The sequence below is a fragment of the Muntiacus reevesi genome, chromosome 2, assembly GCF_963930625.1.
Source record: "Muntiacus reevesi chromosome 2, mMunRee1.1, whole genome shotgun sequence".
Lineage (NCBI taxonomy): Eukaryota > Metazoa > Chordata > Mammalia > Artiodactyla > Cervidae > Muntiacus > Muntiacus reevesi.
Genome location: NC_089250.1, coordinates 239,017,292 through 239,089,380, shown reverse-complemented (window position 1 = coordinate 239,089,380; position 72,089 = coordinate 239,017,292). Strand labels below are relative to the sequence as shown.

Sequence of the window (72,089 nt, the reverse complement as noted above, 5' to 3'; positions counted from 1 at the left end):
CAAGTTACTAGTGATTAGTTATTATTTGTGATATAACCAAAAGGTGGAAACTACCCACATGTTTATTAATGAATGATGAGTAAACAAATTGAGGTATATCCATGTCATGGAATATCATTCTGCCTTAAAAAGAAATGAAGTACTGATACAGGCTGGTGCAGTGGTTAAAAAGAAAAAAAAAAAACAACCTACCTTCCAAAGCAGGAGATGCACAGGAGACACAGATTTGACCCCTGGGTAGGGAGGAGCCCCTAGAGTAGGAAATGGAAACCCACTCCAGTATTCTTGCCTGGAAAATTCTGTGGACACAGGAGCCTCGGAGGCTATAGGCCATGGAGTCACAAAGAGTCGGACACGACTGAGCAGCTGAACATGCCTGCAGGTTCAGGCTAGAGCATGGATGAACCTTGAAGACATTAAGTGAAAGAAGGCTACAGAAAGTCTCATCTTGTGAGATTCCTTTTTATATAAAATATTCTTTTATGTGAAATACCAAGTTAAATCTATAGAGATAGAAAGCACATTTGTGGTTGCCAAGGGGCTGGGTAAGTGGAGGATGAAGAATGTCTGTATCATGCATACCAGGTTTTGTTTTGAGGCGATGAAGGTGTTTTAGAACCAGAGATGGTGGCTGCACAAAATCGTGAATGTTCTAAGTGCCACTTAATTGCTCTCTTTTGTTGTTGTTCAGTTGCTTGGTCGTGTCTGACTCTTTCTGACCCCATGGACTACAGCACGCCAGGCTGCCCTGTTCTTCACTATTTCCCGGAGTTTGCTCAAACTCATGTTCTCTTTAGCATGGTTAATTTTTTGTGATGTGAATGCCACCACAATAAAAAATTATAATGATATTTTTAAAAGCATATAAATGCCCGAGGCCCCATTTCAGACCAATTAAACCTGAGCCTCTGGGGTGTGACCAGACACAGGTGCGCTGAGAAGCTCCCAGCTGACTCCAGGGTGCAGGCCGGTCTGAGAACCACATCCACAGGGGACTCGCTGCCCATTTCCCAACAGCATTTACCCCACACCTGACCTGCTCCAGATCTCAAGCCGGTATCCTCTCCTTAGGAGGATGTCTTCAGGGATGCTCCCTCCTCCTGCCCCTTCCCCCTCCTGCTCCTGGACACACGGGACTCACTTCTCCCCGGAGCACTTTCTGCCCTCGCTGCCTGACTGTGAACTTCCTGGGGGTGGGCACCAGGCCTTCCTTTGACTCAGTTTCCCCAGGGCCCAGCACAAAGTCTGACGCAGCAGGGAGCTGCAGAAATATAGAGTGAACATGTGTGAGGGAGTGAGCAAAGGGGTGTGGGTTCTGCAGGTGGGTGGGCGAGTGAATGAATGAACCACCTGGCCCTTGTGTGTCTTCCATCTGCTCAGCTTCCCCAGAGCGATTGGAACAGTTTCTGAAAGTTCCTTTCATTCCTCCTGCAGGTGCATCCCTGCAAAGTTGAGTAGCTTCATTACTAGCAGCTGAAAGGCAACTAAGTTTCAAACTTCTTAATTGTCAAACTTCTCACATCATTACATCTAGAGCCTCCTCTGCCTGCATGTTGGAATCAACTGGACTGCATGAAGGCACTGGTCCTGCCCGGATCCCACACCCAGCATCTGATTCAGTTGGTCTGGGATGGGACCAGGGTGTGGTGCAGTGGGGGCAGCTTTTAAAAGCCCCCAGGTGATTCTAATGTGCCAATATCACAAACTACTGTATGCCTGCTTGGTTGCTGTTTTCTTTTTTTAATTGTAGGAAAGTTGCTTTACAATGTTATGTTGGTTTCTGGCGTACAACATGACTCAGTCATAATTTTATAGATAGATAGATGGATAGATGGATAGATAGATAGACGGATGGATGGATGGATAGATGGATAGATAGATAGGTCGTCACTGAGCGCCAGGCTGGGCTCCCTGTGCTACACAACAACTTCGCCTGGTTATCTGTTTTATGCATGGTACTGTGTATATGTCAATGCTATTTTCTCAATCTGCCCCACTCTCTCCTTCCTCTGCTGTATCCACAAATCAGTTCTCTACATGTGTCCATTCCTTCCCGGCCAATAGATTTATCAGTACCACTTTTCTAGATTCCATAGATCCACGTTAATATACAACATTTGCTTTTCTCTTCTGACTTACTTCACTCTGTATAACAGGCTCTAGGTTTACCCACCTCACTACAACTGTTTCAAGTTTGTTTCTTTTTATGGCTAACATGCCACTGTATGTATATTCCACATCTTCTTTATCCGTTCCTCTGCTGATGGACATCTAGGTTGCTTCCCTGTCCTGGCTGTTGTCCATTGTGCTGCAGTGAACACTGGGGTACATGTGTCTTTTAGAATTGTGGTTTTCTCAGGGTAAATGCTCAGTGGTGGGATTACTAGGTCACACGGTAGATTTAGTCCTAGTTTTTTCAGGGTTTCAGTATTCTTGGCTCATTTGATTTCTGAAAGTCCTAAACCATGCAGAAACTGACCTAAGTTTCCCTCGCATGGAAACAAAATGACATATAGCACGAACATGAATATGTTCTAGAATTTCATGCCATTTCTCTGAATGCTGTCCCCTTCAGAGTCAGACAGCCACCTGGGCAGATGACCTGCTTCCTTGTCTACAGGCTGAACCAGGCATTTCCCAGGGGAGGGGAAAAGGCTTGGGCAGTTTGATGAAGAAACAGTTTGTTCTGTGCATGTAGCCTAATGCTGTTCAAGAGAGAAATCTTTAGGGACCTGGGAAAGCTGGAGGGTTATATCTTTCTTTCCTGTAAATAAAGAGAAAGAACAAAGTGAAGCCAGCCTCACCCTGACACACCAAGGCTTTCACATTCACATGCTTCCTGTTATCTACTGCAATGCAGCAACAGCACAATTCATATTTTCAGCTAAAATGTTTTTAACTCCATATGTTTGTTTTGTTCAATTATTATACCTTGTTGTTGAAGAAATGTAATGCCTACACTCCTTGTTTTAATTAAATAAAGCTTAAATATTTGTAGTTGTATTGGGTTGTGTTTGTTGGTAATGTTTGTTGCTTCTTAGTACAATGTGACAAAACAGAATCCACTTAAATATTTATGATTAATGCTAAAATTAGGTATGATACTGTCCGATGACTTCACAAATACTGGTTTCTCTTAGTTTGGATTTTTAAAAATTTTATGGTAAAGTACACGTAATATAAAATTGGCCATTTTAAAGTGTACAGTGGCATTCAACAGATTAACAATGTTGTCAACAGTCTAGTTCCAGAATTTTTTCATCACCGCCAGATCCGTTAAGCAGTCATTCTCTGTTCCCTGTCTTCCCATATATTTATTTTATGATTCTATTTTAATGAAATATCCAGAATAGACAAATCCATAGAGACAGAAATCAGATTTTTGGTTGCCCGAAGCTAGAGAGGTGATTGTCAGGGAGAAACAGGGAGTGACTGTTAATAGGTATGGATTTTTTTCTTAGTGGTAACAAAAATGTTCTAAAATTGATTATGGCTGTAGAGCACAAATTTGTGAATATACTAAAAACCACTGAATTTTAAATTTAGGTGGGTGAATTGTATGATATGTGAATTATATCTCAATATATACTTTTAAATAAACAACAACTAAACAATTATCAAACTGAGACTGAATAAACCTCAGAGTTGTCATAGTTATTGTTTTAATTTTTTAATTTGAAATTTTTTAATCAATTTTTTAATCCAGATGCAATTGACATATAACACAGTGTAAGTTTGAAGCATTCAATGTTTTGGTTTGGCCCTTGAACAACTCAGGCATCAGTGACTCCAATCTCAACCCCTTCACTTCCCGTTTGCAACTGAAAATCTACAAATCCAAGTATAACTTTACAGCCGGCTCTTTGAATCCATGGTTCTGTCTTCGGAATCAATCAACCTTGGATTGTGTAGTATGTATTTCTTGGAGAATACCCCCATATCAGTAGACCTGCATAGTTTAAGCTTGCTCAAGGCTCACCTGTCCTATGCTTTTTCTTACACTAATGGGGGATAGGGGTGGATACAGCATAGATAAGCTGGACAAAGGGATGATTCACGCCCTGGGAGGGATGAGACTGCTCAGAATGCCGCCCAGTGACAAACTTATGAACTGTTTATTTCTGAAATTTTCCATTTTCCAGTCATGGTTGACCAAGGATAACTGAAACCATGGAAAGCAAAACTGAAGATAAGGGAGAGACAACTCTATTGTTTTCTTAATCATTATTCTTAGGATTTGGAAGAAAATAGTTGTTTTTAAAAAAGATTATTCAAATGTCAAATTATCACCTTCTTATGCTACCCTAGCTCTCCAACTTTTAGACCAATACACGAATGAAGAGCAATTGATTTGGGGGTGATCTTCCTCTTGCACAAGGCCCCAGAGGAGGCTGGGCTGGTGACCTGGCTTCATTAGAAGGCAGGTTTTTTTTCAGCAAGTCTTTATCACAGTCCCTGCTGCAACATCAGGTACTGAGAACAAGTAACAGGTTCCCTTGCTCACTTGCACCCTGGGGCCAGGCGTGGTGAGCTTGTTTCTTCCATGGGGTGATGGCAGGGGCATGTCCAGAGATCAGGCCAGAAGGGTGGCTTAGGTGGCTTGCCCACCCCTCTGGTGGTGTTGAATGCAGGGGGCATGCGCAGTACTCTGCTTTTCCTCTCGACACCCTGGTTTTACATTAGCAGGCAGTTTTAACAGCAGGGCCTAGTGCTTATTTTCTCAGTAAAAGGCTAGAAGAGGATGTGTAAAGTTCACCTACTTTCCCGAGTATTTATCTGGGACTCTTGCTGGGACTAATGGAGTAGTTCTAGTTTGATGTTTAATCAAGGCTAAGAAATTCTGTTGCCATAGATACAGAGGACCAGGATAATGTCACTGTTGCCATTTGCCTCATGAGCTGGTTAAAACTGGCCTTTAAAACTTAAACTTAGTTATCTTTACTGCCAGAATAGGGCCCTAGGGAATATGCCTTAATAAAGTCATATTTTGACAATCATTTCCTTCTTTCCTCATCATTAAAACTGATTTTCTGGGTCTGCCACTGAATCCACTTGGGACCTCTTTGAATCACATGTTTTCTGAATCCACATTAAGATAAAAATCCTATGTATGCCCTGCCTTCTCCCTGGAGAGGAAGGAGTAAAAGGAGATCCTGGGAGGAAGGTGACCTAATTCCTTCTCTTGATCCCTCCATTCTCTCTCCATCAATGGGATCACCCTTCAGGAGCAAAATCAGAGGGTGGGGTGGAGATTGTGATGATCCAAGGCACACCCGCCCTTCTTCCTGTCTCTCTCACTCAACGCAACACTATCTTGTTTTATAAATGCTCTGGAAAATAAATTCTCTAATGAAACTCACTGTGGTTTGATTTAAATAAAAATATCCTTCATATCAATGTATGACAAAACCCACTGAAAAATAAAAAATAAGAAAAAATAAAATAAAATAAAAATATCCTCACAAATCATGCAAAGTATCATATATGCTTCCACGACACAAACCCACGTGCACTTCTGCAAAGCCCACAGCCCATAGCTTCTGCTGGTCCCACACTGCTGAACACACATCTTCACTCATTCCTTCTTTGAACAAATGTCCTAGAAGCTGAGGAGCCAGCAGTGAATGAAAGCGACAAGGAAATAGCTTCGTGGAGCTACTTTAGGTGTTGAAGACTGAAGACAAAGTGAATACTCTCAGAGGTCATACTACACCCCCTCTGGTGTCAGGTACTGGGAGCCTGCTGTGAGTACCTATTTCTGGTCTGTGGCTTGGGGTAGGGAGGGAAGCTTTGACAAAATGTTCCCAGCTTTTGAATGGATCTCTTACCCATGAATGGATTAAAAAAAAAAAATTGGTTCATTGAGTTGTGTAGATTTTCCAAATGTTTTCATTATGCAAAATTTTAAAATCATGCTTTTTAATATCACCACCAATCCTACCAGAAAAGTGTTGGAAAGCTGCCAAGTTCACAGTGGTCAATGCAATTTTTCCAAATGGTAATTTTCACTTGCAAGCTCAAATTTCATCATTGCCAATAAATATTTCAGTTATTTTCATTGAAATGACAGTTTCACTTCATTTATTTTCAAGAAAATGTCTGTCATACGCTCAAGTTTGAATGACCATAGTTTGTAAGTCATACTTTCAAGTAAAAACAATGTTCCATAATGAAGGGGGTTTGTTTGACTGGCAACTCAATCGCAAAGTGCTTTTCCTTGGGGTAACCACCATCCTTCAGTCTGGAAAAGAAGCGTTTTATGCTTACTTCCTCTTTCATTATGCAGAGTATTTAAAAAGCATATACTCTAAAGTCATGGTTTAATATAATTACTGACTTGAATGACTTCTTCAAAGATGTTATTAAGTGAAAATGTTTTCCCCCCGAGAATGTATGATAGTGAGAAACCAGTCCAAGCTCATACCTAGGACTGTAGAGGCAAATGACACATACTTTGGAGATCTCACATTTCCACATAGACGACACACATGTCCACAAATAATTCTCATGCCTCAGTGGATAAGAGCCAGGACTTGGAGTGACAGAGACCCGGGTTCAGAGCCTCAGTCTTAAGCTTTCTGAGTCTGTTTCCTCCCTGTAAGACGGCAATAATATTACTACCCTCAAGTTTGTTATGAGCATTAAATAAGCAAATAATATAGTAAACACATCTCACATATTATTAATAGCAGCTGTTTTAAGTGGGGAAGGTGGACTTTGAGTCTTAAGGACTATATATATGTACGATGCAGAGTTTATCAGAGCCCCTGGGAGAAAGGCTGGGGGCAGGGGTAGGGAGATTTCCAGGAAGAGAGTAAAAAGTTGAAAGTCACTCAGTTATGTGTGGCTCTTTGTGACCCCATGGACTGTAGCCCACCAGGCTTCTCTTCCATGGAATTCTCCAGGCAGAAATACTGGAGTGGGTTGCCATTTCTTTCCAACCCAGGGGATTGAACCCAGATCTCCCTCATTGCAGGCGGACTCTTTACCAACTGAGCCGCCAGGGAACCAGGGAGTCTTCCAGGAAGAGGGTAGGTGGGGCCGTGCCTGGGCACTGCTAACTGAGGTGGTGGGTTTGGTGAGCTGGGTGCTCGAGGAGAGGTGGTAAAGGGATGAGGCTCAGGGGTTGGCAGGAATCAGGTGTGTCTGTGGCTGTGCTGGGGCTTCTTTTCTATGGGAGAAGAGATCTAGGCAAAGCTGCCTGGAGGAAGGTGACTGGCAGCAGGGTGGAGGAGGCAGGGAGAGCAGTGAGGGGGCAGGACCCACAGGAGGTAGTGGAAGGGCTGGGGCAGCAGTGAGGAGCAGACAGGATGCTGGGGAAAAGCCTGTATTGGGGAGGACATCAAGAGCCATGGTGAGGACCTGGGGCACCATCATGACACTCCTTCCTTTTTTCCTCATCTCACGCAATGGTCAGTCAAGGTATTTTTTGCCCCAAATGTCTCTGTCTCAGTAAGCTGATGTGGATGAATCTAGGATGTCTATTTCTGCAATGAGTCTACGTTTCTTAACTTCCAGATAGATGGGTCACCAGTTTCTTCAAGTGTCCTGTTTTATAGTGAGGGACACCTGGAGTCCTTCCTTAATTAGCCGGCTGGTTTAGACACATCACATTTTATTCCAAAAAAAGATCTTCTCATTCTAACTCTTGCTCAGCAACTGTTTCTCGACTGATAAATGTTAGAGATATGATGTATTTTTTTGAAGTACGATAATCTTTGTTAATTATTTGTGAAAGTGAAAGTGTGAGTCACTCAGTGGTATCTGACTCTTTGCAACCTCATGGACAGTAGCCCACCAGGCTCCTCTGTCCATAGAATTCTCCAGGCAGGAAGAAGAGTGGGTAGCCATTCCCTTCTCCAGGGGATCTTCCTGACCAAACCCAGATCTCTTGCATTGCAGACAGATCCTTTACTGTCGGAGCCACTAGGGAAGCCCCAATAATTATTTATAACAAAATGCTTTAAAAAAAAAAATCTTTTGGCCCAGCCACATAGCATGTGGGACCTTAGTTCCTTGACCAGGGATTGAACCCAAGCCCCCTGCATTGGAAGCATGGAGTCTTAACCATAGGGAAGTCCCTATAATGGAATATTCTTAAAATTAACTCTGTTCCTTTGATCTCCAAAGAAGTAGCAGGATTTCAGCCTGCATCTGGTAAACATTGTTTCCTATGAAATAGTAGTGGGTACTTAATCACGAGGAGGTACACAGACATGAAGGCCAAAAGATCCCTACCTCGCCCCGCCCACTCCCACCACCCCCGCCACAGTCTAATCAATTTCTCAGGGGTATGAATGTGGTCTGTCAGATGTTTTCAATGTCTATCTTTTCATTATACTTGGAAAAAAAAAAAAAAAAAAGCCAGAGATGAACTCACAGTCCATATCCTGTTTTATAGCTTGCTTTTCTCCTTCAATAACAGATGACCTAGGCCTTCTGGAGGTTCTAGTTTGGAGCGGCACCTCCTTCTATGTACTGAAGAGCCCTGTCCACCCAGACTTTGTTCTTAAAGGCACTGGTAGCCTCAAGCAAGGCCACCTTAACTAGGAAAAGATCTCGAGGACTCCGATGCAATCTGCAAGAGGATCCTTAGGAAATGAGCAGCTTTTGTCCTTTGAATAGTGGCAGCCTGTGGCTGGACGTCATGGCCTCGGAAACTCCAGACCTTCAGGACAGCAAGAGGGTCCCAGATGGAACCGGGCAATCATCAGCTCTCCAGTGAGCAGAAGGAGGAGGCAAGACGCATGGGGTTTGCTGCTAGATCAGATTCTTGCCACAGGGGATCCAGAGCCCCAGCAAAACATATATAGGTCACATTTTCCATTTCCTTCAGGGCATTGGTCATTGACACTGAGAAATACAGAGACAAGTTGATGCATTTTATAATATGTCCAGGAAAAGTTCCTTCCAGGAAAACTAAATTTTACATTGACTCAGCACAGTCAAGCAATGATGTTTCTTTAGTGTAACAGGGTTACATACAAACTCCTGTATGCTTCCATACGGAGACCTGTACCAAAAAATTTTCTGCAGAATTGCTAATATTTTAAAAATTGAAAATGCCCGTCAGCATGAGAATGAATACATACACTGAACTATGTTTATAGTTGGAATACTTGACAGACATTAAAATGAGTGGAGTAGATCTTAAAATAACGTGGAGTGAACAGGAAGCGGTAGGGTATGTGGTGTGACGGTTTAAAACACACACAGAAGCTGCATCGTGTTTACGGACACCTGTGTGATTGGTAGTAACGTGACAGTGATGACCTTGGAAAGGGAGTCATCCCAAGGTCATCTTGGGAAGGAGGGGAAGAGACCACCCACTTGGGCCACATCCCTGGTCCCTGTAATGTTAATGTCTTCCTTTTTTATTGTAGAAAAAAAAAATGAAGTTTACCATCTTCACCGTATCTAACTATACAGCTCAGTAGTGTTAGGTATATGCCCAACGGTGTAACAGACCTCCAGAACTTTGTCCTTTTGCAAGACTGAGACTCCCCATCTGCAGCTCTTGGCAGTCACGGCTCTACTTTCTGCTTAGAATAATGTGATTACTCTAGGTATCTCATACGAGTAGAACCACACAGTAATTTTGTGTTTGTGTGACTGGCTTATTTCACTTAATATGATGTACTCAAGTTTTATCCATGAGGTAGCATGTGACAGGATTTCTTTTTATGTCTGAAGAATATTCCATTGTGGATTCTGGATACATATCCTGGATATGCACCATATTTTCTTTTTCCATTTGTCTGTTAATGGGCATTTGGGTTGTTTCTACCTCTTGGATATTGTGAATCATGCTTCTGTGAACCTGGGTATGCAAATATCTCTCTGAGGCCTTGATTTCAATTCTTTGGGGTATTTACTCAGAAAAGGAATTGCTAGATCATAGTTCCATTTTTTTTTTTTTTTTTTGAGGAACATCCATACTGTTTTCCAAAGCAGCTGTATCATTTTACCTTCCCAGCAAGAGTACACAAGGGTTCCAATTTTTCCACATCTTCGCCAACATTTAGTTTCTGTTTTTTATAGTGACCATGATATGATACCTCATTGTGATTTTCATTTACCTTTCCCTAATTATTAGTAATATTTAGCATCTTTTCATGTGCTTATTGGTAATTTGTATATCATTTCTGCAGAAGTGTCTATGCAGTTTTTGTCCATTTTAAAATAAGGTTATTTGATTTTGTTGTTGTTGAGTTGTAGGAGCTCTTTGTATGCTCTGGACTTTAACTCTTTATAAGTATATGATTCGTTAACATTTTCTCCCCTTCCATAAGTTGCTTCTTCACTGTTGATTGTACATTAATTTTTTTAAAAGAAATATGAAAAAAATGAACTTTTGCTCATGAGTGTTTGCTGTATTATCATTTGTGCTTTTATTTTCAATATTTTTTAAGTGAAAAAAGGTGGTGGGAAGTCTTGAAGGTCTGGGTTAAAGTTTGGGCTCAACATACTTATCTCCTGAGTCTGTTTCCTCATGTATCAAATGAAGATCATAAAATTCACCTGGCAGAGGTATTGCAAGAAGTAAAATAATATAGGTAACCCTCAGAAAATATGTCTAGTCCTGCTGTCCAATAAATGGGGATCATGATTTCATCAGTCACGATGATGGCTGGCAGATGGAAGAAGTTTTAAGTCACTTTGTACCCTCCTGTAAGACTGAAGTACGCATCCTGTTTCACTCTTCTTCTCTCCTGTTCCTCTCCTGCTTCCAGCCTCTGCCCCATCTTCTCTTCCTGTTCTCCGATTACTCCGAGCTCCAAGCTCCGCCCACAGGCGGGCTGGTGTAAGCTAATAGGGAATGGTGGGGTCTGTGGCAGTCTGAGAACACTGCTGGTATGCAGCTACCTCTGAGCTCCAAGCTCCCATACTGGAATGTGGGCCCCATGTTATCAGGTATTTTGAGTTGGTTTTCTTTCTTCCTTTTGAGAGAAGTCAGAAACCCATTATTTTATGGAAAATACTTAGATTTTTACGAAATAACTTTACTTTTGGCTGTGCCAGGTCTTTGTTACTGCATGGGCTTTTCTCTCTCTAGTTGTGGCGGGAGGGGGCTAATCTCTCGTTACAGTGTATGGGCTTCTCACTGCGGTGGCTTTTCTTCTTGTGGAGCACCAGCTCTAGGGTGCTCAGGCTTCCTAGCTGTGGCTCCCCGGCTCTAGAGCACAGGCTCAGTAGGTGTGGTGCCTGGGCTTTGTCCCTCCATGGCATGTGGGGTCTTTCCGGATCAGGGATGGAACCTGTGTCTCCTGCATTGGCAGGCAGATTTTTTACCACTGAACCATCCGGGAAGCCCTGGATTTTTTTAATTGTTGGAAACCCAGTTTTATTAACTACTATGAGGTCCAAACTGAATTTTCAAATGGGCCAGTTCCAACCTACAGAGCGCCAGCTGGTCATCTCTGAGTGACAAAGGGGCCATGTGCATGTTGGGGCTGGGTGCGCAGAAGGAATGGGAGCTCTCCATGTGTGTACAGATGTGCAGGCCTGCATGTGTACATGCACATGTGCACACATCTGTATGCATATACATGTGCACTTTACAGACATCTCCAGTCCTAAGCAATGAGAGGAGAGCTGGTTGCCCTGGAACATTCGGCTTTCATCCCTCCAGTCCTCAGTGGCTGCCGATGCATTCGCTGTATGGGACCTGGGTCAATACCTCTGCTCTTGGACCCTCAAAGCTGCATCTGAGACCCTGGTCTGGGAAGTCCATAGGTCCAAAATTCAAAAATGAAGTTCAAACCTCCAAGTTCCCTCTACTCTACAAATCTGTAATGCCTCTGTGCACACAAACCCAAGCCTGCCTTGGACTTTTCTGTCCTATATAGAAGCTTGTTGGTGGGATCTGAGCTTGTTTATGGCAGACCCGAGTGTCAGAGAGAACCCCCAGTGAGGCAGCAGAGATAGCAGGGTCTGCTGTTGGTCTGGCCCAGTGGCTCCAGCTATTTCGGTCTTTCTGCCCTTTGGCTCAAGACTCGAATTCCAGGGAGGGGAGGATCTAATGGGCCTGCCTTGGGTCACAGGTCCACTCCAGGGCCTGTGGGAATATCAGGCCTATGCCGTGTTATAGGCCCACTTCACAAAAATGAAGGGATGGCTAAAAAAGTTTCCGTGAAGTTTAAAAATAGTGATAAAAATAGAAGCGTGAATACTGTAATTCAGAAAAGGAGTGGCTGGAACCCAAGCGTGATTTACTTCTGCTGGGGTAAATGAATCTGAGAGCATGATGACTTTGAGAAAGCAGCCAAAAATCTAGGAGAGGGGAACCAAACAACAGCAGAAAAGAAATCAAAAAGTGAAATAGGAAGTACCACAATGACTACCTGGAAATTACATTTTGCTCTACTGGGAGCCCAGGAGTCCAGTGTCTAACGTGTGGTCTGCAGAAAAGCTCAAGCCTTTTTGGTTTTGAGCATCACTGCAGACTGGGTGGTCTGAGGAGTCCTCTTGTTGCAAAACAGTGCAGAGAACACACCCTGGGATGATCTTTGTTCCCACAAGCTTTAGGAGAAGGTTTCAAGAAAAATGAGCTGAGACCTGAGCTGTTAACACAATGGCTTTAGGGGCAAGTGCTCTAATGGGCACAAATGTTAAAATACTTAAGACTCAGGGAGGATGGAAAGCCAAGCCACAGTCCCTGGTAGTGATGCTCTCTGCTGGCCAGGGTGTTAGTCCTTCAGTTGTCTCCGACTCGTTACGACCACATGTACTGTAGCCCACCAGACTCCTCTGTCCATGAAATTCTCCAGGCAAGAAGACTGGAGTGGGTTGCCATTTCCTTCTCTAGGGGACCTTCCCAACCCAGGGATCGAACCCAGGTCTCCTGCATTGCAAGCAGGTACTTTACCATCTGAGTTACTAGGGAAGCCTAGTGACCAGAGGCAGAAGCAAACTCTCTGGAGAAACATGTTCCCAGTTTAGATCCAGAGGACTTCCTAGTTGAAGAAGAAACTCACTTTCAGTCATTATTAGGAAGGGACTTGGGAAGGCAAGCCATTTTGTCTGAGAGTTAACAGATAATATAAAAACATATTTAAAGTTCCTCCACTTCTCAACTAGCAGATCTTGGAACTGTCAGATACCAAATATAAAACAGATATATATGAAATGTATATATATATATACCATTAAAGGAATAAGGGATGTTAAATAAATAAATAAAGAGTTAAAGAAATAAAGGAGGCAGTGACAAAGGTGAGGACCAAAAAGATACAATCAGACACAGAGAGACCTTGCAAATAGATATTCGGGAAATAAAAATGTTTCTTTGTTGAGTTGACAACACTTCCAGAGGATGGTTGGATAGTAAATTAGTCAGAGAGAGAATTAAGTAAGAAAGAGAGAATTAAGTAAACTAAGATGTATAGCCATAGTGATCACCCAGAATACAGCCCAGTGACCAAAAGATACAAATATGAAAAGCATATGAAGAATAGAAAGCCTGAAGAAGAGGCAATATTTGAAAAGAGCTGAGATCATTCCAGAATCTATAAGAAAACATAAAAACACAAATCCAGAAAGTACAGCATACCCCAAAAAGCACAAATAAAAAGAAATTCATGCTTCAACTCCCCTTAATGAAAGCATAGTACACCCAGAACAAGAAGATCTTAAAAAGGGCCAGAGAGAAAGGACAGATAATTTATAAAGAAACAACAGTTAGGTTGACAGGATCCTTCTCAAAGCAATGGAATCCAGAAAACAAGGGGGGAAAACACCTTCTGAGGATTGAATGAAATATCTCTTAACCTAGAATTGTGTACCACCAAAACTGTTTTTCAAGAAAAGGAGTGCACAAAGAGACATTTAAAGACTAGCAAATCATGATACATTTTTATCGTTAAGAAATCTGTACTAAAAAAATAAAAATAAAAGAAACCTGTACTAAAGAAACTTCTAAAAGAGGTTCATTGGGAAAGAGATACAGATGTAGATATAAAGTCTAAGATACAAAATATAGTGATCAAAAAACATAGTAAATATTGTTTATATGCAGACAATCACTGAATAAAATCACAATTGTAATCATAGTAATTTAAAAACTATAATGTATGGAGTTAAAGAAAGAGCTAAAATATAGAATAAGAATAGTGTATAAATCATGAGGGGAGATTAAAATGGAAGACTTCTAAGGTGGTAGTATTATCATGGGGAGTTAATATAAAAATTAATATTAGAGATGATGAAGTTAAATGTGCATGGGGAGATAAATTGAGTGGTACCCTCTACAAGAATAGAAATAGACTGTAAAAATTTTAAACCAGTAGCAAGAAAATGTGGACTAGGCAAAACAAAACATAAGCCAAAAAGGCAAGAAAGGAAAGTTCAGAAAAAGCAGAACAAATAGATTTTTTTAAAAAGGAAGATAGTAAAACAATTCCAAATATACCAATAATCCCAGTCAATATAAAAAGAGTATACATGCTAGTTAAAGAGACAGAAATTGCCAGACTGGAGTTCCTTTTTAAAAAAAATCCAACAACATACTATTCTAAGGGATACATCTGAAGCATAAAATTACAGAAAGTTTGAAAGTAAAAAAGTATAAGCATGGATGGACTTCCCTGGTGGTCCAGTGGTTAAAAATTCACCTGCCAATGCAGGGAACTCAGGTTCGATCTCTGGTCCAGGAAGGTCCCATATGCTGCAAGGCAACAAAGTCCGTGTGCCACAAATAATGAGGCCGGCTCTAGAGCCCATGGGCTGCAGCTATTGAGCCTGAGTGCTGCAACTACTGAAGCCTGGGCGTCCTAGGACCTGTGCTCCACAACAAGAGAAGCCACTGCAAGAAGCCCACACACTGCAGCCAGATAGTAGCCCCTGCTCCAACAACTAGAGAAAGCCTGTGTGCAGCGGCAAAGACCCAGTGCAGCTGAAAATAAATAAATAATACATAAAATTAAAAAAAAAAAAAGATGCGGCATCTGCCTGAGCTCAAAAAATAAAAGTAAAAGCATGGAAAAAGAAACATCAACAAATACAAAGTAGGCATAGTTATACTCATGTCAGACAAAGTAAACTTTTAAGATTAAGGATATTATTAGGGATAGAAATCATAAGTATAGTAAATGCACGTTATTCATTAATTCTCTATTTGCAAGTTTGCCTACTCACTGAACTTTAAAACTAAAATAAAAACTTGCAGTGCTTTGCAGTCATTCTCAAGCAGACACAGGGTGATGAAATTTTGAGTCACTCAACAAGCATGCTCCCAGTTGAGGTTGAACAGCTTCCTGTTTTAGCTCATACTAGAAACAACCATCCTTTTGGCTTTCTATTTAGTGCTGCAGATTTTGTATTTCTGTGCTTTTCGTTGGTGATTTTGCTGTTTAAAATGGTCCCCAAGCGTAGCGCTGGTGTCTAGCATCCCTATGCACAAGAAAGCTTACAGAGAAAATGCATGGATAAGGGAAGGTTCATTCAGGAATGAGTTACAGTGCTGTTGGCCACATGTTCAATGTTAACAAATAAACAGTATGTACTAGATAAGATGCCTTGAGACAGAAACGCACATAAAACAAGATTACATATTGATTAGTTGATGAAAACTTTATAATGAGAGGCTTGTGCGAACCTGGCCTAATATTTCCCCAAGGAGCAATGGTTCAGTATTTATTAATTCAGTGTTTATCACAACTTCACAGAATACAGCTGTAGAGAATAATGACAGAGAACTATAGTTCAATTCATCAGGAAAATACGACAATTTAAAATTTGTGTAACTAATAAAATAGCTTCAAAACACAAAGCAAAACTGGCTATGACACTAGGAAGAAATTGATAAAGTCACCATAATAGGAAGCACCTTTCTTAATTATTGATAGGCCAAACAGACAGAAAATCAGAGATGCAGAAGATTTGAAGAGAACAGTCGACAAACGGAAGGTGAACTGATGGGTAGACACAGTGTAATAGAACTAGTCATACAGTTGGAAATTTAAAAACACACTTCTAAGTAGTTCAAGAGTCAAAAATAACCATAATGGAAACATTAAAATATTACAAATGAATGATAAGGAAAGCACAGTGTATCAAACCTGAAAGATGCCAGGAAAGTAGGACTTAAAGGGAAAGACAAAGTCTTAAATGCTTATTTTAGAAAAGGGCAAGAAAATCCATGAGCTGAGTGTCCAACCTAAAATTTTAGAAAAATAACACAAAATAAACCCAATGAAAGTAGAAGAAAACAGATAATACATTTAAATGCAGAAATAATAAGCCAGTACTATTACGTGAACCGTGAACTTCCAGATGGTCAAGCTGGTTTTAGAAAAGGCAGAGGAACCAGAGATCAAATTGCCAACATCTGCTGGATCATCGAAAAAGCAAGAGAGTTCCAGAAAAACATCTATTTGTGCTTTATTGACTACGCCAAAGCCTTTGACTGTGTGGATCACAATAAACTGTGGAAAATTCTGAAAGAGGTGGGAATACCAGACCAGCTGACCTGCCTCTTGAGAAACCTATATGCAGGTCAGGAAGCAACAGTTAGAACTGGACATGGAACAACAGACTGGTTCCAAATAGGAAAAGGAGTACGTCAAGGCTATATATTGTCACCCTGCTTATTTAGCTTATATGCAGAGTGCATCATGAGAAATGCTGGGCTGGATGAAGCACAAGCTGGAATCAAGATTGCCGGGAGAAATATCAACAACCTCAGGTATGCAGATGACACCACCCTTATGGCAGAAAGTGAAGAGGAACTAAAAAAACCTCTTGATGAAAGTGAAAGAGTAGAGTGAAAAAGTTGCCTTAAAGCTTAACATTCAGAAAACTAAGATCATGGCATCTCGTCTTATCACTTTATGGGAAATAGATGGGGAAACAGTGGAAACAGTAGCAGACTTTATTTTTTGGGGCTCCAAAATCACTGCAGATGGTGACTGCAGTCATGAAATTAAATGACACTTACTCCTTGGAAGGAAAGTTATGACCAACCTAGATAAACTATTAAAAAGCAGAAACATTACTTTGCCAACAAAGGTCCGTCTGGTCAAGGCTATGGTTTTTCCAGTAGTCATGTATGGATGTGAGAGTTGGACTGTGAAGAAAGCTGAGCGCAGAAAAATTGATACTTTTGAACTGTGGTGTTGGACAAGACTCTTGAGAGTCCCTTTGACTGCAAGGAGATCCAACCTGTCCATCCTAAAGGAGATCAGTCCTGGGTGTTCATTGGAAGGACGGATGCTGAAGCTGAAACTCCAGTACTTTGGCCACCTCATGTGAAGAGTTGGCTCATTGGAAAAGACCCTGATACTGGGAGGGATTGGGGGCAGGAGGAGAAGGGGACGACAGAGGATGAGATGGTTGGATGGCATCACCGACTTGATGGAGGTGGGTTTGAATAAACCCTGGGAATTGGTGATGGACAGGGAGGCCTGGCATGCTGCGATTCATGGGGTTGCAAAGAGTTGGACACAACTGAGCAACTGAACTGACCTGACCTGAACTAGTACTTTTAAAAACAGATACTAGTAATAAGATAGAAAACAAATGTGCAAAGATACCCAAAAATTCCTTAAGAAAAAAACAAACCCCAAACCAAAAACATAAGGATCAACAAAGACAAAATTTTATTCTGAAAGCACAGGTAAACTGAAACTCTGGAGAAACTGGTAAAGAGTAGACAGAGGCATGAATAAACAATACTAGGAATGAAAAAAGGATGCTAACTTTCACACAGATTTTAAATGATAGTGAGTGGTAGTCCATAACACCTTTAATTTAAAAGCAAACAAAATGGAAAAGTTCCTAGAAAAACATAACTAACTGAAGTGCCTCAAGATGAACAGTCAGCGTAGTCCTAGAGGCACTAAAAAAATTAAACAGCCTTTAGAAATTTACCTACAAACAGCAGACCTAGACAGTTTTCAATTGAATTCTGCAAAATTTCAGAGAACATATCATTTCTATCTCGCAACTAATTCCACAGGACCTTAAACTGATAAAACAAGAGAGGAAAATTACAAGTCAATCTAACTCACAAACACAGATGCCAAAAATGCTATATAAAGCATTGGCAAATAGTGTATTAAAAGATAAAATATTAATCCCTGAAATTCGAGTGGCTTGAGAAATTCTATACATTTTATTAATCACACTAACAATTTCAAGAATAGCCATATGATTATCTTGTGTACTTGTTCAGCCGTGTCCGACTCTTTGTGACCCCATGGACAGTACCCCGCCAGGCTCCTCTCTCCATGTTTCCTGGACAAGAATACTGGAGTGGGTTGCCATTTCCTCTTCCAATGATTATCTTCATTGATACCAAAAAAATTATTTGACAAAATTCAATCCTGTCTAATCAAACACCATAAAAAAATCAAAAGTGAAAACATAGGCCACAACTAGTTGAAGATATTCACAATATGTACAGTGGACCATATTCAGAATATATCAAGAATTCTCACATAGCAATAAGAACTCAACCGGAAAAAAAGGGCAAAAGACCCAAGCATTAACTCTGGAGGGAATAAACATGTGGGGAAATAACCTTGACCTTATTAATAATTAAGAGAAAGGAAAACTAGCAATGAGATATCATTTATCACTGTTGGATTGGCCAAAAATTAAGGCTGACAGTAGCAAGGGTTAGAAAGAGCATGGATCAGCAGGACCCATATATGCTGCTGGTATGAGTTCAAATTGTTACAACCTCTTTGGAAAACAATATAGCCTTATCTCCTAAAGACAGATATATCCTGACAGATTGGGAAAGGAGTATATCAAGGCTGTATATTGTCATCTTTCTTATTTAACTTATATGCAGGGTATATCATGTGAAATGCTGGACTGGATGAAGCACAAGCTGGAATCAAGACTGCTGGGAGAAGTATCAATAACCTCAGATATGCAGATGACACCACCCTTATGGCAGAAAGTGAAGAGGAACCAAAAGCCTCTTGATGAAAGTGAAAGAGGAGCGTGAAAAAGCTGGCTTAAAACTCAACATTCAAAAAACTAAGATCATGGCATCCAGTCCTATCACTTGATGGCAAATAAACGGTTCTGAAACAATGGAAACAGTGAGAGACTATTTTCTTGGACTCCAAAATCACTGCAGATGGTGACTGCAGCCATGAAATTAAAAGATGCTTGCTCCTTGGAAGAAAAACCATGACCAACCTAGGCAGCATATTAAAAAGCAGAGACATTACTTTGCCAACAAAGGTCTGTCTAGTCAAGGCTATGGTTTTCCACAGAGTTGGTGATGGACAGGGAAGCCTGGGGAGGTGTAGTCCATGGGGTCGCAAAGAGTCGGACACGACTGAGCGACTGAACTAAACTGATGGTTTTTCCAGTAGTCATGTATGGATGTGACAGCTGGATCATAAAGAAAGTTGAAAGCCAAAAAACTGATCTTTTGAACTGTGGTGTTGGAGAAGACTCTTGAGAGTCCCTGGACTGCAAGGAGGTCAAACCAGTCAATCCTAAAGGAAATTAGTCTTGAATATTCATTGGAAGGACTGATGCGAAGAACTGACTCATTGGAAAAAACCCTGATGCTGGAAAAGATTGAAGGCAGGAGAAGGGGACAGAGGATGAGATAGTTGGATGGCATCACCGACTCAATGGACAGGAGTTTGAGCAAGCTCCGGGAGCTGGTAATGGACAGGGAAGCCTGGCATGCTACAGTTCATGGGGTTGCAAAGAGTCAGACGCAACTGAACTGAACTGAATAGATCCTCTGACCTAGGAACCCTACTTCTAGTATATAGACCCTAGAGAAACTCTTGCCCATGTACTCAATATGTAGTTTGTAGTTAAAGCATGCATGATATGGATGCTTAATATTAAACAAATAGTAACAGATTAAACATTAAAGTATTAAGCATATTAAAAATGTTAAACAAAGAGTAAGAGAAAAGATAGAGGGTGGAATACATAGACAGATACAAGATAATAGTAATGTCCTAGCTCTTGTATGGTAGGTCTGACTTAAATATATTTGTGAAATGTTCCTTTTTAATTAACTTAAAATTGAAAGTTTTCATTAGGGGAATTTACATGGACACAGCTACATGTGGTACAAGTGTTCACTATCAGCCAGCCTCAAAGACTGATTGGGTACTTTGACTTTCAGGTCTCTGTGTGTGTGTGTGTGTGTCTGTGAGCTCTCAGCCACTCAATCGTGGCTGAGTCTTGGTGACCTCATGAACTGTAGACCCCCCAGGCTCCCCTGTCCATGGGATTTTCCAGGCAAGAATACTGGAGTGGGCTGCCATTTCCTTCTCCAGGGGATCTTCTTGACCCAAGGATTGAACCCTCATCTCTTGCATTGGCAGGTGGATTCTTTACCACTAAGCCCACTGGGAAGCTGGCTAGTGGTTTATAAAATTCACTTTATTTTGATAAAAACTGAAAAACTCTTGCATACAAGTTTCTTCTTTACGCGTTAGGAACATAGGAATATTCTATGTTATGAAACTGATATTCTACATTAAACCCTTCTAGGAAGATTTAAAACATTCTATGGATAATTTCTTTTATGAAAAACCTGCAAATCCAATATAGATATTTGAAAATAAAATTTCCACATCATGGCATGACATCATTAAAACATTTTGTTATTTTCAAATAAGCAAAATGACCTCTTTGATACATAATTTTTTCCCCAGAATGTGGGCATTATAATGCTTTCTTGAATTTAAAACTCTTGTTTTTTTTCCCTAAGCAGAAAAGATATCTAAATGGCATAAGTCTGTTTCAAAGTTTTGCTCTTCATAGCAGACATCATGCCGCGACTGGGAAGCCTTCAGTGAACATGAACATTAATGAAAAATAACTCAAAGAGAAGGCAGCGTGAACTATCAACAAAGTTCCTGTCCAAGAGATGTTGTAGGACAGTAGAAAGGTCTCCCCATGCAAGTGAGCAATGACTATGACATATTTGGGCGAGTAGATATTTTGCTTTAACAATTTAACAAACCAGGGATGAGTAGGAAGCAACGCTAGGGAAACAGGGGGTACATAAATAAGGAGTCATGTACGGATGTGAGAGCTGGACCATAAAGAAGGCTGAACACTGAAGAACTGATGCTTTTGAATTGTGGTGCTGGAGAAGACTCTTGAGAGTCCTTTAGACTGTAAGGAGATCAAAGCAGTCAATCCTAAAGGAAATCAACCCTGAATATTCAGTAGAAGGACTGATGCTGAAGCTGAAGCACCTATACTTTGGCCACCAGATGGAAAGAATTGACTCATTGGGGAAGACCCTTATGCTGGGAAAGAATGAGGGCAAAAGGAGAAGGGGACCACAGAGCTTGAGAATGGTTAGATAGCATCACGGACTCAATGGACAGCAATTTCAGCAAACTCCTGGAAATGGTGGAGGACAGAGGAGCCTGGCTTGCTGCAGTCGATGGGTCACAAAGAGTTGGACATGACTTAGCGACTGAACAACAACAAAATGAAGAAGTGCTTGATTTTTTAATTCTGTTAATTCCACAAGAGATTTTTGAAGTATAGTAAAGCTCTTATTGGCATGTTTAAAAAACATTTTTAACAAAGTATCAATGGGGCATGAAGAAATATTTTCCAGAGGGAAAAGCAACCAAGTGGACTAGTAATCCAACCATCACTATCTCCCAGGATGAAACTTTCAGTTTCCCAGAAGAAAATTTCAGCCCAGGTTTTGAGCTTGATGGGCTGACCCCTGAGCATGCGAGAACAGTCATCACTGAAAAAACTCTCTGTAGTTTTGGAGTCCATGTTTAATCTGAATGCACTGAACTGAATATCTGATGGAAACTCCAGAACACACTGCGATTTCGGATGTCCTTTAGTTGAGAGGTAAGATTTTCTAACTTAATGAAAATAAAGAAAACAAGTAAAAAATGACAGGTTGAAAAATTGAATGTTTCATGCTGTCACTGTCCTGAACATGAAGCCCTTGGTGTAAGATTGCAAATGAATTTCCTCTCAAAGATATAAAATAAAAATTTTATTATTAACCTTACAGAATCAAGTAATTATTTTAAATGTTGTGATGAATTTTTTAAAAATGTATCTAAAGTTGACAGTCTGTATTAAGTGGCCCAGAGAGGATGAAAATTTGAGGCCCACTGTCTATAAGGTTGGGCTTCCCTGGTGGCTCAGTGGTAAAGAATCTGCCTGCCAATGCAGGAGACGTAGGTTTGATCCCTGAGTAGGAAGATCTCCTGGAGAAGGAAATGGCAACCTGATCCAGTATTCTTGCCTGAGAAATCCCATGGACAGAGGAGCCTGGCAGGCTACAGTCCGTGGGGTTGCAAAAGAGTAGGACACGACTTAGGGCATGCATGTACACATGTCTCTAAGGTCTGCTGGACGCCTGTAGGTTTCTAAGTCTTTCTTACTGTGGGTTATGCTAACTCCCTCCTGTGAGGAGACAGAGTGTTTCTGGCAACTTGCACATGGCTTCTTTTCATGCAGAAATTTAAGAAGGAATCTGGAGAGAGTCAACATCGTGGGTACTAACGTCAGCATCCCCATTCTTCAAGAGCAGCCCCTGACTTTGCCCCAGTCACTGTTTCTGCTTCCATCCCCTATCAAGCATGTGGTCCAGGCTGAGAAATGCCGACTTGGAGCTGGTTGACCACCCTGGAGTTGAAAGGATCCGGTTGGAATCCTGCACATGTTTCCCAGGTGTGTGGCTCTAGGAAAGTGACTTTCCCACCCTGAGGCATGGTGTTTCCACCTGGAAAGCTTGGGTAATTCCCTCATCCTGGCAAGGGTGATTGTGAGTCCTGAATGAGAAATTGTGAAAACTCTTTGAGACCTGCAATATGCAGAGCATATTGAAGGATCAGCAACTCCGGTTTCTCCCACTGCCAAAAATCTTTCCCATTCCATTCTCCCTCCTTGGGGTTGGAGGTGATGCAGGCTGGCGAGGCACACAGCATGGATGTTAAGGAAACCAAGAAGGGAAGGAGGCCGTGGTTTCTCTCTCATCAGGTTTTGCTTTCTATCCAGCCATCCTTTACCTATCAGTCATTCATCTGTCCAGTCAATGCCAGCAACCCTCTGGGTCTGGGGAATTACATCTGACCACAACGTTGTCAACACTTTTCTGAAGTCCTGGCCCTTGTGCTGAAGCCTGGGCTGCTTGTAGCTGCTGGATGCAGATCCACCTAGCAGTTGTGGTCTGGCAGGGCACTTCTGGTAGCTCCACGTGGACCCACAAGCTGGGGGGCTAAAGAAAACTGGGCTGAGCCTCCAGGAAACCACACTGGGAGTATAAGAATGCTGTCGGGGTTGGAAAAACCAAACCCTCCCAAGTTGTGGGCTTCCTCCCTCCAGTCGGACAGACTCACGTAGACACAGGGCGGGTGCCGAGGAGGCAGACAGACCACGGCCGTGACTGGACAGGGTGCTGTGACTTGGCGAAAGGGAAGTTGTCTCAGCCAGACTTGGAGAGAGGCAGGCTTCCAGAATAGCCCTGCCAAGTTTATGAAACAGGCCGGCTTTTCATCCCAGCTCCTCCTGTGTTCCCATGTCCAGACGTTTGCTTCGTGGCTCCATGGTAACCGTGATGCCACAATGGAATATTCTTCCCAAGGTGCTAGAAGGAATCCCTAGGTTGAGCACTGCGGTATAAGGTCAGAGTGAGTTCACTTCTCCTTTTGCAGGAGCAGTTCACAGAAGAACTCTGAGAACCATCCTGACGGCAAGAAATGTCTGGCATCATGAGCGGAACATGGTGACTGAGAACAGCCCGCGCGGGTTCCCAGGGCCCTTGTGCGTTGTCTGAGGCGAGGGTAGGCCTGGTGGTGCAGGGCATGGAGGAGCACGCCTGGGCTCTGAACTCCAGCTCCACGACCGGGCAGCCTTGGCTGACCTTGGGTGGGATTCCTATGGTCTCTGAGTGTCAGTTTCTGAATCTGTAAAATGGGGATGAGGGCTTCAATCCCTGGGTCGGGAAGATCCCCCGGAGAAGGAAATGGCAACCCATTGAAGTATTCTTGCCTGGAAAAAATCCCACAGACAGAGGAACCTGGCGGGCCACAGTCCAAGGGATTGCAAAGAGTCAGACACGACTCAGCGACTTTACACACACACACACACACACACACACACAATGGGGATGATGACAGTGTCCACTGCACAGGGTTACTGTGTGAATGAACTGAGCGAAATGCTGGGGCGGTTACCATGTAAAAATCTGAGCTGTCATCAGTGAGAAGAAGCCCAGCATTACTTAAGCCAGCAGAGTTTAGTGTGTTCAGTTGCTCAGTTGTGTCTGACTCTTTGAGACCCCATGGTCTATAGCCCACCAGGCTCCTCTGCCCGTGGAATTCTTCAGGCAGGAATACTGGAGTGGGTAGCCTTTCCCTTCTTCAGGGGATCTTCCCAACCCAGGGATTGAACTCAGGTCTCCTGCGTTGCAGGCGTATTCTTTACCATCTGAGCCACCAGGGAAACCCATAAGAGGGGCAAAACCAGGGTGGGCTTTTACAGAACCCCCACATTGTGCTTTTCAGCAGCATCCTATGGCTACAGAGTTAAGGCAAGAGTTGAATTCCACAAGTCAAAAAATAACCTTTTCCTGAGACCTGACGCTGTGGGGAAACCCAGGGACCCTGGCTGGGTTGTGCAGAAGACCGACCAGCGTGGCTGCCTCCTCTCCTTGGGCCGACTTACGAGCCACTGGCTGAGCATCAGGGCTGGGCAGCTGGTCCTGGCCTCCTTACTGCTCGGAACCAAAGAACAGGGACCTAACAGGTCTGACTCCCGTGTCTCGGAAGTTTTGTGGGTGGAAAGGCAAGGGACAGGGACTCCGATACGGGGGTGGGGGTGAGGGGTGTCACCACCTCGGGGAGGAGAGGAGAAGGCCAGGTGCCCGGCACTTCTGTGTTCACAGCTGCCCATGGTGTCTGCTGCGGCCGCCTCTGGGGATGGCAGCGATGAGAGGGGCGCTCCTGCTGCTGCTCTGCGTCTCCCACGCGTCTGCCAGTGAGTGCGCTTCCCTCTCTGCTCTCCCGTCACGACTTCAGCTGACCGTGTGACGTGGCAGGGGGACTCATCCCAGAAAAGGAAACTGTCCTTTTAATGTCCAGAGAGGGACTCGGGGGCGGGTGACTCACGACGTCTTGCTCCGGGCAGCATGAGTTGGTGGAGGGAACCAGGGGAAGAAGTGGAACATCGGGGGTGGATGTAGGACACTGGGCTTGAGCAATCTGGTGTCAGGACTAGTCCTCGGAGAGAGTCTGGTTAGGAAAATAAAGCTTAGGCTACAGAGAGGGCCCCCCCTCCGGGGGGAGGGGGGCAGAGGGGGTTGGCATGAGCTCCTGGCTCCCCACTCCCAGTCCCTGCCCCTGCTCTCCCCAGGACATATCCTCCAGGCTCCATCCTTCCTGAGCTGGAGTGCAGGGGTGAGTAAGCGGAGGGCAAGATGTGTCTTATGCAATTGGGAACCAGGCCTTTCAAGTGTTTCTATTTCAGCTTCGGATGAAGGCCTTTATCCTTAATCTTTTAACATTATCTCTAAACTGATCCCCAGGTGCAGGGCTGGGCCCAGGGGCAGGGAGAGGTGCCTTAGAGGCTGCCTGGCCTCCGTGGCAGAAGTGGCAGCTGAAGTCACCTCTCCGATCCTCAGGTTATAGATTCCAGCCTGGAACGGGGCAGACGGTGGGGCACCTGATGAAAGCAGCCTCTGTGCCAGCTCCTGCCAACCCAGCTGGCTCTCTCCTGTCTTCCTGGAGTTAAACAGGAGACACGAGAGAGCTCCCCACACATGCGCACACACACCAAGGGGACCAACCCACCTTCCTGGCCTCCTCCACCTCCTTGCAGGCCAAGGAGACAAAACACAGGAAAGGCCTCTCCTCCCCTCTAAAAAAGCCTCAGGCAAGTGACCTGGGGCCAACATTTCATCTCTGGGACAGATTTCCTCATTATATCCTGGCCTTTCAAGGATTTTATAAGGTCATGAATGAATGAATCAGCCAACGAGAACTTTGAAAAGGTAAAAGTCATCACACACTTATAGATTCTTGCTGCATGAGGAAGGTTGGTTAGTGCCTTGTTCACCACAGATGGCCAATATCCTGTGGGATAAAACAAACAAACCAGAATCCCCATCTCTGGTGACCCTGAAGCACTTGACGGCCTTGCAGCCATCATCCTGCTAACAACCAGCTCTGTCACTGTTCCAGCAAAGTCTCCAAGTGTCAATTCACAGAGATGTGAATCTGATCACATGGTACCCTGGCACGGAGTGGTCCTTTGATGACTGCACTGAATATTCAGTCAACTCCAGCATCACGGTTTGGAAATGCTCTGCCATTGGTGCTCACCTCAGAGGTCACCTCCTGGGGGAAGCCCTCCCAGACTTCATGTTCTGGGCAAAACCCACGTCCCCTCTTCTGTTTACTCTGGGGACATTCTCTTGTGTCACAGGTCTCTCTGTACACTGTCACTCTTCAGCGTGTCTGTCTCCCCCATGCATTGGGGCCTCCCCTGGGGTGGGGACAGGACCCTGAAATCTGTCCCGTTAGCCCAGCCCCTAACTCGGCAGGGCTGTGTGTGTAGTTAGATGAATGAATGAAAAAGAAGTCACCGACGACCTGACCCTGTCAGCCGGGGCTACCCAGCACGTGACACACGGCGCCAACTTAGACACACATGCTGGGTACTCAAGCAGTGGCTGCCAGAGCAGCGGGGGTGGGTAATGCCATCATCCACTGAGCTCAGCATTATCAGTCATGGGGACACAGCTCTCCTCTTGTGAGAGGTGTGCATTACCCCACCTCTCACAAAAGGAAACCGAAGCCCAGAGAGGTGAGTGGCTCTCCCCAAGTCCTAACGCACAAGGGGCCAACTGGACTTGGGACACGGTGTCCAGATAATAGTTTTAACCTGGCAGACCCCAGAAAGGGTCTTGAGGACTTCCGAAGGTCCCAGACTACACTTTAAGAACTGCTGAAAAATATGAAAGATTTCAGATAAACAGCTTAGTATAAGCTAAGTGGGACTTCCCTGGTCTCCTTCATTGGCAGGGAATTCTTTTTCACTGAGCCACCTGGAAGCCACCAGCGGTAAAGAATCCGCCTGCTGATGCAGGAGATGTGGGTTCAATCCGTGGGTCAGGAAGATCCTTTGGAGAAGGACATGGCAACCCATTCTAGTATTCTTGCCTGGAAAAATCCCATGGATAGAGGAGCCTGGCGGGCTACAGTCCATGGAGTCACAAAGAGTTGGACCCGACTTAGCGACTAAACAAATGACAAATCTGCTAAGAGCTAAGTGTGCAATAGACAAGAGTGATCATCGCTAGCCTAACATTTTCAGATTCAAAGATATCACCAAGGGTCTTTGATGGGGAAGAAGACCTCCTAGGAAAATAAACGAGGGTGGTATGGTTATGGCGAGCCAGAAGAAGTGGGGGAAACGGCAGGAGAGCGAGCGGGTCCTGAGGTCTGATGTGGCGGTGGTGGTGGCGGCCACAGGCCTCCAGCTGCTTGCCCGGCAGTCAGGCGCCTGCACACCCCCTCCAGGTTGCGGCATCCAGAAAAGCAACGTTGCGGTCACTTCCGAGGAGGGTTTGGTGGAAGAGAAGGAGTTCCCGTGGGTGGTGTCGCTGCAGGATTCCCAGTACACCCACCTGACTTTCGGCACCATCCTCAGTGACTTCTGGATCCTCAGCATCGCATCCACCTTTCAGAACAGGCCAGTACCCCCGCTTTGGAGCCGACACAGCCCACGGAGGCAGGGTGGGCTCCGGGGGACTCTGCTTCCTGCTCAGCTTGGGGAAGCCTGGAAGTTGGACTCCTGGTGTCAGAGCAACCCGGCTTTTTTGTTTGCTTGTTTTATCAGCTCAGGGCTTGCCGTGAGGTTGGGGGTCCTAAAATCACCAGCTGTCAAGGTCGGCACAGTCTGTCTTCTCTGCAGTAAGGACTAAGAGCTGCACCACTGTGGAGTGAAAGGATGCGCTCACCATCCTCTGTAGGAAGGATATTGGCTCCCGTTTTATGTACTACAATCACAAAGGCACGGACTCTTGACACTAGAGGTCCTTACTGCTTATTTTGTTAAGGGAACTGATAAGACTCCTAACAAGGAGTCTTGTTAAGGGAATTGATAGGATAAATTTAAAACACTTAAACCTCAGACCTTAACCATGAGACTGCCACAAATATATGCACATAGAGAAAAGACTTGAAGGAAATATACAAACACTTGAAGAGAGCCCATCTCTGGATGCTCAGAGGACCCATGATTCCTGTTTTCTTCTTTGAACTTCTCTGTATTCTCTAAATGGTTTACGGTAAAGGGATATTCTTTTAAACCAGATTAAAAAAAAAAAAAACACCACCATATGTGCTATATATATTGCCCACCAGCCCTCCAGAGAGGTTGTTTTCTTCGTAGCGATTTCATTACTGCTATTTTCTATCTAATCTGCTGGTTTCGTTGATTTCCTTTTTGACTCTGGGTTTTATTAAAGACCGGAGTCTTTAATATTTTAAATATTTAAGGCAATAGGATGCTTAAAAATATCCAGGCAATAGGATGCTTTGCTTTGTTTTCTAACATGATTTAATTTTGAGTTAGACGGCAAGGTGATCTATTAACGAATTCGTTCATGTTGTCTTTGGGGTCTGCTACATGGTCCGTGTGACTATTTTCATAGGTAAATTTAAAAGTTCACCTCTGTCCTTGGAATATAATTTAATATATAAAATTGAAGCATGGAGTCTACTTGATTTTTCCTGGGCTGACCAAGGTAAATTACAAACTCCTGACTTTTTCTTCATTTCCTGGAATTTAATTCATGAACATCGTGTCACTTGTTGCAATGAATTCTTCATTGTAGATCAAATTCCTTATCACCATGAGAAGGCTTTCTTTGTCTTGTTGCATGCTTTTCTGCTCTGATATTCAGAATAAAACTCCTGCTTTTTGTATTTAGATTATGTCTTCTGTTTTTCTTGCTTCCAGTTTTCCTTTTCATTATATGGCTTTGTTTCATAGGTCTCTTCTAACAGATATGGAAAGCTTGAATTTGTTTTCTTGCAAATGTGTTCATCTTCGAGTTATAATTTCATGGAAAATACCCAAGCCTTCTGTTTCTCTGGATCATCCTCTCAAGACTCTCCCTTGTCTGATGCCAGAATTCCTATCGTTTCACTCTTTCCTTCTCTCCTCATGACCACTCAATGTTAATAGGTTACTTATGTACTTTAATGTCTGCACACTCTTGTTATTTCATATATTAGCTGTAAATAAATAACAGTTTAGACTCCCGTGAAAGATGAGAAAATTGGTGTATGCAACCCATCTCTGCTTTCTTTTCAGTTTTTGTTACACCATTTGATTATTGCCAGGGTTTACATTATTACTCCAATCTATGGCTTTAAAAGTTTTTCTTTCATTTTAACTTTAGACCCACAAATAAATAAGCATAGAAGAAAGATAATCAGTCATAACATACCAGATTATCTTTAGGTGGTAGGCTATATGCTTGTAAAATAGAAGAATCTTTAAAGGATGATGGCACAAGTGTAGGGGTTCAGAAAAGATTTCCTAACAAAGTACTATAAAATCTATAAACGACAAAGTCTTACTGTAGCATAGGGAACTATAGTCAATATCTTGTGATAAATCATAATGGAAAAGAATATGAAAAATAAAATATACTATTGTAATATATTGTATATAATATATGGAATATATTCATATGTATGAAATATATTTCATATACAATATATGAATGTTTCATGTATTTCATATATAATATATATGAACTGAATATATAAACTGAATCACTTTTCTGTATACCAAAAACTAATACAACATTGTAAATCAACTACACTTCAATAAAATGAAAAAAAAAAAAATTTCCTGGGGACAGGGTTCAAAAAGGTGAGTAAAAAGTAGCCCCAGGAAGATGAGTTGGATGGAGCAGAAAAATCAATACACACGAAAACAGGGACGTGTGAAGCTTCCTTGGTGCCTTGGCTTCTCAAGACCTCCTTGTTCTCTCTCTCCAGGAAGGACGCTGTGGCTATAATTGGTATAGCTAAGATGGATGCAAAACTGATCGCTCATGAAGAGTATCCTATCAACACCATCATCATCCATGAGGACTTCGACAATAAAACGATGAGAAATAACATAGCCCTCCTGAAGACAGACACGGCGATGCAGTTCAACAGCCTGGTCCAGCCCATCTGCTTCCTCGGCCGAAAGCTGAACAGGCCGCCACTCCTGCTGAACTGCTGGGTGGCAGGATGGAACCCCACATCTGCAGTTAATGGCTTCCTTCTCCTAGAGCAGGCTGTGTGTGTGCCAGCGGCGGGGGTGACCAGGGTGAACCACTCCAGGGCTTAGCTCAATAATTCAGGTGGCCTGAGGTTCTGGAGTTGGGCTGGGACCCCCACTGAACCGGTCAGGATTCCCAGCGCTTGCCCTCTTTGAGGTCACTTTTACATTTGGTCCTTTTTCTTTTATCCTTACACCAAAATTGGACATACATGGGTAGCGAATGCCTGAAATGACTGCAAGGTTACTGAGGGGCGGGGGGACATCATTCCCTGAACCAGAGCTTTCAGTCCTCTTCTCTGACCCATCCTTATTTTCTCTGATTTTTGGGAAGCAAACAAGAAAAAGAAAAGAAAGGGTAAACATTCTCTGCCTGCTTTCACATTCAGCTTCTTGGCTTTCACAAAGGTAGTCTTCAGTAAAAAAGCCAGACACAAGTTGTGATTTCTATGAGGAAAAGGGGGTTTATTAAACATTTCTTACTGACTCCCATCTGATATATGAGTTGTAGTTGAGTTGACTTGGGGGAATGTCTTCCTGTTAATAATTCTTGGGCTCTCTGTTGCATGGTCCAGACAGGAAATCACATGACAATGAGTATCCTGAGGAAAATCTCCGTGAAAGACATTGACTCGTGTCCCTTAGACAGAGTACAGAAAACAGGATGTGGCAACCACCTAGAGATGGAGACCAACGCTGTCTGCTTGGTAAGAACACGGTGGAATAGAAGCTGAGAGTAAGCAGAGGTTACTTCACGGGGGGCTTGGGGACTCCCCCTGGCTGGGTAGTGAGCTGCATGTGGTCAGGGATTGTCATTGGGGATTCACAGATATCTCTAGGATGAGCAGCACTTGGCAAATGAGTTCAATAATCCAATAATAATAATAAATACATAATAAAAAATAAAATAATAATAATAAAAAGCTCAATAACCATCTGCTGAATGGAGTAACCAGTCACCATTGTCAGTGTGACATAACTAAGCATGGCTAAGTAACATGCTTTTTCATGAGCTAAAAGTCTGAAAGAATGAATCCCAACCACACATGGGGATATCTGTTGAGTGTGCTTACAGCACAGGCTCGCTGTAATTGGCTTCTTTGGAACCTAGACTGATGCTATTGCTCATCAGTCACTGGGTTTATTTTTTCCGATAAGAAATCCTGCCCTCTACCTGGATGTGGGCTGTCCTACTGCCTCAGGAAAATGCACATAATTCATAAACACCTGTCCATGGCCCTCGTATTTATACCTGGAAAAAGTGTGGCTTACCAGGGCCACACAGTTAATAAACATTAAAGACGAGAACCCAGGTCTGCCAGACTTCCAAATTTTCCCTCCATCAACCACTACTTAGCAAAATCCTGCCATTTTTTACACCATCAACCACTTTTCTCAAAATAGTCTTCAGGATTCCCCAGTGGGAAAATTTTTTCAGAGGGCTAAGGGAAAGTTTTTTTAAGAGAAAGGGAAAAAATACTTAGATGTGAACAATACTTTCTCAAAGTCATTTCACTGCAAAAGCATGAAGGACTGCCTTTCAACAAACAATAAGTTTGCTCTTCCAAAGCTGGTTTAACATTTACCGAGTGTTCTACATTGTACTGCAATGTAGTCCATGGGGTCACAAAGAATTGGACCTGACTGAGCGACTGAACCGACATTGTACTGAGCTCTGTCTGATGCAGGATTGTAGCACCTTCTTAGAGAATGTGCTAAAATACAGAAGAAGATGTAGCTACTTAGCAAAATCCTGCCATCAGCCACTACGTCAATCTAGAGCCACACTTCATCAGATCCAGATGATATCAGTTGTAGAGCACACCATTTTATGTAATATTGAGAAGGAAAAAGTGCTGGAAGAAAAGTGCATGGAAATTCTGGAATCAACTGATTAAAAGACACATCCCATTTCAAAGATAAAAAGTTTTAAGAGAATCTGAGATGCATAGGAATATGGTAAACTCCTTGCAGGCTTCCCCAGTGGTTCAGTAGTAAAGAATCCGCTGTAATGCAGGAAACTCCAGTTTGATCCCTGGGTCGAGAAGATCCCCTAGAGGAGGACATGGCAACCCACTCCAATATTCTTGCCTGGAGAATCTCCAAGGACAGAGAAACCTGGCAGGCTACAGTCCATGGGGTCGCAAAGAGTCAGACACAACTGAAATGACTTAGCACACAGCACACACAAACTGCTTACAGTCTAAATGATAACTTCTTTAAACCACCCACAAAATTCAGATGGGTTTTTAACTGCAGCACACCTGTAGACAGTCCTTTGCTTTTTAAGAGAATTATGCTTACAAACTGTCTCAGACCATTAAAAGAAACAGTGCCTTGTCTAGCTAGAGTCCCAGGAATTGTGTTCTAGTGTCCAGGAGTCCTCAAAGTCACACTTCTCACATGTAGAATAATTCACCTGGGTTCAGTGTATGCTTTGGGTTTCCCAGATAGCTAAGTTGGTAAAGAATCCACCTGCAATGCAGGAGACCCTGCTTCAATTCCTGGGTCAGGAAGATATGCTGGAGAAGGGAAGGGCTACCCACTCCAGTTATTCTGGCCTGGAGAACTCCATGGACTGTACAGTCCATGGGGTCTCAAAGAGTCGGACACGACTGAGCAACTTTCACTTTCACGTGTCTGTTTTAATGAGTCCCCAGAGACCCAACAGAAGCAGAATCACTCTGAATTCACTCCTCCTTCTTCCCAAACTGTTAGGGCTTTTGCTGAATGTTGAGGTTGAGGATCGCCCAATGAAAGGGTCGCTCCCCCAGGAGATGAGCTGAGACTGCTCCAGAGGAGCAGCTGGTACTTTTTGTCTCCATTGCTTGTGCTGCAGAGGTCTCAGCCTTACAGGTTATGGAGAAGAGAAAAAGCAGCGTATTCTACATCTGAGTGGAACAACAGCTTGGAAAACCACCCAAGAGCCAGGCATGGCAACCACACAATCATTTGTCAAACTATTTGTCTTGAACTGCATTCCTTTTCTCCCTCAAGCTGTAAAAAGCACAGTTAAAACAAACTGGGAGTGGGTCTGGTGAACACAGTGGAGATTACTCCATGCTTGGCCAGAAACCCTCTGTGCCCCAGGCAGACACAACAGGGTGCTGACGAAAGAGCCTGTTCACCAGTCCAAGGAGGACTGGCCAGAGCTCTGGGATGAAGTTTCTACCTTCTGCTGTTTGGCAGCAAGGGTTGAAAACAGTAGAGTGTGAAAAGCTGAAAAACGAAGAGTTCCACACTCAAGCATCCCCTTCCATCTGATGAGAGGCACAGAACAAAATCCAGAATGTTATCCTCATGTGTGTGTGGCCGTGAGACAACCAGGGAATTACGGCAGCCTTGCCGAGCACGCCTCCCCTGGCCCAGCTTGCGGAGTGGCTCTTGTCTTCTCCTGTTCATTTCTGTTCTGGCATGGCTTCCTCAGAAAAAGGAGGGTTCAGTGAAAGAGGCTGCAAGTGTATAGACACCCAAGAAGGCTCGGGCACCGAGGCCTGGCAACCGGCAGGGACTGATGTGACCACTTTTGCGCCTCTCTGATTCTCATGGTTGAATCTGTTCAGACTGTTTGCTATTTCAACTGTAAACCCCCTCCCCCATGCCTCAGTCCAGACAGTGAGAGTGAAGTGTAATTGCCCAGCCTTCGATGATAAACCCACCCCCGCCTGGACCAAGATGGACCACGGGCCAGGGCTGGGGAGCAGGTATTCCTTTAAGAAGAGGCCTGGGGGATGGGGGCGGGAGAGGACAGTTAAGATAAATTATTCCTAGTTGCTGCCTTATTTCTTCTTCCACATTTCTCAGTTTTTCATGAAAAAACGATGGCCTTTTCTCGACACCAGGGTAATAGCAGCTAATTGTTTACTGAGTGCATCCTTTAGGTCAGGCACTGTGCTAGGACCTCTGCCGGTGTCACGGAGGTGAACTAGTCCCAGTTTAGCTCAGAGAATTAGGTAACCTGCCAGGGTTACATGGCCAGCCAGCTGTGTCAGGCGCCTGCCCACTCACCTGAAGGGAGATCAAGTCTGTATGGCAGAGCTCCCGAGGCCCGGAGGACAGCTCTCTAGAGTCTTGGACGGGGATGGCGGGGGCAGGGTGCCTGGCTGCCAGCTGCCAGGCTGATTCATCTGTGAGTCCAGCCTGGTGGCATATGCTCCCCCAGAAGCCTGACTCGGACCCTAGCTGGACTGTGGGTGGGTGTGAGCAGCTTAAATCGAAACAAAACAGAGAAGAGAAGGGAAAAACCAGCCCATTCCAGGCCAGAAAGGAACAAAATAACATTTGAGAAGTGAGAAACCAAAAGAGAGGTAGAGTTTATTCAAAGGCCTGGAAAGGGGCAAGAAAATGAAGTGGGAACCAGGAAGCTACAGGCAAACTGCAGGAGCCTTCAAATAATTTGTATGATAAAAGAAAAAGGCATCTTGTTGGAATTTGTGGGGACAGTGGCCTAGATTAGAAACAGTATCTTATAATTTACCTCATTTCTAGTGAGAACCAGCAAGAACAGGCCAGAATAGTGGAAAACTTTTCTAGAACAAAGAGTAAATAGAACTAGGACATATTTTTTTAAAAGAGAGAGAGAACGAGCTTTTTTCTAAGACCTGAAGCCTTCTGTCCTTTATCACAGGGGGACCCGGGAAACCCAATGATGTGCCAGCTGAAGGAAATGAGTCTGTGGGTGCTGAGAGGAATCCTGTCCCAAGGAGGGGAGAAATGCCCGGGCCTGTTTCTGTACATCAGGGTGGAAGACTACAGCGACTGGATCACGTCCAAAACCAGGAGGACCAGCTCCCCCCTGTCTTCCTTCCATCACTGGGAGAACCCCAGTCCTTTACCCGGCTACTCATCACATGATCTCGTCACGCACAGAAAACAGGCTGGGCTGAGCCAGCTTGCGAGGCCCCGACTATCCTTCCAAGGACAAGAAAGGTCCACCGTGCATTCCACGCGTTCACTGCCAGACAATGGCACTCAAATGAGTCTAGACTTCCGGGAAAAGGGGCGGAGGGAGCCAGGCGGGTCTGAGATGGCCATCCAGCCCACGTACTATGACTACTACGGTGGGGAGTTCATGGCGCCTGCGCCCCCTTCAGGCCAGACCAGGTTACATCAGCCCCAAGAAATAACCTTATTTTTCCTTTGCGCTCGTTTTCTTTGGTAATGGGATCTTCGTCTAAACCGAGGAGGAAGCTCAGAACGCTGAGTGCCAGGCATTCACCATGCTGTGTTTCGGTGTCTCTTTTTGAGAGTCGCGCAGCTGGGCTGCCGTGGATAGGCCCGCGGCTCAGACTTGGGCCGGCTCCCTCTCCTCTAGCCCCACTCCCGCGAGCAGGAAGGTCGCTTTCGTGTGTGCTTGTAAACTAAACGTGGGCTAACAAGTGTCAAACCATTAGAGTGCCCTGTGTTTCTTTCAGTGTTCCCGGGTTCCCGGGGCCAGGCTGTGAAAACACTTCCCCAGGGGGCTGAGGTGGCCTGGGAGGTGACCGGCAGCCTGGCTGGAGAGTTGGGGACCCCAGCAGCACAGGGAACAGTGAGCAGACTCCATGACTTAGACAGGAGCTGATGACTTTAATGGATCACTTTTTGGTTGGCAGCCGTAGCTTCCTTCTGGCTATTTCCCAAGGCCGGAAGTTGCCTGCAACTGCTCATTGGTGGTTTTCATCTTATTCCAAGCTTTGCGGTAGCCTTTCAAGGACATCTACAAAAGGAGAAAGGGGGTGGAGGGAGATGGTCATTTGAGACAAACGGATTGTGCCAATCGCACCCGCATCCAGCCCTGTGATGGCACTGATGACCTTGTGTTGGGCGCAGTGTCTGCGTGCAGGCGGTGGCCACCGGCCACCTTGGGGCATCGGAAGATTCTCCTAAAGAGCTTGTTTCTGTTCTGTGAAGTGAGAAGTTGCAGGCTCCTGCTGTGATTCTCTGCTACTTCTTGGCCCCAAATATGATGGGCCCATGTTTGGACCCTAGTTTATTATCCTTCTGCCAAGTGACCACGGGAAAGGCAGAAGGAAGCACCCTGGAAAATGGACCTGGGGTTTACATGCCAGAACGCTAAGCTTCCCAAGTGACCTGACTGGGTTTTTGCGCTGCTCTAAGGATGTCTCTAGTGTCCTGTGTGTGCAGCCTGGCCTGTGGCAGTCTCAGTGCTTCCCTTTTATCTTTTTTTAGACCGCAGCGTTTCATTTGCACTTTTCCTTTTTCTTCTCCACAGCTCACAATGGGCAAGGGGGCTTCCGGGCACACTGTACCGTATGAAAAGACTGCGGACTTAGCGGAAAGACCCATGTCAACTGTGTAAATGCATGGAATCAGGCTCTGAGTGATATTAAAATCCATTATTATCTCATTTTTTAAAAACCTGGCTTATCCATGTATTAAATAGCAATCACTTAATTATCCACGGTGGGGAGAGGGACTCAGAAGCTTCCAGAATTCAGTAAGAAAATAAGCAACTAAAAACACACAATTGCTACAGAGTGTCTTCCTGATAACCTGAAAAGGCCCTGTCTCTCACAAGAAAAAGGAGCTTTAAGGGAAAAACTTTTTCAAAAAGTCATCTTTTATTTTGGTATAAGCGTTGAAGCAATGACTGAGATTTCTCACAGACATTACACATCCAAACGTCTGCATTCTTGGCTCAGAAAACAAAATCCTAAACAAAAGATGGGGGTGGGGGCAGTGCATAAGACACTGGGGGCTCTTGGGACTCACCTCTGCGATCTCCACTTTCCTCTCCCACATCCTGATGGTCTTCTCCAGGTCCCCGTTGCGGATCTTCTCCCGGATATACATCATCACCTGTGGAGCTCGGAACTCAGACAGCTGCTTCCGGAGCTGCCTGTTCAGAGCCAGGGCCTTGGCCCGGTCCTGGGTGGGGGAAGGGACCAATTAGACCATGGGGCTCCGATGGCAGTTCCAGCCTCCTGGGACTTACTGGCCCTGGCAACTCCCCCTACTTTCAATGTCGTTCTAAAAATAACGTTTACATTTTCAAAGGAGTGGGTGAAATCACAAGATTCTGACTCTTTACAGATCCTGACATGTTTGTCCAGTTCAGAAACATTAAGGGCAGTCTACAGTCTTTCTTCCTCCCTTCCTTTTTTCCTTCTTCCTTTCCTTCCTTTATTAAGGAATGTGCTTTACTTTTGATTGCTTAGGGGTTTTTTTGTGTGTGTGTGTGTGCAAAATATACATAACATAAAATTGCCCATTTTAACCATTTTTAAATGTACAGCTCTGTGACATTCAGTATACTTGAATTGTTTTGCAGCCTTCATCACCATCTGTCTGCAGAAATTTTTCATTTTCCCCAACTGAATCTTGGTATCTATTAAACATTTAACTTCCCATACCCTTCCCCAACAGGCCCTGCAACTACCATTCTATTTTATGTCTCTATGAATTAAAAAAAATTTTTTTTAGTCTCACTGTGTGGCTTAAATGAGCTTAGTTCCTTGGACTGCTAGGGGATTCCTTCCTCCATTCTCTATGAATCTAACTACTCTAGATATAAGTGGAATCATATAATAGTTGCTCTTACATGACTAATTTCACAGCGTAAATGTCTTCAGAGTTCATCCATTTAGTAGCATGTCAAAATTTTTTCCTTTCTAAGGATGAATAAAATTCTGTTACATGTATGTACAGCTCATTTTGGTTATTCATCCCTCTGTCAATGGACACTTGAATTGCTTCTATATTTCAGCTATTGTAAATAATGCTACTACAAACCTTGGTGTACAAATACCTATTGTTCAAGTTCCTGCTTCCAAATTATTTGGGGTATATACCTGGAAGACAACTTGCTGGATCATACGGTTATTCAGTTTTTTTGAGGAGTCTGTCTTTTAAAATTTTATTTTTTTAAATTATTATACAGTAAAATTAACTACTCCTTTTCTTCAGTGGATTTTGAATTAGCATTGTCCTTTTAACAATTGTTTTGAATAGGCAACACATTCAATCCAAACGGTATAAAAGTGCACAGTGACAAGCTCCCATCCTACCCCCATCTTCAGCCACACAGTTCCCCTTCCAAGAAGCGTATACTGCTTTTGGGTTTCTTGCATCCTTCTAGAAATCTCTCAGTTCAGTTCAGTCGCTCAGTCGTGCCTGAATCTCTGCGACCCCATGGACTGCAGTACACCAGGCTTCCCCGTCCATCACCAACTCCCAGAGCTTGCTCAAACTCATGCCCATTGAGTCAGTGATGCCATCCAACCATCTCATCCTCTGTCATCCCCTTCTCCTCCCGCATTCAATCTTTCCCAGCATCAGGGTCTTTTCCAATGAGTCAGTTCTTTGCATCAGATGGCCAAATTATTGGAGTTTCAGCTTCAACATCAGTCCTTCCAATGAACACCCAGGACTGATCTCCTTTAATATGGACTGGTTGATCTCCTGGCAGTCCAACACCACTGTTCAAAAGCATCAATTCTTCGGTGCTCAGCTTTCTTTTTAGTCCAACTCTCACATCCATACATGACTACTGGAAAAACCATAGCCTTGAATAGACAGACCTTTATCGGCAAAGTAATGTCTCTGGTTTTTAATATGCTGTCTAGGTTGGTCATAACTTTTCTTCCAAGGAGCAAGCGTCTTAATTTCATGGCTGCAGTCACCATCTGCAGTGATTTTGGAGCCCCCCCCCCCAAAAAAAAGTCTGTCACTCTTTCCATTGTCTCCCCATCTATTTGCCATGAATTGATGGGACCGGATGCCATGATCTTAGTTTTCTGAATGTTGAGTTTTAAGCCAACTTTTTCACTCTCCTCTTTCACTTTCATCAAGAGGCTCTCTAGTTTTTCTTCTCTTTCTGCCATAAGGGTGGTGTCATCTGCATATCTGAGGTTGTTGATATTTCTCCTGACAATCTTGATGTGTTTGCATGGATAGAAATCTCTATATTTACCTTTTTTGACCCAAAGAGTAGCCAATTCTATTCACTTTTTTTAACTACAATAACAGGAAGATTATTAACGAAGGGATATAAATCATTGTTTAGAACTATAATAAAGCCTACAGTTTATCAAGCACCTTTCATAAACACAACTCCTTTCAGCTCTCAATGATCCCAGGAGGTAGGAAGGAATCACTATCCGAGACTCAGAAACATTAAGTGATTTGCACAGAAATTTCACAAATTTTATCACTCTCAAACACCTGCTACCAAATTCCAGACTTTCTCAATGTTAAAGTAGATGGTTGTGAATATCTGCTTTGAGCCTCAGTTTCCTCATCTAGAAAGCAAGACTAATCAGATAACCTACATAGTGGTTATGCAAATCCAATGAAACTCTTAAGTGGCTGTCAGCTCTTAGCACAGGGCAGGGTACACAGTAGCACTCAGTAAATTTTAAGAATGATCATACAAAGTTGTATCAATTCGATACACCTTCAGCAATATAAACATGTCTGCAAGCCGATGAGGACCAGAAAGAGGAAGGAATAATGAAAATGTATGCTGCATGGGTAAGGCAAGAGCCAAAGAACCCCTTCCCTTTTTGGAATTAATTTGGCTTTAGTACAAGAAGTAGAAATCTGGGGGAAAACAAAATTAGAATATACAAAATTCTCCTAAAAGGAATTGACATCTCTGGGCGAGCCTCATATTAAATCTGGGATCACTGCCTCTGGGATACTTTGAAATAAAAAACTCAGCAAATGCGCCCCCTGGAGACATCTCGTGGTGTGGGGAACCGACCAGTGGATGGCGCGGTTTCACCTGCCCTAGGAACCAAGGAGGCATTTATTGGCCTCAATAATATACTGGGCTTCCCCAGTAGTTCAACTGGTAAAAGAACCCACCTCCAATGCAGGAGATTATGGTTCGATTCCTGTGTCGGGAAGTTCTCCGGCAGAAGGGATAGGCTACCCACTCCAGTATCCTTGGGTTTTCCTGATGACTCAGACGGTAAAGAATCCGCCTGCAATGAGGGAGACCTGGGTTCGATCCCTGGGATGAAAAAATCCCCTGGAGGAGGGCATGACAACCCACTCCAGTATTCTTGCCTGGAGAATCACATGGACAGAGGAGCCTTGCAAAGAGTCAGACACGACTGAGAGACTAAGCACAGCACAGCAATGATATACTAGAGCTTGTTGATCAGACTCCCTTAAAGATTCTCCTTTTCTTTTCTCCTCCATCTTAAAACTGAGACTCAGAAACTTCTCAAGTAAATGTCCAGGTAGTTGGTAAATAGATTCATGTCTGCTCCCCATGAACAGCAACATTCCAGGGGAGACACTCTGCAGTGAAGAAGTTCATCTAGCATGAAGATGGTCTCCAGCTGGGTATACAGTCTCAACTCTGCCGGCTTCTATCTCTGAGAGTTTTCTCCAGAAGCACCAGCTTAGATCTGTTCTAGATTCTAGAAGAGGCACTTCTGCCGCTCCATTTCCACACTTGTTTCTCTCCAAGTAAGGAAGCTGGGAAGTACAATCTCTGTACAACATAATCTCTGACACCGACATACTTGAAAAGCTGCAAGAAGACGCGAAGTCACCATCACCCATTCCAAAATCCCAAACCTTAGTGGTGGTTTTGTAAGACAGGAAGAGAGAGCACTGGATCCTCCAGTTCTGAGAGCTCCTTACCTTAGACACCTTTGCTGAGCTTTTCGAGTGGGGCCCCAACAAGAGTCCTCCTGCCTGGGGTTGTTGGAGCCAATAGAATGAGAACGCATTCACTTCAAAAGCAAAGGAAGGTTTTCTTCTTTGATTAAACAAGTGAGATCTAGGAGTACCCACTCCAGAGCATACCGCTCCCGACAGGCTGCTTTATGGGGATCTCTATGCACTCTTATTTATCCAACTTTTTTCTCCCCCTCTTGAAGAATCTTCTGTATCAGCATATAAAGAATTTACTCTTTTTAAACAGCTGCATAATTTTCCATTGTATGGATGTACCATAATTTAACAAGTCCCTACCTACAGTCACTTAACTTCTCCATCTCTTGTTACAACAAACAGTGCTGTGATTACAAGTCTTCTGGGTATGCATCATTTTGTAAAAATGCAAATATATCAGTAGGATAAGCTACTGAAAATGAAATTGTTTATTCTAAGGCAGTGGTTCTCAACCAGAAGCTGTTCGCCTGCAGGAGACATTTGGCAATGCCGGGAGACATTTTTGTTTGTCACAGTTAGGGGAGTGCTACTGACATCTAGTAAGTAGGCTGAGGTCAGGGATGCTACCGAATACCCTACCAGGAACAAGACAGACCCCACAACACAGCATTATCTGACTCAAAGCGTCAGTAGTGTCTAGGTTGAGAAATTCTGCCCTACGCATGTGAGTGTACACAATTTATGGTGCTAACTTGCCTTCTATTGTAATGATCAAGCCAATAAACTTCTGCAGCAATGTTTGAGACTGCCTGTTTTCCCTATTCTCTCAACACAACCGTACTATTTCATCTTTGTTAGTTTAAAGGAGGAAAAATGGTACCTCATTATAGTTTTACTTTTTTCTGACCCTTATGGGTGAAGAGGAACATTTTTCATATGTTTGAGATTTTTTAGCTTTTTTGTAAACTGTTTAAGTCTTTGGCCTACTTTTCCTACTTTTTGTTAGATTTCTCCTATTAATTTCTAAAATGCATTTATGTTATAAGAAAATTAGCTCCTTGTGATGTTAGATACAACATTTTCCCAGGTACTTATCTGTTGGCCTTACTTATGATGGTTTTTGTCATGCAGAAAAATTTTTATTTTTATATAGTTGACTTTATTGATTTCATGGTTTATGGGCTTTACATTTTAAACGTCTTCCCCATTCCAAGATCATAATAAAAATGTTCCCACTATATAAATTTAGGACTTTAATGGCTTTATTATTTACATTTAAATTTATGATACGACTGGATTAATTTCACCATTACATATAAGTTCCAAGTTAATTGTTACTAACTGAATAATCTGTTGTCTTTTATTACAATGTCACTTTTATCATAAACTAAATGTATCAATATTAATGGATACTTCTATCAACTGGCTTATAGTTTTTCTTTGATCTTCTAGTCTATTCATGGTCCTTTTTTTTTTTTTTTTATGGTCCTGTTTTAAATACTATAACCTCATGACATGTTTCAGTTTCTAGTAGGGCTAGTCTCCTCCTTATTAAGAATTTTAATTTTCTTATTTTTCCAAAAAATTTTTGAGTCAGTTTATTTAATAAGCCTTTCAAAAACTTTTGCTATTTTAATTGGAATACTGTTATTTCACAGATCAACTTAAATAGAACTAACATTCTTATGATGTTGACTCTTCCTAACCTAGTATGTTATTTTGATTCCTTGCTTCACAAAAGAATCACCATCTTGTGACACTGGCATCACCTGGGAACTGGGTGAAAATGCAGAGTCTCAGGTCATCTATCCAATCAGAAGCTGCTTGTAACAAGATCCCCAGTCATTGATTGTCTCCTTCTGGTTTGAGACGTGCTATTTTAATTCAGTTTAAGGCAACCTAATAAAATTAATTTTCTATTAACTTGTTTTCAGAATGCAGTAAACATTTGTCGGGAGGTGTACAGTGCATACCTACTATCTGTCCAGCATGTCACACAACTGTAGGGAGACCTAAAAATATATTCAGAACCATCAGTGGACACTCCTGTGAGAATGATGATTAGAGAATACCTGAGATGAAATATAATGAAGTAAGAACTGAAGCATTAAGTACTAGCTATGAGGGATATGTTCAGAAGAGCAGGGACTGCAATCTCACCCAGCACCCCGCTTGAAGAGCAGAGTAAAACCATAGGAAAGGCGGGCCACTGTTCCCACACCCAGCTCCAGAGCAATGGTGCAGGGGCGAGGCTGTGAAATAAAGAGCTCGGGAATGCAGCCTAAGAAATGAACTTGACTTGGAACAGTGGGGATATCATGCCTAAGGACTTTGTGGGAGACAGTGGAGATCTTTGGGGTGAGCGGTTAAGATCAATGTGATAGTTTCATAGTAATAGCAATAAGCAAAAAGTAGATCAGTTAGATCTTTAACTTAACCAGAGAAAGACACAATTAAGAAGAGCCTTCCTGAGAGTCTCTTGGACTCAAGGAGATCAAGTCTGTCATTCCTAGAGGAATCAACCCTGAATATTCATTGGAAGGACTGATGCAGAAACTCCAATAATTTGGCCACCTGATACAAAGAGCTGACTCATTGGAAAAGACCCTGACGCTGAGAAAGATTGAGAGCAGGAGGAGAAGGGGGTGACAGAGAATGAGATGGTTGGATGGCATCACTGACTCAATGAACATGAGTTTGAGCAAACTCCAGGGGATAGTAAAGGACAGGGAAGCTTGGCATGCTGCAGTCCATGGGGTTACAAAGAGTCAAAACAACAAATACGGGGTTAGAGCAAGCCTCAATGACAGGCAATGCTTTGCCCCTGTGATCAAGCCTGATTTTAATTAAATCAAGAATGTGGAGCAATTAACGTCTCAGGGTGTTAAGGCAGTAGCGCCATCAGCTAGTAATGAATGGAGATTGACAGCTAGGTGTGGTACCAATAGAGGCAGACGGGCGAGAGGTTTAGCTGGAAGATGGAGGAGTCAAAGAGAACTCAGCTGAAACCGCCCTGGTTGTCAGGGAGATAGAATCCATGAGCAAGGCTGTACCCTCTGAGGAGCCACATCAGAGGTGACTAACAGCAGGAGAGGGAGACTTCACTGAATAGTGCAGCCAAATCACTAAACAACAAGCAAAACCAATAACAAGACCAAGATACCATTGCTAAAATATATTATCTAAAATGTCCAGTTTGTAAGAAAAATATGACATAGGAAAGAAACAAGGAAGTGTGATCCACACAGTGATAAAAAGAGGCAACATAAACTGCTTTTCAGAGAATCCAGAAGAAGGGCTTGGCAAAATCTTCAAAGCAGCTATCATGAAGATGATAAAGAAACTCAAGGAGGGAACTTCCCTGGTGGTACAGTGGATAAGAATCTGCCTGATAATGCAGGGGACAGGGGGTTGATCCCTGGTCTGGGAAGATTCCATCTGCTAAGGGACACCTAAGCTCATGGACCACAACTACTGAGACTGTGCTCTAGAGTCTGTAAGCAGCAACTGCTGAGCCCACACGCTGAAGCTACTGAAGCCCGTGCACCTAGAGCCTGTGATCTGTAACAAGAGAAGCCATTGCAATTAGAAATCCTTGAAGAGTAACCCAAGCTCACCACAACCAGAGAAAGCCCATGCAGCAACAAAGACCCAGTGCAGCCAAAAACAAATTAAATAAATAAATCTAAAAAAAAAAAAAAAAAAAAAACCTGGGTAAAGGCCTTGAATAGACATTTTTTCAAGACAGACAGACATGTAGCTAGAAAGCATATGAAAAGATGCTCAATGTCGTTAGTCATAAAGCAATTCAAATCAGTACCACTTCCCACCTATTGCAAAGCATTGAAGAAAGCACCTGAAGATAACAAGTGTTGGTGAAGATGTACAGAAATTGGAACCTTCACACATACCTTTTTGATGGGAATGTAAAATGGTGCAGCCGGTTTGCAAAACAGCTTGGCAGCTTCTGTAAATGTTAAACATAGAGGTACTATATATACAGGGCTTCCCTGGTGGCTCAGGGTAAAGAATATGTCTGCAGCGCAGCATGCGGGCGTGCTGCTGCTGCTGCGTCACTTCAGTCGTGTCCGACTCTGTGGGACTCCATAGACGGCGTGCTAAGGTCTCTTCAATTGTGTCCGACTCATTGTGACATAATGGACTGTAGCCCGCCAGGCTCCTCTGTCCATGGGATTCTCCAGGCAAGAAGACTGGAGTGGGTTGCCATGCCCTCCACCAAGGGACCTTCCCAACCCAAGGACCAAATCCACGTCTCTTCCGTCTCCTGTATTGGCAAGCAGGTTGTTTACCACTAGAGCCGCCTGGGAAGACCCTATGAGAAAAGGCCAATTCACAGAGACTCGAAGCTGATCAGTAGTCACCTGTGGTTACCTAACAGAAGCAGAAGATATTAAGAAGAGGTGGCAAGAATACACAGAACTGAACAAAAAAGATCTTCACAACCCAGATAATCACGATGGTGTGATCACTCACCTAGAGCAAGACATCCTGGAATGTGAAGTCAAGTGGGCCTTAGGAAGCATCACTACAAAAAAAGCTAGTGGAGGTGATGGAATTCCAGTTGAGCTATTTCAAATCCTAAAAGATGATGCTGTGAAAGTACTGCACTCAATATGCCAGGAAATCTGAAAAACTCAGCAGTGGCCACAGGACTGGAAAAGGTCAGTTTTCATTCCAATCCCAAAGAAAGGCAATGCCAAAGAATGCTCAAACTACCACACAATTGCACTCATCTCACACGCTAGCTGGAGAAGGAAATGGCAACCCACTCCAGTGTTCTCGCCTGGAGAATCCCGAGGATGGAGGAGCCTGGTGGGCTGCCGTCTATGGGGTCGCACAGAGTCGGACACGACTGAAGCAACTTAGCAGCAGCAGCAGAAGCACACACTACCAAAGTAATGCTCAAAATTCTCCAAGCCAGGCCTCAGCGATACGTGAACCGTGAACTGCCAGATGTTCAGGCTGGCTTTAGAAAAGGCAGAGGAACCAGAGATCAAATTGCCAGCATCCGCTGGGTCATCGAAAAAGCAAGACAGTTCCAGAAAAATACCTATTTCTGCTTTATTGACTATGCCAGAGCCTTTGACTGTGTGGATCACAATAAACTGTGGAAAATTCTGAAAGAGATGGGAATACCAAACCAGTTGACCCACCTCTTGAGAAATCTATATGCAGGTCAGGAAGCAATAGCTAGAACGGGACATGGAACAACAGACTAGTTCCAAATCAAGAAAGGAGTACGTCAGACTGTATATTGTTACCCCGATTATTTAACTTATATGCAGAGTACATCATGAGAAATGTTGGGCTGGATGAAGCACAAGCTGGAATCAAGATTGCCAGGGGGAAATATCAATACCTCAGATGTGCAGAGGACACCACCCTTATGGCAGAAAGTGAAGAGGAACTAAAAAGCTTCTTGATGAAGGTGAAAGAGGAGAGTGAAAAAGTTGACTTAAAGCTCAACATTCAGAAAACTAAGATCATGGCATCTGGTCCCATCAATTCATGGCAAATAGATGGGGAAACAGTGGCTGTCTTTATTTTGGGGGGCTCCAAAATCATTGCAGATGGTGACTGCAGCCATGAAATTAAAAGACGCATACTCCTTGGAAGGAAAGCTATGACCAACCTAGACAGCATATTAAAAAGCAGAGACATTACTTTGCCAACAGAGGTCCGTCTAGTCAAGGCTATGGTTTTTCCAATAGTCATGTATGGATGTGAGAGTTGGACTGTAAATAAAGCTGAGCATCAAAGAATTGATGCTTGTGATCTGTGGTGTTGGAGAAGACTCTTGAGATTCTCTTGGACTGCAAGGAGATCCAACCAGTCCATCCTAAAGATCAGTCCTGGGTGTTCATTGGAAGGACTGATGTTGAAGCTGAAGCTCTATTCAATACTTTGGCCAGCTGATGTGAAGAGCTGACTCATTTGAAAAGACCCTGATGCTGGGAAAGATTGAGGGCAGGAGGAGAAGGGGATGACAGAAGATGAGATGGTTGGATGGTACCACTGACTCAATGGACATGAGTTTGGATAGACTCGGGGAGTTGGTGATGGACAGGGAGGCCTAGCGTGCTGCAGTCCATGGAGTCACAAAGAGTCAGACATGACTAGCGACTAAAGTGAGTGAGTAAGCCCTTGGCGGGTGGGAATGAGGTGAGGTAAAATTAAGGACTTCTAGTGGATCCAGGGTTTCTTTCTGAGGTGATGAAAATGTTCTAAAACGCTCAAGCTGATGGTTGCACAACTCTGGAAGTATACTATAAACCACTCGAATCTATACTTTAAATTGATACATTATTTGATAAATGAATTATATCCCAATTGAGCTGTTTTTTTAAAAGTTAAGAAAATGAAAATATACTAAGTAGTTAATGCCAGGCTTTTAAAGATTGATCTCACATTTTACTTGTCATCTAAGAAGTATCAACCCAAATAAAGAAGGACCACAGGAATTCTGCATAGAGAGAACACACAGATCTTTGCTTTGACTTTGTTACAGGCCTCTGTACTGAGAGTGGCTTTTTTTTTTTTTTTTGTAAAGGATTCGGGCTCTCCACCAAGAATACGATGCGGACACCATGGCAAAACTGAGTCACATGTAGTAATCCCGTGGCTTCGGGACTGTTGTAGGCAGAGTTGGGAACACTTCAGACTCATTTGAGACAATGACAATAATAACTGAACAGGTGGATGGTTTTAAGAGGTTGACAAAGCACCCTGTCTGATCACCACAACAAAGGCTGTGACGTCTTTTGCCTGGGTGAGGAAATTGAGTTCTGTCTACTTCAAAGGCTTATTCGAGGCTAAAGACTGGCAACACCAAACCTGATGCCAGACCTGAGTCAGGGCTCATTGTCCCCCATCTTCCCCTCAAAGTCCCTTTTGAGGATTCCAGGTGCATTTAGGTTGCTGGAATTCAACTCTAGGTGCTCAGCAAAATACTGAGACACTCAACCCCCATGCAGACGGAGGGAGCTCAGATGTTCGCATGGTGACCACAGGCCCTGGAGCGCACTGGGACAGAGGTCACAAGTCTACCATCCGAGCAGTCATCATACCAAGGGAGAGCTCCATGTTTAAAAAGCTTCCTCTCCTTTGCAGAGAACATTATAATTTGCTGTGTGTTCTTTTTCTCATATTGGTTACATTATTATATGCATCATACATTTTTTTGCCAGGTTGAATACACTACACTTTGAGTTTGGTACCTTATGAATCACTTAAGGAATTCTCGAGGGTGATTTGGACTCTGTGGTTTCTAGATGATTTCTGACTCTAGATTCTAACCCAGCAGTAATTAAAACGCCAACACCATGGACTGGGAGCCTTCTCCTCTGATGGCCCAGAACTATTTTGATTTTTCTGATCTGGGCTTTTCTAGACAAAAACCAAGGTGGCTGACTCAGAGTCCTTGTTGACAGAAGGAGAAAAACACCAGAAAGAGCGTGTTTTACCCTCGCCTACCTCCTCTGCTTGTAGGGTTTCTTTTTCAATTTTTTCAAGTAACTCTTTTCTCAGCAAGAACTCCTTGGTCAGACTGAGGGACATTTCCATGGCATGGTGTAGCTTGCTCTGCAATATAACAACACGGAAAATCTTGAGCAAAGATGATCGCTATAGGAAAAAGAGACAGACAACTCTTTATTCAGCAGAATAGCAGGACCATCCAGGAACTTGAGTCTGTCCTTCTTATGACTCCAGATTTTCCGAATCCTGGTGCCTAAGAGTCGGGGGGGAGAGGTCCTCGGGAGGCTGCTCACCTGCAAAGTACCCAGACACATCTGGACCCAAACCCCACCCCACCGTTTACTAAGAGAACCTCTCTAGACTTGGCTGACTGCTTTGTAGGGCTGTGGTGCTGAGTCACTCAGTCGTATCCGATTCTTTGTGATCCCATGGACTATAGCCCTCCAGGCTCCTCTGTCCATGGAATTCTCCAGGCAAGAAAACTGGAGTGTGTTCCCATTTCCTTCTCTAGGGGATCGTCTCAACCCAGGAATCAAACCTGGGTCTCCTGCATTGCAGGCGAATCCTTTACTGCTTGAGCCACCAGGAAAGGCTTAACAGAGACAAATCCTGGTAAAGTGTTGAGCACAGCGCCTGACACACGGAGATCACACGGCATGTGACCACCATCCTTTGGACAAAGAGGCGGATGCTACTGTGAGCATGTGAGACCGCATATGTGAGGTCTTCCCCGACCAGGGATTGAGCCCATGTCTCCTGCAATAGCAGGCAGACTCTCTACCATGGGGCCACCAGGGATGCCCCAAGGGGCTCCCTTGACTGAGACTCACTCATGCAACTCACAGAAGAGAAGACACTGTTTCTGCCTCCTTCATGGCTAACCCCCCAGCACTTAGCCCTGTGCCTAGTATGCCATAGGTTCTCATATATTTAGTAATAGAGGCAAATTACTCTGCATATTTTTTTTATTATTTTTAAAATGTGCATTTGTTTGGTTGTGCTGAGTCTTAGATGTGGCATGCAGGATCTTTCATCTTTAGCTGTGGCAGCATGTGGGACCTAGTTTTCTGACCAGGGCTCGACCCCAGGTCCCTGCATTGGGAGCAAGGAGTCTTAGCTACTAGACCACCAGGGAAGTTCCATTCTACATATTTTTAATGACATCTCCCACTTGGGTGCTTGACATTAAAATGAAAATGATCCAACCTGCTGCCCATCCATCTGTAAACATACACCTGAATTTTTAGCAGTTTTTTGACAATTCTGACTGAGCACCTGCTTTGGTACTGTCTTCAATGCTAGGAACACATCACAGACCAGTCAAGCTCTGTCCTGGTGGGTAGTCACAAAAACCTGCTTCTGAGAGGGGAAGCATCGGCCCATGGTTCCCAGTGGAGTCGCCATTCAAACCCAAGTGAGGCCTGACTCTACAGCTCACCAGAGCTGGGCCCTGCTTTCCGCAGGAGACCTGAGAACTGAGATACAGAAAAGTGAAACTGTGTCTCTCTCAGCTTCTCGCTGTGTCACCTTGGGTCTCCTGTAGGTGTCTCCTCCCAGCTTCACCATCTGTTTGCTGTTATTCTCAACAGGCCGACAGGCACCCTAGCCCCTGGGATTCTGACCGGAATGGCTCCCATCCTGCCCACTGCGGCTTGTGTTCCAGATGCTTGGGTATCACCATCAATCTGCACTGCGCGTTCTGGAGTGTGAGACCTGGGCCTGGCTGTCGTATTAATATTTTATAGCCAGTAGCTCCACTCCAAAGCACTGGCTTTTCCCCACAAGACCAGACTGGCCCTGGGCCCCTTAGCTGATTCCTCAGGATCAGATCAAGGTCCAGTGTGATGTAACCACATACCTTGCAGCTCTCCAGCTGGACACAAGAATTTCAGAATGTGAGCATGACCTTGTCTACACACATTTTGCCAGAGGAAAGCAGTGGGATACACACCAGACTAGGAGCCCCAGCTCCGTCACAGCATGTGGCTTGAGTCCGGCAATTACTCTCACTCTTTAAGCCTCAGGTTTTTTATTTGTAAAAGGAAAACGTTGAGCAAACATAAGCCTAATATAAACACATTCGAATTCACAATTTTAAATGATACCGTGTGGGCCAAATGAAGTTTACTTGTGAGCTACCTAAGTCCATCGTTGCTGTGGCCACCGAGGCACTAGGCCAAGAGTCAGCAACTTTGTTCTGTAAAAGGTTAGATGGGAAATATTTCAAGTTTTGCAGGCCAAGAGGCAAAATTGAGGATATTGTATAACTATATTAACAAGAGTGCTTGCTTCGGCAGCACATATACTAAAATTGGAATGATACAGAGAAGATTAGCATGGCCCCTGCGCAAGGATGACACACAAATTTGTGAACCGTTCCATATTTTTCCTTAAAAAACTGGAAATAGAACTGCCATATGACCCAGCAATCCCACTTCTGGGCATACACACCGAGGAAACCAGATCTGAAAGAGACACGTGCACCCCATTGTTCATCGCAGCACTGTTTATAATAGCCAGGACATGGAAGCAACCTAGATGCCCATCAGCAGACGAATGGATAAGGAAGCTATGGTACATATACACAATGGAATATTACTCAGCCATTAAAAAGAATTCATTTGAATCAGTTCTAATGAGATGGATGAAACTGGAGCCCATTATACAGAGTGAAGTAAGCCAGAAAGATAAAGACCAATACAGTATACTAACACATATAAATGGAATTTAGAAAGATGGTAACAATAACCCTATATGCAAAACAGAAAAAGAGACACAGATGTACAGAACAGACTTTTGGACTCTGTGGGAGAAGGCGAGGGTGGGATGTTCTGAGAGAATAGCAATATCAAGGGTGAAACAGATCACCAGCCCAGGTTGGATACATGAGACAAGTGCTCAGGGCTGGTGCACTGGGAAGACCCAGAGGGATGGGATGGGGAGGGAGGCAGGAGCGGGGATCGGGATGGGGAACACATGTAAATCCATGGCTGATTCATGTCAATGTATGGCAAAAACCACTACAATATTGTAAAGTAATTAGCCTCCAACTAATAAAAATAAATGAAAAAAAATTTACATATAAACTATATTAATAAGAGAAAAAAACAAACTGCCACAATTGTTTTATTGATAAAATTCAAAATTAAATAATTAAGTATAATATTTTGGGATACTGGTCTACAAATGAGAAGAATGAAATTTCTAGGGGAGAAATCAATTTTACTTAACTGGGTGTCAAAGGGAGTGTCCTCTATCAAAATCAGTTGCAAATATTCCTCTGTAAAAAGCACCCTTGTCTCCTAGGCCAGTAGGCAGAGTATATGTGCCACTGCATCAGACAGTTGCCAGCAGAGTGACCAGACTGCCTGGTCTGCCGGGGACAGGCCATGCTCATGCCCATAATCCCTGCTTAATTATCAATATTGCCTCTTTCTCGCCAAAAACAGTTCTGTGTAGGTAAGGAATTATTTAGTAGATTTTTTTTATTTATAGCTAAGATGATTTCCTTTGCAGAGTTTTAAGCAGGGAAGTGCTTATTGTTGTTTAGTTGCTCAGTTGTGTCTGACTCTCTTACAATTCCATGGACTGTAGCCCACCAGGCTCCTCTGTCCATGGGATTTCCCAGGCAAGAATACTGGAGTGGTTTGCCATTTCCTTCTCCAGGGCATCTTCCCTGTTAAGACAGGGATCGAGCCAAAGTCTCCAGCATTGGCAGGCAGGTTCTTTACTACTGAGCCACCAGGGAAGTGCTTATTACAGACTAAATTAAATAGAGCCCTAATTGTGGCTGGTTCTTAAAACTCACAGTGCATAAAAATCATCTGGGGAATTAAAAAAATGTATGGCTCTCACCTCCTAATTCAATTGGTCAGGGTTGAACTAGAGTGTCTATTTAAAAAAAAAAAAAAAAAGGCTCCTCAACTGGTTTTAACACATAGTCAGGGTTATAGAGACATTTAGGGGATTTTAGGAGATATGGCTTTGTTGGGAGAAATCAGAGAGCAATGGGGGATGTCTAGGCTCTCAGTGAAGCCACAGTGATGTCCCAGAACCTCGCTGTGGCACGGGAAACCCCAAGCACCGGGGCATGAGCTTGGACCTTACTTTGTACGTGTTAAGGATCTGCAGGGTGTTTCCAGATGCCAGCTTCATCTGGATCAGCTCTTGATTCCTTGCTTCAATCGTCTCTAAAAACTGAGCATTCTCGATCTTCAGCTGCTGGAAGTCAACGTCGTGGAGGGCCTCGCCTACCTCTTCTTTCTACAGCTCAGAAAGAAGAGTGACACAAGTCAGAAAGACAAAAACAAATATATATTAACGTGTAAGTGTGAAATCTTAAAAAACTGACACAGAGGAACCTATTTGCAGGGCAGGAATAGAGATGCAGACATAGAGAATGGACTTGGGGACACAGTGGAGGAAGGGATGAGCTGGGAGACTGGGAGCGACAATGTGTATGTTACCATGTGTAAAACAGATAGCCAGTGGGAAACTCCAGTACAGCTCAGGGGGCTCAGCTCGGCGCTCCGTGATGACCCAGAGGGGTGGGACGGGGTGAGGGGGGCCGAGGGATGTGTGTGTACGTATAGCTCATTCACTTCATTGTACAGCAGAAACAAACATAACCATGTAAAGCAATTATACACCAGTAAAAAATAATAATAAAGAATAGAACATGGCCAAAAATGAAAAAGAAATGATGTGAGGTTGTGACTTCTGTATAGCCATACATTCAATTTCAGGTGAGCTTTTGGAAGTCAGTCATCATTCAGTCATTCTACAAACTTGGACTGGGGAATCTGCTTGTTGCCAGGCATGGTGTTAGGCCCTAGGGATACAGATCTAAGTAAATACAATACTCCCATGCTCAATGACAGTTCACAGGCAGGTCACAGCGTGGTGTCGTGGGACACACAGGGGCAGCAGGCAAACAGCAGCCCCTCAGTCAGGCCAGGAGGGTATGGAAGGTGGGGTCAGGGGAGGCTTCCCCGAGGAGGTGATGCCTAAACAGGACTGTGAAGGAAGAGGCCATTATAAGTTGTTTCTAACCTGAAAAACTCAGAATAAGCAGCTCATAAATGCCTTTCCTTTGATCACATGATGTTTCTGCACTCGGGCTGCATCAGTGCGTTGGGTTGCCTCCCTAACCTTCACCCCACTTACCTGTCCCACGAGCTCTACGGCATCCTCACGTCTGTGGTCACAAAAGCCAAACTTGGAACTGGTCCCCACACCCACTTGCTGTTCAAGCTGTATACCTCCTAAAAGACATCTTCTTCCCTTCCCCCGGGATAACACAACAATTTTCTTAAGCCCTGACTTAACCCATCCTCCAGCTCAAGCTGTTTCCATCTTCCACACCAGAAGGCAACCCCTCCCTGCACTCCATCTCTGGATTCTGTGGCTCCTGGTCGTGGCTTCTGTGGTCTCCGTCTAGCAGTTACTCATCTACACCTTTTCTCACCATCACCTCTCCCTGTGAGCCTGTGAGGACAGGACCCCAGTGGTGTCATCTCTGGGTAGCAATGGCTTTTAGGTTTAAGGTCAGCCAACTGCGTCCCCTCTCATGCTTCTGGATGCCTGAGCTTGCAGGAAGCCCAGAGAACCAGGAACTCGGTATCAGGAGGCACATTCTTGAAAACGTGCTGGGGCCATGTTCTTTCTTCTGCTGAGCTCAGCTCTCCTTCGCTGACATCTCCACCCTGGCTCCACCCTAGGGAACCCCCAAGCGGTGTGTTCCTTTCCCGCAGCAGCCAGAGCACGTGGAGGCAGCAGCTACAGCCCTCGTGGGCGCCTGCTCCTTGGCCCCATGAGTCCCAGGTCCCCTGATGTGTTCTCGGTTACCTCTCCTATGTGACTCTAGTTTGCGGATTCCTCCAATTGTGGAGCTCTCCGTGAGACACGATGCTGCAGGTGGGGTTACTCAGAACATCAGAACAGAGGGCAGAGAGACCACCCCTTTGGGGGTGGGCATTGTGGAGTGCACCGTAGGCCACAGCATGGCCCCCAGCTGAACTGAATGTATCAGCTGCTCCATGACTAAGCCACCCAGGACCTGTGCAGGTATTTGGGGAGAATCAGAGTGAAGGATTTCTCATTTGTCCTTAGTTACCTCACGTGTTAAAGTTGCCCCCAACCTGTTGAACCTCTGGGATCCCAAGTCAATCAACCCACAGGCCCCAGACATTAATTCTCCTGCCTGACTCTGTCACTGTCAGCAGCCACCTCTGATGCACACGCCATCAGTGCCTGCATTGGAGTTAATGACAGAAATTCTGAGCCCAGAGAGGGGGGAACCATGTAACCACATTCGAGAGGCCCTGTGCCGTGTCTGCCTTTAATCAGGAGCCTTTTGGATCAGCTGTTCAAAGACTCAGCAAAATCACACTCCCCAAAAGGGTCAACAAGTATGTCATGAGGGGTTTTTTCAATATATAATTTTCTTTACTTATTTTTGGCTGTGCTGGGTCTTTGTTGTGGGGCTTTTCTCTAGTTGAGGCGAGCAGGGGCTACTCTCTAGTCGCAGTTTGAGGGCTTCTCATTGCAGAAGCTTCTCTTATTGTGGAGTGTGGGCTTGCACACGGGCTTCAGTAGTTTTGGCGCCTGGGCTCAGCAGCTGTGGTTCCCGGGCTCTAGAGCACAGGCTTAATAGCTGTGACTTAGTTGTTTTGCAGCATATGGAAGCTTAGTTACAGGACCAGGGATCGAACCTGTGTCTCTTGCACTGGCAGATGGATTCTTTACCACTGAGCCACCAGGGAAGCCCCATGAAGGTTTTTTAAATTCAAGCCAGCTCCATTACAGATTTATCAGCATGGAAACTGTATTAGTTTCCTATTGCTACCGTAACAAATGACCACAAATGCAGGGGTTTAAAACAACAGAAGTGTATTACACTTATGAGCTCATTACACTTACAGCTCATGAGGTCAGAAGTCCGAAACAGTTCTTTGGATTAAAACCAAGGAGTTGGCAGGGTGGCATCCCTTCTGGAGGCTCTAGAGGTGAATCTGTTTCCTTGCCATTACCAGCTTCTACAGGCAGTCTGCATCCTTCATTCACAATCCCTTCCTTCACTCTGATCTCTGCTTCTATTCCCACATCTTCTCTGTCTCTCACTCTCCTGCCTCCCTCTCCTAAGGACTCTTGTGATTACATTGGACCCACTCAGATACTCCAAGATATTCTCCCCATCTCAACATCCTTGATTTCATCACACCTGAATAATCTTTATGCCACGTAAAGTAACATAGTCACAGACTCCAGGAATTGGGACATGGACATCTTTGGAATTTGGGGACATGGACATCTTTGGGAGGATGTTGTTCTACCCACTACAGTAACCTTAAAAAAAAAAGAAAGAAAGAAAGACAAATCCACATACCTGCCTCAATTGTAAAAGCAACTTTTTCCTTTGGACTTTGAGCGAAACATTTTTCAAACGTAATTTATCCTTCATATTATCCTAAAAAATAAAAGCAAAGTTTAATCCATTGTCCTTCTTCTTCCCTATCGGCAGGTCTGCGAATGCAAAACTAAACTTTGAACCCTAACATACAGTCACTTATTTTTAACTCTTTGATGTCTACTCAAGCTGGTGTTGCTACGTTATCCTTGCTCGTGAGCAAGCAGCAGAGGAAACTGGGTCTGCTCTATACAAATTTTCTATTAGTTTTAAATTCAAGATAACTTGAGTATATTGTTGGATATAGGGGCCTTTCCTGACAAAATGATCTTATGATTCCTTGATCTATTATCCTCTTGGTAATTTACATAACTTTTTATTACATATAACATGTTAGGGTTAGTACCACTACCTATCTGCAGGATCCAAAGCTTGATACGCTACAAAATCTTTGAAAATAAAGGAATATTTCGTCTCATTCTTACACTAATGGAACTCAAAGAAATTAAGGTTTACTTGTCCTACACTACGTAGTCACCTGACTAAACAGGCTCACACTTTTCTCAAGAAAACTGCTGATCTTGAGACAAACAAGAAAATTAAAAGGAAGAAGCTGATCTAACTATGAATATCCATTCTGTCTGTTTGATTTTGGCTTTGATAAACTTGCATTTTAAGACACACAAGCTTTGAGGAACACAAAAAAATGTTCATATGTGGGCGACAGTTATGGTGGAAAAAATGGAGTGGGGCAGCCTCACGTGGACCACTTCTGTGTCATCGTTCTATGAAAGTATTCCCCTCTCTAAGCTCTAACCACCTTGCCAACTCACCCTCCGGCGATTCATGTCCTCAATGTACTTCATCACTTTCTGAGTGGCCAAAATACTCCCTTTCTTCTTGGATATGGTCTTTAGAATATCTTTTTCAAACTCATGCACTTCTCTCTGAACTTCGGTCCATCGAATTTCAGCTTCCTCGATGATGGCCTAGGGGAGTCAGTGCAAAGAGAAGACAGTTTTCAAAACTTTTCAAGGAGATTTCCATCTAAGGAAACCTAAGGTCTCAGGCCTATTTGGGGTCCCAATGCCTAACGTTTCTTCTTAGTCTTAGAAAGATATCCTGAAGATACAAATGGGACCATATGAACATTGTTATTAAAAAGCATGCCTCAAAAAAGTTACAGTATCTATATATATAAGGGCAAGAACAAACAAAAAAGGGCCACAAGTGTCTCCAGAAATATGTATTTCCATATCTGAAATGTTATTGATCATTAAAATTATAACACTAATATCTATCATATATCACCATATCATATATATGTGTATATGTCACACACACATGTATATATCATATATATTTTTTATATATATATGATATATGTATATATCATATATATATTTATATCATATATATTTTATATATTTTATATATCTCATATATATATATATATATATATATATTTATGGAAGGTTATATGCCAAAACAATAACCACAGCTGTATCTGGAAAGATGGACTAGGAGGGAGGCAGAGAAGTACTCTTACTATATACTTTTATAATTTGAAAAAAAATGTTATAACAAATCTATAAATTGATACAGAAAGACATTATTAAGTGAAAAATACAGTTCACAAAATAATATGATACCTTTTTATAAAGACATTCATACATACATAGGAAATCTAAACTCTAGGAGATAAATATAGGAACCAACAGTAATTACCTCTAGGTGGATGTTTTCAAATGTTTCTCTTTCAGCTTACCTGCATTTTAAATTTTGCTACAACAGAGATTGTCTTTAACTTAAAAAATGCAAACACACATACATACATTATTTTAAAGAATAAAATGAAAAAAAAAAAGAATAAAATGAGTAGTCACAGAACAAATCATCTTTGTTCAGGCTCTTTCACTGGGCTCCAAGGAACAAAAGCATCTTCCTTCGCTGGCCAGCATCTAGCCATAGCCTCCTCCCTCTGTATCAACTTCACAGGCCAGGATATCCATCCACCTTAAATGCTACTTTCTATACATTACTGGAATGCAAAAGTAGGAAGTCAAGAGATATATGGAGTAACAGGCAAATTTGGCCTTGGAGTACAGAATGAAGCAGGACAAAGGCTAACAGAGTTTTGCCAAGAGAATGCACTGGTCATAGCAAACACCCTCTTCCAACAACACAAGAGAAGACTCAACACATGGACATCACCAGATGGTCAATTCTGAAATCGAATTGATCGTATTCTTTGGAGCCAAAGATGGAAAAGCTCTATACAGTCAGCAAAAACAAGACCAGGAGCTGACTGCAGCTCAGATCAGGAACTCCTTATTGCCAAATTCAGACTTAAATTGAAGAAAGTAGGGAAAGCCACTAAACCATTCAGATATGACCTAAAACAAATCCCTTACGACTATACAGTAAAAGTGACTAGATTCAAGGGATTAGATCTGATAGACAGATCTAAGTGTCTGAAGAACTATGGATGGGGTTTGTGATATTGTATAGGAGGCAGTGATCAAGACCATCCCCAAAAAAAAGAAATGCAAAAAGGCAAAATGATTGTCTGAGGAGGCCTTACAAATAGCTGAGAAAAGAACAGAAGCAAAAGGCAAAGGAGAAAAGGAAAGATATACCCATTTGAATGCAGAGTTCCAAAGAATAGCAAGAAGAGATAAGAAAGCCTTCCTCCGTGATCAATGCAAAGAAATAGAGGAAAATAATAGAATGGTAAAAAATAGAGATCTCTTCAAGAGAATCAGAGATATCAAGGGAATATTTCATGAAAAGATGGGCTCAATAAAGGACAGAAACGGTATGGACCTAACAGAAGCAGAAGATATTAAGAAGAGGTGGCAAGAATACACAGAAGAACTGTACAAAAAAGATCTTCATGACCCAGATAACCACGATGATGTGCTCACTCACCTAGAGACAGACATCCTGGAATGCGAAATCAAGTGGGCCTTAGGAAGCATTACTACAAACAAAGCTAATGGAGGTGATGGAATTTCAGTTGAGCTATTTCAAATCCTATAAGATGATGCTGTGAAAGTTCTGCACTCAATATGCCAGCAAATTTGGAAAACTCAGCAGCGGTCACAAGATTGGAAAAGGTCAGTTTTCATTCCAATCCCAAAGAAAGGCAATGCCAAAGAATGCTCAAACTACTGCATAATTGCACTCATCTCACACACTAGTAAAGTAATGCTCAAAATTCTCCAAGGCAAGCTTCAACAGGACATGAACCACGAACTTCCAGATGTTCAAGCTGGATTTAGAAAAGGCAGAGGAACCAGAGATCAAATTGCCAACATCCGCTGGATCACTGAAAAAGCAAGAGAGTTCCAGAAAAACATCTACTTCTGCTTTATTGACTATGCCAAAGCCTTTGACTGTGTGGATCAGAATAAACTGGAAAATTCTGAAAGAGATGGCAATACCAGACCACCTGACCTGCCTCCTGAGAAATCTGTATGTAGGTCAGGAAGCAACACTTAGAACTGGACATGGAACAACAGACTGGTCCCAAATCAGGAAAGAGTATGTCAAGTCTGTATATTGTCACCCTGATTATTTAACTTATATGCAGAGTACATCATGAGAAATGTTGGACTGGATGAAGCACAGGCTAGAATCAAGATTGCTGGGAGAAATATCAATAACCTCAGATATGTAGATGACACCTTCCTTGGGGCAGAAAGTGAAGAAGAACTAAAAAGCCTCTTGATGAAAGTGAAAGAGGAGAGTGAAAAAGTTGGCTTAAAGCTCAACATTCAGAAAACTAAGATCATGGCATCCGGTCCCATCACTTCATGGCAAATAGGTGGGGAAACAGTGGAAACAGTAGCAGACTTTATTTTGGGGGGCTCCAAAATCACTGCAGATGGTGACTGCAGCCAGAAATTAAAAGATGCTTACTCCTTGGAAGAAAAGTTATGACCACCCTAGACAGCGTATAAAAAACAGAGACATTACTTTGCCAACAAAGGTCCGTCTAGTCAAAGGTATGGTTTTTCCAGTAGTCAAGTATGGATGTGAGAGTTGGACTATAAAGAAAGCTGAGGACTGAAGAATTGATGCTTTTGAACTGTGGTGTTGGAGAAGACTCTTGAGAATTCCTTAGACTGCAAGGAGATCTAACCAGGCAATCCTAAAGGAAATCAGTCCTGAATATTCATTGGAAAGACTGACGTTGAAGCTGAAATTCCAATACTTTGGCCACCTGATGTGAAGAACTGACTTAGTGGAAAAGAGCCTAATCCTGGGAAAGATTGAAGGCGAAAGGAGAAGGGGATGACAGAGGATGAGATGGCTGGATGGTGTCACCGACGCGATGGACGTGAGTTTGAGTAAGCTCTGGTAGTTGTTGATGGACAGGAAACCTGGCTTGCTGCAGTCCATGGGGTCACAAAGAGTCAGACATGACTGAGCGACTGGAATGAACTGATATATCACTCTCCTGCTCAGTTATCCTCACTGGGGTCCTGCTTTCTAAGACATCAGAGAGAAACCCCTCTGCCTACTTAACCCGATTTCCTAATACAGCCCCCAAAGCACCTTCTTCTCTAACCACACCAACCTCCTCAGGGTTATGAACTTGCTGTGAACATTCCCACCTCCACTTCCTTGTTCATGTCATTCACCTTACTCAGGGGGCCCTTGTTTTCCTATTCCTTAAACAAGTGCCGTCATTCTTCACATGTCAAGTCCTATGTCCAGGCCTACCTCCTCAATATGTCTTCTCTGACCACTCTAACCCACACCATGATGTTTAATCACACAATCCAGCATGTGAGGATAGTGATACCACATCCTGAGCTCTTTAACATGTTAGAATTCAATGCAGCATGTTGGGAAAGAGAAAGGAGGAGAGAGGGGAAAGGGCAGGAGAGGTTTATGCCATAGAGATGGTTATATCAATGGAGACATGAGTTCACTATCTGTGCCTTTTGAGGAAATGAATATGATGCCTCCATTAGAAATGGAAAAAATTTAGAAATAGAATAGAAACATCTATTTTTTTCATACAAGATGGCTATCAAATGCAAGCCAGCAACTTCATCCTATTGGCAATCAAATGAACAGTGATGTTTCTTCCCTGTTGGAAAACTGACCACCTTGGTCTCCCATATGGCGTGAACTATGGTCATGGATGTAGCCCATGGAGGGTGACAAGGGATTTTTCACCCAACTCACTGACTTAAACCTCAAGCCCCATATATCATTAAGGAATTATTTTGAATTTTTAAGAACATTTATGGTTGAATGGCATCACTGACTCAATGGATATGAGTTTGGGTAGACTCCGGGAGTTGGTGATGGACAGGGAGGCCTGGAGTGCTGTGGTTCATGGGGTCGCAAAGAGTCAGACACGACTGGGCAACTGAACTGAATTGAACTGATAGTTATTGATTATGGGGTTTTTTTAAAGAATCCATATCTTAGAGACACATATTGAAATATCTACAGATAAACAGTATCTGTAAGATTCCCTTCATAATAGCCCAGTGGCCAATTATGAGTGGGAAGTTGGTAGGGATACGGAGGGAACAAGAGCAGCCACATGTTGATGACTGCTATGTGTGGATATTGAGTGAATAAGGGCTCACTGTGCTAGCTTCTCTACATTTGTGTATTTTGAAATTTTTCATTTAAAGAGTTTAAAAATTTTTTTGATTTTATTTATTTTTAGTTGTGCTGGATCTTTGTTGCTACATGAGGGCTCTCCCTAGTTGCCACGAGCAGAGGCTTCTCTCTGGCTTCTCTTGGAGCACAGGCTCTGGGGCCCTAGGACTTCAGTAGTTGTGACACAGGGGCTTAGCTGCCCTGTGGCCCATGGAATCTTCCCAGACTAGGAGTCAAACCTGTGTCCCCTGCATCAGAAAGAAGATTCTTAACCACTGGAATACCAGGGAAGACCAAAAAGTTTAAAATTGGATATCCCCTCAAGCAAGTGGTAAGTTCCTTAAAGGTAGGTCCTCAGTTTATTTTATCCAAGTCGGGTTTCTCTCAAAGCACCAACAATCATATGAACGTACTAAAGATACTTCTTGCCGAGGCAGAAGCAGGGAGCCCAAGGAGGATGGCCCACTGGAAGGCCTACCTCGTGATGCTGTAGGTCGCGCTCAGCGTTCGCTCTCATGTGCCTGATCTCATCCTTTGTGTCTTCCAGCTCCTTTTGCACAAGTTCGAATTTTTGGTCCACACTGAGGCCCATCACACGTTCCATGCCCATGCGGGACTTGGATTTACGCCTGCTTCGTAACTGTAACATAAGCAGTACAAAGCCATTGTCAAGTAGGAGGAACTGGTAAGAAAGCAACCCAAGGTGGGTATCAAAAGGACCACTCGAACATGCTAGAAATCACTCTGCATGATGGCCAGAGTGAACCAGCTCCACGATAAATGATGCTGGACACTGGGCCCGAGGTGATGTTCATTTCACAAGTCAACCTAAGGCACTGTGCCAAATATTTCAAAGGTCTATGCTTGACAGTGAACTGAAAATAAGTAAGGGGAAGTGTCTTGAGCATGGGGAAACCCTGAACTATAGTAAATTGCTATAGACTAGCAATCAAATCAGTGTCAGGGAAAGCCTGGAGCTCAGTGCTTCCCAAGCCGGATGTAGAAGAGAAAATGCACTGGAGGCCATTGTTTTCAGCAAAAAACAGACAAAAATGTTGGATTTCCTAGGCATTGACATGGTTGGATGGCATCATCAACTCAACAGACATGATTTTGAGCAAACTCTGGGAGATAGTGAAGGACAGGGAAGCCTGGCGTGCTGCATTCCATGGGGTCGCAGAGAGTCAGACATGACTAATTGAACAGCGACAACAGGGCATTGAAGTCTAAGGTCAGAAGCAGGTGACCCAGGAAACGTGTGGACCTGAAGATGGCATTGTTTGATCCTCAAAAGGTAGACCCTCTCCAATACTATGTTTTTTGAGTCAGCTTCCCTTTTTATTTTTAATGGAGTATAATTGTTTATAATGTTGTGTTAATTTCTGCTGTACAATGAAGTAAATCAGCTATGTGTATATATATATCCCCTCCCTCTCGGGCTTCCCTCTCACCCTTTCCACCCACCCCTCCAGTTCACCACAGAGCACTGGGCTGAGTCCCTGTGATATAAGCAGATTCCTGCTGGCAACCTATTTCACACATGGTAGTATATACATGTCACTCCTAATCTAAAGAGAAACCTTGGAAGGAAAAGAGTCAAACTTAGAACAGGGGGAAAGTCATATGCCACTTGGCCAAGAAGGGCACAGCAAAGGCAGATAACAAATGGTATGTGCATCTAAAGGGGCAAAGAGCTTTAAAGAATTCTTAGATCTCCCTTGCATACCTGTGCAATTTCTGCTCCTGTTATTTTGACTTCTGATAATCGTGGAGGTCGCTGGTCCCTGGGCTCCAGTTTATTATAATATTTTTCAAACATCTCTGTCTCAGTTTTGAGAGCAGAGTTTCCATAGCTGCAAAACAGAGGGTGCCCTTGAGCAAGTTCCACCAAAAGGAGTTTAAATCCCAAGTACCTAGTATTTAACACTTACTAGCTTTGTATGACCTTGTAAGATACTTAGCCTTTTGGTGTCTCGCTTTCCTCTGTAAAATGGGAATAATAGCACCTATCTCTGAGGGTTGTGATAAGGAAAGCAAAGACTTTGGGACAGTGCCTGGCACACAGTAAATGCTATTTATGTATTCTATATACTTTTTTAATATACATCTAATGAGCCATAAAGTTCAGAGCACTAGGATTACAGGCACACATTGGGGATATAATGGATTCAGTTCCAAACAACTTCGATCAAGCAAATAGTGCAATAAAGTGAGGCACATGAATTTTTTGTTTTTTTGGTGCATTAGAATTATGTTTACATTATTATGTAGTCTACTAAGTGTGCATGCCATTATGTCTAAAAAAGTACATACTTTAATTAACAATGCTTTATTGCTAAAAAACACTAACCATCATCTGAGCCTTCAGCAGGTCATAATCTTTGCAATAGTAGCATCAAAAACCAGTGACCACAAATCACCATAACAAATATAATAATATAAAGAAAAAGCTTGAAATAGTTCAAAAATCACGGAAATGTGACAGAGACACAAAATGAGCAAATATTGTTGGAAAAAAATGGCATCAATATTCTTGTTCAATGCAGAGTTGCCACAAACCTTTGTTTTGTAAAAACCACAATGTCTGCAAGGTACAATAAAGCAAAATGCAATAAAATGAGATAGGCTTATATACTGAAAATTGGTACAAGTTTCATCCTCAAATATCTTCTAACCCATCTGTGAAATTCCTTCTGAATTAATACTGGATTTTTTATCTTAAAATTTTATTTATTCTTGGTTGCACTGGGTCTTTGTTGCTGCAAACAGGCTTTCCCTAGTTGCAGCAAGAGGCTTCTCTCCAGTTGTGCCTGGGCTTCTCACTGCGGTGGCTTCTCCTGTTGCAAAGCACAGGCTCTAGGCGCACAGACTTCAGTAGTTGTGGCTCTTGGGCTCTTGAGCACAGGCTCAGTAGTTGTGGCACATGGCTTAATTGCTCCGTGGCATGCAGAATCTTCCCAGACCAGGGATCAAAACTGTGTCCCCTGCATTGGCAGGCATATTCTTAACCACTGGACCACCAGGGAAGTCCACTACAGAATTCTTGAAGTTACACACATCCACAATCTTTAGAGGTTTACTTTGGTTTGTATTTCTCAGTTCTTTTATTTCCAGTCACTCAATGGATGAAGTATTCACTAGATGTCTACCATAAAAGGTGGGAAAGCTTTGAACAGATGGTTTTTAAACATTAGAGATGACAAACCTAGTTTATCCTGTATATGCCAAGATTGTGACCCTTTCAACTTATATAACATACCCATATGTTACATATGAGTGTATAGGGTTTCCCTAATGGCTCAGCTGGTAAAGAATTTGCCTGCAATGTGGGAGACCTGGGTTCGATCCCTGGGTTGGGAAGATGCCCTGGAGAAGGAAAAGGCTACCCACTCCAGTATTCTGGCCTGGAGAATATAGTCTATGGGGTCTATATCATCCATGGGGTCGCAAGGAGTTGGACATGACTGAGCAACTTTCACTTTCATGTAATACATCAGTGGTAAAGAACCCATATGCCAGTGCAGGAAATGCGAGTTCAATTCCTGGGTGGAGAAGATCCTCTGGGGAAGGGAATGGCAACTCTCTCTAGTAGTCTTGCCTGGGAAATTCCCTATGGACTGTAGGGTCACAAAGAGTCGGACACGACTGAAGCGACTTAGTATGCACTCATGGACTATAGCCCGCCAGGCTCCTTCTGTTCCATGGGGTCACAAAAGAAGTCGGACACAACTTATCGACTGAACAGCAACAATATAATACACATGTATGTATGTACATGTATATATAAGAGAGAGAACAGCTTTGATATTTTCATATGTTATTGAGCTGAACATCTGTTTACTGTGCTGAAAATCCTGTTTGGCTGAATTTTAATATTAGTGGGAAAGATTCAACAGAAAAGCCTGATACATCAAAGCATCTTTCTTTTTCAGCAGATGTCATGTTCCCAGTGTAGGCTGTGGAGTTGCACCAGAGTCTTTGTTTTAATTAATTTTTTATTGGAATACAGTTGATTTACAAAGTTGTGTTAGTTTCTGCTTACAGCAAAGTCAGTTTCACATATACATATATCCGTTCTTTTTTATTCTATTCTCATATAGGTCATTACAGAGCATTGAATAGATTTCTCTGTGCTATACAGTAGCTTCTTATTAGTTATGAAGTTTATATATAATAGTGTGATCTAAGTCTTAATCTTAGCTCTACCACTGACTGGCTGTGTGACTGTACGAAAGTGACTTAACTTCTGTGTCTGTTTCCTCACTAACTTACTAGGGTTATTTTGTCATTATATTAGGTCATATGTGCAAAATACTTGGTACATAATAAGCACTCAAAATTGTAGCTATTTTAGTAATAATACTTCAATTCTGAACTAAACTATTTATAAACATTTTGCAGTAACAGCTATTCAGCTGCCAGGCCAGGATGTTCTATGTGAAACCAGTCAGTTGTACAACTAACCTCAATTACCTCAGAGAATCTTGACATCCAATTTACTTGCTATAGTAGATATTAAAACAGACTGCTAAAAATATAGAAAATTTGGTTAGCTCTTCTTTGCTGTCCACTTCTATGCTTATACTCTGGCTTAGGTATCTTGCTTCACACTAAAAGTATCTCAATAGCCTCCCTTCTATCTGCTTCCACCTTAATTTTATTATAGAATCTTAGAACTGGAAAGGGACTTAGAGTTTACCTGGTCCAAGCTGTCATCGCCCAATAGAGAAGTGGCCAAGCACACAGCGTGGCACCAGGCAGACCCACCAGGCTGAAGCTCTAGCTTCACCAATTACCCTCTAGGCTTCGCATCTCTGTCTCCATCAGTGGCTTGTTAGTGCCCTGAAGGTGGAGACACGGGAATAAAAAGCAAAGGTAGGCGCCTTTCCCACCTTTATTTTATTTATTTATTTATTTTTGGTGGGGGGGGTGGGGGAAGGTCTCAGTTTCCTCAGCGTTCAGCGTGGACTTGGAGTATCTCCGTGCTGGACCAACCTCGGAGCCCACACGCTGAGTAGGGACCACCCTCAGAATCCGGCGGGCGGGTACCTGAGCTCTTCCACCATCCCGCACAGCTGGAAAACAGGCAGATCGCTCTCGTCGTGGGCCTGTGTCTCCGAGGCAGAAGTCTCAGAGTCGTCGTCCGTCATCACTGCCGAAGCTACCCTGGTCAATACCGAGTGTGGCCAAGAGCTCCGGGGACCGGCGACCGCGTCACTCGGGCTGCGACCAAGCAGTGCGTTGCCAGGGCGACCTGACGCGGTAGTGGAGGGGCGGGGCTTCCGGAGGCCCAGTCCAGCGCTCTGGCCAGCCCAGCGCCGACCAATGGGAGATCGCTGGCCTTGGACTAGATACCTAGGCGCATTTGCTGTTTACTTTTTCAACAGTATTCTTAAAACGATGATAATGACAGCTGTTTGCTCAGCAGTTACTAATGCCCTTGGCACCATGTTGAGCATAGTTTATGAAAATCCTTGCAACAACCTTGTAATAGTATCTATTCTTGATTTCCAAATGGAGAAATCGAGACCCAGAAAGTTCATTGAATTGGCAGGAGTGTCTTCCTTCTTCCACCTCACTGTGAGGCCTCTCCTCTGTTCACCATCTGGAGCTTCATACATACTGGAGTTTCTCTTGGATACCAATAATCTGCATTCCTGGAAGGGAAAAACTTGGCTGGTTATTAAATGGGTATAAACTCAAGACATTTCTAAATAGGCATTGATCATACTAGTATATGATCTTGAGTATCCTGAGGGGAATGTATGGAGCAGACTATTCAGTCCATCAAGGAGCTCCTGGTTAAATGAGGAGATAGCTCCTAAACTAACTGTTGCAACCTGGAGTGACAGTGGTGACAGTGTTGTGGTTCACACCACTTTATAGTCATTAACTCATTTCATCCTCCAAACAGTCTTATGAAGTTGGTATTGTTCGCTTCCTCTTACAGATCCGGAAACTGAGAAATATAGTGGCTTAGATGAGTTGCCTGGGCTTCCCTGATAGCTCAGTTGGTAAAGAATTCGCCTGCAATGCGGGAGACCCAGGTTCGATTCCTGGGTGGGGAAGATCCCCTAGAGAAGAGATAGGCTTACCCTCTGCATTATTCTTGGGCTTCCCTTGTGGCTCAGCTAGTAAAGAATCCACCTACAATGTGGGAGACCTGGGTTCCATCCCTGGGTTGGGAAGATCCCCTGGAGAAGGGAAAGGCTACCCACTCCAGTATTCTGGCCTGGAGAATTCCATGGACTGTATAGTCCATGGGGTCACAAAGACTCGGCTACAACTGAATGACTTTCACCATTCACCATTAGACTTTCACCAGGACCACTCTGCTTGGTCCTTTTACCATTTTTGCCCCCTTAACTTAGCAGTTCTTAACGAGAGACTGAGGGGGTACTATTTTGCATCGCCCACACCCACTAGGAGACATTTTGCACTATCTGGAGAAATTTTTGTTTGTTATAACTGAAAAGGGTACCTTTGACTTCCAAAGTTTAGAAGTCAGAGATATTACTTGCATTTAATTTCCCAGGGCTGCCATAACAAATTGCCACAAACAGAAATTTGTTGTCTCACAATACTGGAGGCTAGGAGTCCAAACTCAAAGGGTTGTCAAGGCCAGGCTCCCTCAGAATGCTCTAGGGAAGAATTTTATCTAGCTTTTGATGTTTCCCAGCAATCCCTGGCATTCCTTGCCCTGTAACTCTGTCACTCCAATCTCTTCCTACATCTTCACATGGCCTTCTTCCTTGTGTGTTGTGTGGCCTTTCCTCTTGGTATAAGGACATGCAAGGATCATTATTTCAAAATCTGAGATTCCAGATGGACATAAATTTTTAGGGATGCTTTTCCACCCACTACAGTAATTCCCCTACATATGAACGAGTTCCATTCTGAGAGGGCATTCATAAGGCCAACAAAGTTAGCCTAGGTACTCAACTAACGCAATCGGCTATCAAGTACTGTAATGGATTCATAATATTAATACTTTATACACAAGTAACACATAAAAAGGGGTTTCACAGGTGACGTTAGTGGTGAAGAAACTACCTGCCAATGCAGGAAATGAGAGTTTGATTCCTGGGTCGGGAAGATCCCCTGGAGGAGGAAGCAACACCCCACTCCAGGATTCTTGCCGGGAGAATCTCAGGGATAAAGTGGAGGGCTACAGTCCATGGGGTCACCAAAGAGTCGGACATGACTGAGCATCTGAGCAATGTGTAAAAAACAGACAGGCACGGGACAGTCAAGTATGCCAAAGCACAACCACACCTGTAGAGGCCGCATGTACGTGACAGTGTATGTCAGACACGTGAACTGACTTACATGATTGGACATGAAAGTTCGCAACTTGAAGGTTGTACGTGGGGGACTTGCTGAACTCTGTTCAACTACTCTTCAAGGCACAGGACAAGCTCCCCTAACAATTATTTATATCAAAATATCAATAGTGTTGAGGTTGGGAAACCTGATTCAGAGAGAGGCATTTCTTCTTGGGGAAGAAAGGAGAATGTGTCTGCTAATCTAGGTAGCTACAAACAGAAAAGGTCTCAGAGAGGCTCAAAGTCCAGAGGTCACCCTCACCCTTCGTTTTCCAGGGACCACTTCTTCCTACAGACTTCAGCATTTCCATGTGGATGCTGCCCCCTGCCTGGCATTTTTGTAGCCTCTGCATTTTGACTTCAGAATCATAGGATCAGATCCATCCAAAGGATTAAGCTTCAACCAGGACTCTGACTTCAGAAGCAGACATTAGTGTTGCCTGTTTTTCTATTTATACAAATGCAATTGTGCAGCACAAACGCCTCTGTGTCTGGCTTCTTTCCCTCGCCATCCTGTTGATGAGACCCAACATCATTTATGTGGGTAGTTATAGATCACTCATTACCGCAGCTGCACGGTATTCCATTGTGTTTATCCACACCACCATCCATGAGTCGTGGAGGGGTTTCCAGTACGAGGCTCTTGTCATAAGCACCGCTAGGAATATTTACCACTAGTAAAAGTCTTCTGGGAATGTGTGTACACATTTATGTTAAGCACACACTTAGGAGTGCAGTTGCTGTGTCGTAGTCTGTTAAGCCTTAGTCGATATTAGTTGATAACTGCCAGTTTTCTGAGTGATTATACCAGTTGTTCACTTTTTAGAACATTCAGTGACATAGGGCACCGTGCCTTCCTCCCACAACGGTCAGTCATTTGTTCACATGTTTGTGAAGCCTGGGTGTGTGCCAGGCACTGGATGAGCTGTTGGAATGCCAAGGTGGAAAAGCCATGGGGTAGTCTTGGCCCCTGTGCCCTGAGATCTATTCCTTCCCCTTCATCTTCCATGTGGGGGGTGGGGTGGGGCGGGGGTGACAATGAGCCATTCACTCTGCATTTCCTAGGCTCCCAGGGCAACTGGAGGGCCCTGTCTGGAGCCCAGTGGACAGGTGAAAGGAAGAAGCTTGGGGCACAGGGGTGGGGGGTGGAGGTGGGGGGGATGGAGTTCTCCTCTTTCTCTGCATTTGTTGTTCAGTCACTAAGTTGTGTGTGACTCTTTGCGACCCCGTGGACTGCAGCACACCAGGCTTCTCTGCCCTTCTCTATCTCCTGGAGCTTGCTCAAACTCAGGTCTATTGAGTCAGGGATGCCATCCAATCATCTCATCCTCTGTCGCCCCCTTCTCCTCATGCCCTCAATCTTCCCCAGCACCAGGGTTTTTTCCAAGTTGTGGCCACATCTCTTCCGCAGCCCCCAGGGGACCGGCCAGTTGTGGTTGCAGCTTCTGCGGGTGACCGTGGCCCCGGTCTCCAGTGACATCACCTGCCCCTTGCCCCTCCAGCTGTGAGGAGGCCGTAACTTCCTACTCTCAGCGGCTCTTTGGCTCCCCTCCGCTCTTTCAACTTGTATGTGTCTAAGTCACTGCAGTCATGTGCTTTTCAGATGTTAGAAGTGGTTTCTCTTCTGGTAGGATCCTGACTGATCCTGGCAGGGGCCCACGAGGCCAGTGGGGAGATCTCCAGGCAGAAGGACGAGTCTCATTCACCCAGGCCATGGCACTGGCGGTGACAGATGAGGCCTGTTGTGGGTTAGGACAAGAGTTCTGTTAGACATGTGCTAGACTGCCTGTGGAGTCAGTCCCTGTGAGGACCACTGCAAACAAAGGCAGTTGCTTCCTCCAGACTGAGGAGTGATGTCAGCAGGCCCATTTCAGCGTCCTGCCGGCAGAGGCCACTCCCTCCAAGGTGTCCCTCTATCTGGTTCCCTGGACCAGATATCCTGAGGCTGGTCCTCAGTGTGAGATGCTTCCAGTGGCTGTTTACTTTTGTGGAGAGTGGCCTGGGAGTGGAGAGTAGCATCTTAGATCTCAGTGCCTTAGGCACAGTACGTACTAATAATTATTCACACGTGAGTGTACAGGAACTATTCTGAGCATTTGAAGTGTCTTAATAAAAGTATTACTATGATCCCATTTTACAGATGAGGAAACTGAGGCATGAGGAGCGAAAGTAGCTGGTACTCAATTGATGTTTGTTGATGACAACAGCTTCAATAATTTGCATAGCAGAATATTTATATATTTATTTATTTATTTTTAGCAGAATGTTTAAAAACACTGGCTTTGGAATTCAAAAGACAGTGCTTTGAATCTGGATCCTGCCCCTTGCTAGTGTGTGACCTTCCTCAGATTCCTTCTCTGTAAAATTAAGATAATCATGCCCACCTGGTCAGGGTCCTTAGAGGATTAAATAATGGGTAAATATCAATGGTGGTCGAGCTTGCAAAATTTACATATGTATAATATAAAATTGTGGGCTTCCCAAGTGACAGCAGTGGCAGAGAACCTACCTGCTTAAGCAAGAGACAAGAGATGTGAGTCCAGTCCCTGGGTCAGGAAGATCCCCTGGAGGAGGGCATAGCAACCCACTCCAGTATTCTTCGCCTGGAGAATTCTGTGGACAGAGGAGCCTCATGGGCTATGGGTCCACAGGGTCACAGAGTCAGACACAACTGAAGTGACTTAGCACACACACAGCACAGTGTAAAATTGTACTTTATTGCATGTACACTACCTTTCAAGTTTTTTCAATTATATACTTTTAAATTTATGATTAGTAATGGACTGAAAACAAATTATAACCTTCAGATTTAACAAACCAACAATGAACTTATTTTATCTAATAAAATAGTATTTTTGATGAATTTGCCTATTTTATCCCAGACACTAGCCTCAGATCATAAGTTACCCATCTGGGGATCACAATAATAATCCCACTCTAAGCTATATTTTTAATACAGCACTATTGTTATTATATTTGGTCGTGCTTCAAGGCACTTGGGACCTTAGTTCCCCCACCAGGGATCAAACTTGTGCCCCCTGCAGTGGAAGCACAGAGTTTTAACCACTGGATTACCAGGGAAATCCTAATATTGCACTATTTTTAAATTGTGATTTTGAAATAAATTCAGCTGCAAAACATAATAAAAAATTATCATACACCTTTTGCCCAGATTTTCTACCTTCTCCAAATATTAACATTTCACTACATTTTCTTCATCATTCACATCTCTCTCCAGGTGAAAGTGAAAGTCGCTTGGTTGTGTCCAACTCTTTGTGACCCCATGGACTATACAGTCCATGGAATTCTCCAGGCCAGAATACTGGAGTGGGTAGCCTTTCCCTTCTCCAGGGGATCTTCCCAACCCAGGGATGGAACCCAGGTCT

At 43.5% G+C, this 72,089-nt stretch overlaps 2 protein-coding genes and 1 non-coding gene across 4 annotated transcripts; 2 read left to right on the top strand and 1 right to left on the bottom strand.

Annotated features, from left to right (window-relative positions):
* The first annotated feature begins 24,874 nt into the window (after positions 1-24,874).
* On the top strand, positions 24,875-35,431 carry PRSS54 (serine protease 54). Its single transcript, XM_065920515.1, is given in 6 exon segments — positions 24,875-24,910; positions 24,912-24,960; positions 27,504-27,675; positions 30,000-30,258; positions 30,846-30,977; positions 34,898-35,431. Coding segments are annotated over 6 exon segments (1,182 nt in total).
* A 3-nt stretch (positions 35,432-35,434) lies between these two features.
* Positions 35,435-66,570, bottom strand: CFAP263 (cilia and flagella associated protein 263). Of its 2 annotated transcripts, none has more exons than XM_065920513.1 (9): positions 66,428-66,570; positions 63,105-63,231; positions 61,857-62,018; positions 56,581-56,736; positions 55,727-55,807; positions 52,447-52,602; positions 48,337-48,444; positions 36,985-37,140; positions 35,435-35,968 (listed from the first exon to the last, which is right to left on the bottom strand). In XM_065920513.1, the coding sequence occupies exons 1-9, from the start codon at positions 66,526-66,528 to the stop codon at positions 35,882-35,884; spliced, it is 1,134 nt and encodes a 377-aa protein (XP_065776585.1). In that variant the 5' UTR covers positions 66,529-66,570; the 3' UTR covers positions 35,435-35,881. The 2 variants fall into 2 exon arrangements, with proteins under 2 accessions (XP_065776585.1, XP_065776586.1); XM_065920514.1 differs by having other exon boundaries at positions 35,436-35,968; positions 66,374-66,540.
* On the top strand, positions 50,621-50,727 carry LOC136162008 (U6 spliceosomal RNA). Its single transcript, XR_010661860.1, has one exon. It is a non-coding gene; the product is annotated as a U6 spliceosomal RNA (small nuclear RNA).
* Positions 66,571-72,089: the final 5,519 nt, after the last annotated feature.

Excerpts from the sequence above, each read along its gene's own strand:
- CFAP263 (XM_065920513.1), bottom strand. The coding sequence starts at position 66,528 with ATGACGGACGACGACTCTGAGACTTCTGCCTCGGAGACACAGGCCCAC. Across the intron at positions 48,445-52,446 it reads AGATCCTTAACACGTACAAA|AGCAAGCTACACCATGCCAT; the intron begins GTAAGGTCCAAG and ends GTTATATTGCAG. Across the intron at positions 35,969-36,984 it reads GGAAAGTGGAGATCGCAGAG|ATGTCCTTGAAAGGCTACCG; the intron begins GTGAGTCCCAAG and ends CTCCTTTTGTAG.